The sequence below is a fragment of the Microtus oregoni genome, unplaced genomic scaffold (genome assembly GCF_018167655.1).
Source record: "Microtus oregoni isolate MIOR12 unplaced genomic scaffold, Mior012 000026F_ref0000081, whole genome shotgun sequence".
Taxonomy (NCBI): Eukaryota; Metazoa; Chordata; class Mammalia; order Rodentia; family Cricetidae; genus Microtus; species Microtus oregoni.
The window spans coordinates 9855464-9927552 of NW_024543085.1; the positions used below are offsets into that span (position 1 = coordinate 9855464).

Sequence of the window (72089 nt, forward strand, 5' to 3'; positions counted from 1 at the left end):
TTTTGTAACTATGAGGTCACCTGGGGAAGTGCATGTAGTAGGAGGCCACTTATTTGTTCTCAGCTGCTCAGCCCCCAAATAATCACACAGAAACCATATTATTTGCAATACTGTTTGGCCAATACCTTAAGCATATTTCTGGATAACATATCTTAAATTAACCTATCTCCATTAATCTGTGTATTGCTACAAGGCTGTGCCTTACCAGGTAATGTTCCTGCGTCTGTCTCTGGCAGTGCTACAATGGCTTCTCTCTGGCTCCTTTCTCCCAGCATTCAGTTTAGTTTTCCCCAACTACCTCTGTTTTGCCCTACTACAGGCTCAAGCCAACTTTCTTTATTCATTAATGGTAATTACAGCATACAGAGGGGGAATTCCACATCAAGCGCAGTCTTCAGAATACGTGATCTAGAGCAGCTTTGCTACCTAGACTAGAGAATGCTAATGATTTGGTATCTCAGAATTATAAAGCAATTGACTATGTGAGTTATTCTTTTTATCATGTTAATAAAGTCTTTTGTTATCCCCCTCCATTTACGTTGGATATAAAATCTGTGGAAAAATAAATGCAATTTTAGGATTTCAGTACTCACTGGAATAGCTTTCCAGTATTATTCTATGTTTTCTGTCTTATTATTTTTATGTGTCTTCATATTCTTTACTTATATTTCTTCAATTACTATGCCCTTACCCTGATAAGAGGTGATTTTGCTGAGGCCAGTTCTTGACAGGTAACCAATATTATGAGAAAGAGCCTGTAATATTTGGAACTCTATGGGACCCCACTTGTTGGGATCACAGAGGTCCTTGCCCTTGTAGGTAGAACTATGGAAACCAGGAATATTAGACACACAGTGCTGCCTTTACAAATAAAAGCATGAGACATTTGTGTTTCTAGGTCTGAATTTCCTCACTCAGAATAAAAATTCCATCTCTATACATTTACCTATAAATTTCATCATTTTATTTTTCTTAATAGATGAATAATATTCCATTGTCTAAATATGCTAATTTTACATTATCCACTTGTCAATTGATAGACATCCAGACTATTTCTGTCTTCTGGATATTGTGAAAGAAGCACAATGAACATGGGGAGTAGGTATCTCTGTAGTAGGATACAGAGGACTTTGGGTATATTCCAAAGAGTGATCTAACTTGATCATGGGATTGATTTATTTCTATCTTTTTGATGATCTTTTACCCTGATTTCCACAGTGACTTTTCGAATTTATATTCCCATCAGCAGTGAATAAATGTTTCCTTTTCCCTACATACAGGAATTAGCTTTGTCATTCTGACTGAAATATGATAATGCCTCAAAGAAGTTTTAATTTGCATTTAATTTGCATTGATAATTAAGGATGTTAAACATCAAATATAACACATTGTAAGCATTTTCAATTTTATAATTTTATGCAGTGAAACTGCATAAAATAGTACAATGTATAGATTTGTTATGTATACATAGTGTAACAATTACTGTAATTTATTTAATTAGTACATCTCCCACCTCAGAGTCAGCCATTTGTTTTGGTGGGGATATTTAAAATAGAGTACGACAGTAGCCATTGTGCTGCTCATCTGCTCTCCAGAGCGCTCTCTTCTTACAACTGAAAGTTCATGCTCTTCAACCAATATCTCTTCAATTCCCCTGTCTTCCAACCTCTGGGAACCGACTTCATACGTCTGCTAGGAGCTCTGAGTAAAAAATAACACCAATAAGAGTGTTAAATTGGAGCTTACATTGCATAAAAGGTGAACCAATGGACAATTCAACTTTCTTCCACTTTATTTCTTTCTGTAAAATACGTAGTGCATAAATAAATTACAATGTATAGATGAACTTTTACATAAAACATATTTTTGTGCAATAAAAATTCCTAGCAAGCTGGTGATGTGACCTGAAGCTAATAATTCAATGAAGTCTAAAAAATATGTCTTTAAAGTATGCATTTATATGTCACCACAAGTGCATCTATTCATAAAACACAATTTCCTAACAGCTACATGCTGTCCTATCCCCTTCCAGTTCTGTCTTCCAGAAAACTAAGTGGCCATAGTTTTCTAGACTCCCGTCAGTGCCACTGCACACTGTGTGGGGGTTATAACAGAACTAAGGATGCCTTATCTTGACAAATTATTAATGATTTTTAATAAAAAAATGATTCCTATTCACCAGAAAGAGCTGTCTCTGTCAGAGATTTCTGCCAAAGTCCTTATTAAAGAGTCCACAATGGTTGTTCAATTTCCCTCTCTCCAACATGTACACTCTGTTTTTAAAATCATTTTTGTTAAAGAGTAACTTTGAAGTTCGTCCAGAATCGCTCAGCTGCATCTAACTACACCTCTAGGATCATTCAGCTTCCAGCTCTCCTCACTGCTGCTCTTTCCTTCCTGTGACTGCCCCAGAACAGACACATAAGCTCAGGATCATAGTACACCAGGTATCTCTTGTAATACACCCCTCATTTTCTATGCTTAGAAACATATATGTTGCTAAATACATTCGTTGCTATGTTTTTTTTGTCTGCTTTTACATTATCCTACTAACCCTTAGGTTGCATAGTATAGCATAAAAATTCAAGTTCATAAAGGTTTGTATAAATACAGTGCTTGTCCATTCTGGGATAAAAGATAGCTCCTTCCCCAAAACAATGATAGAATAGGGGCCTGAATCCCTTAATTGACAGAATGGTACAGCAAATGAAAGGACTGCCAAAAATAGTTCAAGCCAGAGCATCAGGAAACTGGAGAAAGGATGCCCCCAGCTGTACATCCTTGACATTACTAATAGAATATTGATTCACTGAGTATTTAGATTTGAAGCACAAATTTAAAAACATGTTAAAAAAGAAAAAAGAAGGAAAAGGTAAGTACTCTGGCAACCACATTTCCAAACCTTGTTTGGCAGAAAGTCTAAGACTAGAAAAGGAAGACTGGGTGAAGAGGAAAATGAAGCACTAATGGCCCATTTCAAAGAAATAGAAGCAGTGAAGAGAAAAGGAATTCAGTTTCGCAAACAACCTAGCTGTCACATATTTATATAGAACATAGCATCGTCTATAAAAGAATATACTAGGGTAGTGTAACACAAACTAAACCATCAGAATTGTTAATACAAAGGAAATAATGAGAGATCAGGAAAAACAAATGGTATTTAGCAAGACAGAAGATTCAATGACATATATATATAGTATATTATATATGTATATATCAGCAATCACAAACTAACAAAATCACAGCAACTCTGTAAGTAAATAATTTAGCAAAATATGTGAAGAATCACATTATGCTGAATTAAAAAAATTTAAATATATAGAAATATGCTCAACTTCACTTATATCAAGAGAACATGATTTAACTGTAACAAAATACTATTCACTCATTTCAGTAGCAAATATATATGTGTGTGTATACATATATAAAATTTTCAAATATTTATTACATATTTTCTCACAATTTGGAGAAAGATAGTTCAACCATTGCTCTCTACACACAGGTGAATCAAAGAAACTAGTACTTGCTCCATCTAAGAAACTGTAAACCTAAATACAGGAGGACCCAACATTATAGGCTCAGACTGGGATCAAAGGATAGGGCCTCTCGGAAGTGTCGCTCGTTGGGTCTGCATTGAAAGATGGCTGGAGGAATGAGTCCGATGTCCACAGGGGAGAGTATCACCACAAATGCCTCATTAGTTAAGTAAGAATGGGGCGTGTTATGTGCTTCTTGCTGCCTCTATGTTTCACTTTTATTCCATACGGGGCCTGGGACTTCTTCATTCTCAACTGCTATATTAAATGCAAAATCCTCTGTGGAAGACCATCACAGACCCAAGATTACAATTTTCTACGTTCCTAGGCATGATTCCATGTATCTAAGTTGACAAAACTCCATCCCAAAGTTGAACATGCTCAAGGAGTCCTTCAGTTGCAGTCATTGGCAGACTGAGTAAGACAGGAGAATCTTGAGTTTCAGGTCAGCCTGGACTCCACATGAAAACCATGTCTCAAAAATAGTTTAATCATTACAAACTTGTAAAAATATGGAGGCTCTCACATATATGTTTTCTAGAAGCATGAATTGTTTATAATCTACCACATATAAAAATTACCCCCAAATATCAAAATTTCCAAGACAAGTTCCACTTGTTTTAGAAATCTGAGAAATATATCGGGTATGACTGTTTAGAACCCAAGGTGCATATTAGGATCCAAAGATACTAATTATAAATACAGCACCATGAAGGCTTTAATATGGCTAAGTAATTACTTTTGAAAATAGTTCATGGCTTAGGGCTGTAGAATTCATGTCTGCCATGTATAAGATCCTGGGTTCAATCACAATAGCTAGATACATAGGTAGCTAGGTATATACAGGGACAAACAGACAGATAACAGACAACAGATTGACTATACAGGTGCATATATAGATAAATGTACCGAGTATGTGGCTTACTGGTGACACAAATATTCAAAAGCCTAACATTAAGCATAGGAAGTGCCAATATTTTTTTTTTGTTCGCTTTACATCAAAAGTTCTCGCTCAGAACAGTACTAACATTATGGCCAAAATACTTTGTCAGAGGTGACTGCGCTGCCCCATGAATGGCTTTCTTCAGCATCAGTCCTAACCTTTGCCCACAAGTTGCCAGCAGCACATGCTAAAGTCACAGGAGTGTGTGTGTGTGTGTGTGTGTGTCTGTGTGTGTTGCCAAATGTCCCCAAGGGGGAGGCTCTGCTCCAAGATGGGAATCATCAGTTAAAAATCAACACATAGAGAAGTAAAAATTTTGTTTTCCAAAGTGGTCTGTACATAAATAAAAGCATTCATTAGGGAATCTTATCAGCAAAGCTAAAGATAAGTACAAACTCGTTATATATTTCCTTTACCTCTGTAGCTATACAGTTAGGAAATGGAAAAAATGATTACATAATCCTAATGAAGAAACATTTTTTTATGCCAGATCCATTCTGTTTTTATTACTGTGGCTCTGTAGCATAGTTTGAAATCACTCTTTTTAATTATGATTGTTTTGCCAAATTTGAATCATTTTTACTTCAATATAAATTTTAGAAGTTTTCAGCACATTTTTATTGAGTTTCTTGGAATTTTGCATCATACACACCAATCATACTCACTTCCCAGTCCTTCCACTTCTGTCCCTTGTAATTTCTGGACACAACACTTTGGAAAACAGTGGTTTTACTTTTTTATTTATCTATCATTATGTTCTGCTTGCTTGTTTGTTTTAGACAGGGCTTCATTATGCAGCCCAGAGAGGTTTCAAATTCACTAGGTAGGGCAAGATGGCCTTGAACTCCTCCTATTTTTGTATTCCACGTGCTGGAGTTTTAGGTGTGTGTGATTACCCTCTGAACTGTCATTACACATTAAAATCCCAGTTAACTATTGCTTTTCTTGAAAACCAGGGTATAGCCAGGCGTGTTAACACATCCCTCTAATGCCAGCACTTGGGGGGCAGAGTCAGAAGAATCTCTGAATTCAAAGACAGCCTGGTCTACATAGGACAACCAGGACTACATAGATACCATCCCAAAAGAAAACAAATAAACAAAAGGCATAAGTAGAAATAATAATAAGGAGTTATACTTGTATTGGTCTTACGTATATCTTACTAAAAATATTACTGGTTCTTCTACTCTTTGTATATAAGCAAAACTTTTACTAAAAAAGGCAATGACATGTCTTTTGCTAAGGAGCAATTACATAATTTTAACGTAAGGTCTTATATGTAATCAATATTAACTTATTTATCATAATAAATTATTATCAACTATTAGTAAAAACTAATACAATTGCAACAAACGCTAATGATATAAACCAAACAAAAAATATTTTCCAACTCCATTAATAATTTTTTATTGTCCCATGTATTCCTGTTATTTTTCACTGAGTTGACCTTGCTTACATAGGAAGGTGAAAATGAGTTTAGTAAAGCTGTTTGATTTGCAATCAAAGCTGAGTGATTGTCAATATATAAGATACATGATTTCCTTTACCTCTATTTTTACATGCCTGTAATGATGGTAAAACTGATTGTCAGAACACCACAGATGATATCTGAAGCCTGTACTCCATCTTTTGATATAGACAACTTCATCAAATAGGGATTAGACTACACAAAGATTAATTACACTAGCCCAAGAGTTAGTTCTAGATGATTTGCTATAATTGATAACCAATGGTAGAAGTTATCATCTGTGAAATTGGATAAAGAGTCTTACAATGAGAGAAACATACAAGAGAAACATCAAAGAGACATCTTTGTCATCTCAAAAACATAATTACTGAGAAGGAGGACATCCATAGCACACAGAAAAAGAATGAACAAACTTTTCCTATCTTAAGATTGTTGTCCTTGTCATTGAAACTCTACAATATTAAAAATATTGCTCATCTCTCTTGCACAACCCATTTTCTCTGTTGTGATAATTATAGTTCCAAAGAAAGGAAATGAAGATAGACAGACAGAGAGAAATATTGAAAAAAGCACAAAATCAAAGGAAGGGGGGCATTTTTCTGTAATAAAAGAAAATAAAACTATCCTATAAGACTAAGGCAGTGGGTTGGCTTCCTTTTGCATTGCTTTTTAATTTTAAACCCCACCAAAATTTAACTTAGCAAGGAAATATGCTGATGCACTTTGAAAAGAATGAGGACACTTAATTAGTAAAATGTCAGTGTTAATTCCATCTTGATTTTGAAATTTAAGTATATGTTATAAAGAACCACTATACGCAGTTTTTCTCACATTATTCAGTCTGACTCAAAAAAAAAACCCACAGTGTTTAGAAATTCTTGTTTCTTTGGGCATTTAAATATTTTTGCATTGTTTACTCCTATCTTTTTTTGTTATATGGAAATCTTTCATAAAATAGCAAGTGGGTCTTATGCTTGCTAGTAGTTCTAATTTTTTTTAAAAAAATGCTAAACGTACTTTTTAATTTTTGAGATAGTTTTTCTTGAAATTTAATGAAAACGATAACATTCACAACAGCATCAAAGATTATAAATCCAGGTTCCCAAGCACCATTGTTAAAGTTATCTTTTTTCCAACAAATGCTTTTATCCCATGTATTCCTCAGGTTTCCCTAGAATCACAAAAGTTAGTGAATGAATCTCTCTGTATGTAGAATTTATTGAAATGATTAGCAGGCTGTAGTACAACTAATCCAACAATGGCTCGCTATGAATGGAAAATTCAGAAATCTAGTAATTGCTCAGTCCCATAAAGGTTGGGTATCTCTACTGGTCTTCTGTATTTGCTGTAATCCCAAAGCAATAGGCTCCAATGCCAGTAAAGGAAAGGATGTACTAGCAAGACAAGAGCAGGCAGGCAAAGATCAAAACCTTCCTTCTTCCCTGTCCTTATAAAGATTTCCAACAAAAGGTGTGACCCAGATTAACAGTGTGTTTTACACCTAAAGATCCTGATCAAAAGCCTTCCTACCTCAAAGATCTGGACAAGAAATGGATTCACCTACTTCAAACCAATCAGAGCATCTATCACCGGTGTGCCTACCATTTCATCCCAGATATAGTCAAGTTGACAACCTAAAATAGCCATCACCTCCCCTTAATCAAAAATTATATAGCCGTAGTTACATGGGCTTGTTTCTGGATCTTCTATTCCTTTAGTATATGTGTTTATATTAGAGGAGTACCATGATATTTTTGTTATTATAACTTTGTAGTATATTTTGGAGTCACTTATTGTGATTACTCCAGCATTGTTTGCCTCCAGTAAGGATTGCTCAATTTTGGTGATGTGGCCTTCTTTGAAATATTATGAAGCAAATCCATGAATTGAGAAAACATTCCATCTTCTATTCTTTAATTTCCTATGTATTTTATAGCATATATATTTAATGTCCATTTCATTTTTTTAAAGATTATTGTGAAAAATATATTTTTTGATTTCTTTATCAGGATGCTTATTACTGCTGTATAGAAAAACTACTGATGGCTCTATGAGTATTTTGCATTCTTTCCTTTTGCTGGAAGTGCTTATTGGACATAAGAGTTTTCTAGTTTAGTCTTCCAGATCTCATAAGTTAGTAGATCTAAAATTAGAAGACTAAACCATGATCTCCACCTGTCCCCCTCAGAAAAGTTCAAATCAAGATGGGTCAAAGACTTCAAAATGACTAAAAACTTTAAAACTAGTACAAAAAAATTAAGAGAAATGTGTCATTATTTAAGAATAACAACTCACATTCCGAATAAGATTCCAATCCCCCTGGAAATGACAATAAAAACTGATGAATAATATTGTGTGAAATCAAAAGCTTCTGTCTAGCAAAGGAAACAGCATCCAGGGTAAATAGAGACTACAGGACAGATGAAAATCATTGCCAGATTCTTTTCCAAAACAGAAAGAATGTGCAAACCATGGTAAAGAACTGAAAAAAAAAAACCAAACATTTAAAAAGACAGTGAGGACCAACAGATGAAGACAACACCTACACAGTTCATTGAACATAGAGAAGTCAGGCTTATGCCCATAGAGTCTTCAACCCTATATTCTAGCATTTTAAGAATGTACTCTTCATTTACCAAAAGAGAAACATAGACACCATTATAGTTTCTCTTATATTAGTTTGCAACAAGTGAAAAAAACTACAGAAAATTGGTTCAGCACAATTTTAGTCAAGATAACTGAGCTGAAATAATAGGAAAAGAGAGAAAAGGGACAGGAAAATGTTGACACAACAACCAAATCAGCTTCTTTCATCTTGCTATATTCAAATTATTTTTAAATAATTTATGAGCCACGCCCAAAAAATCTAATGTCTTTTCACTTTGAAGAGCCTACATAAAGAACCATGATGTTGAAGAAGCAATGCATGTGTGATATGTAAATGTTACACATTTAATCTGATGTCATAATTAGTAATATAATAAATGAGAAATTAAAAATGAAATATGATCTTAGCCATTCTGACAGGAGTAAGATGATATCTGATACTTATTTTAACTTGCATTTCTTTGATGACTAAGCATGTTGAGCAATTCCTTCAATGTCTTTTGGCTATTTGAGTTTCTTCTGTTGAGAATTCTATGTTTAGATCTATGTCCCATTTTTAAATTGGATTATTTGGTATTTTGATGCCTAGTTTTTTGAGTTTTTTATTTATTTTGTCCTCTGTACATTGCTGTTTTGCCTTATTTACCATGTCCTTTGACGTACATAAACTTTTCAGTTTTAGGAGGTCCCATTTATTTATTTATTTTTAATAAAAAAATTGTATTTACTTGGAAGCATTCAGAATGTCAACAAAACAGCTGCAATTATTTTTGCAATTACAGAGTGGTATTCAGTTAACAGAACAACAATTATTTTCATATAAGCTGCGTCAGAGACAACTGAAGATGAAAAAAAACCCCAAAAACAAAACAAAACAAAAAACTACCGTCCCCATATATAACTAATTTGTGCTGTGCATCAACAAGAACCTGCTTTAAATTTCCATGCCAATTTACAACCCCCAGACTGTACCAGGCAAGGTTAGTGGATATTGAAAATACCACTAGGACAGGGCTATCTAAAGACACATTAGATAGTGTGTTAACTATACAAAAAAAAAGACACTGTACAGTTTAAAAACAAATTTTAAACAGCCTTACATTTCATTTTTTTTCTTTAAAAGGAGTGAGGGGTTAAATGCTTTATAGACAAGAAAAAAACTGTGCTAGAACCAACTTATTCATCATCGTCATCTTCTTCCTCATCTTCGTCTTCCTCTTCTACATTGAGCTCCATAGAGACAGCGCTGGGGCAAGCGAGGTCCCATTTATTAATTGTAGATCTCAGCATCTATGATACTGGTGTTATATTCAGGAAGTACGAAGTAGGAAGTCATCTCCTGTGACAATGTATTCAAGGTACTTCCTACTTTCTGTTCTATCGGGTAAAGTGAAATTGGATTTGTGTTGAGGTTTTTTATCCACTTGGATTTAAGTTTTGTGAAGTCTATAGATAAGGATCTATTTGTATTCTTCTACATGTTGACATCCAGTTATACTAGATTTGTTGAATATGCTTTCTTTTTACCATTGTATAATTGTGGCTTCTTGGTCAAAAATCAGATATTGATAGGCATGTGGGTTTATGTCAGCATCTTCAACTAGATTCCATAGATCCTCATGTCTGTTTTTTTTTTCCAATACCAAGCTGTTTTCATTACTGTAGCTCTACATTAGAGCTTGAAGTCAGGCATGTTGATAACTCCTGAAGTTTCTTTATTGTATAGGATTGCTTTAGCTATACTGAGTACGTTTGCTTTTGCATATGAAGTCGAGTATTATTTATTTGAGGTCTGTGAAGACTCTTTTGGGAATTTTATGGGGACTGCATTGAATCTGTAGATTGCTTTTGGTAAGATTGTCATTTTTACTATGTTAATACAACCTTTTCATGAACTTATGACAGTTTCTGCTGATGACCAAAACACTGATGATAGATTATGTTGGAGATAGTATGGATTAAGGGGAACACTCCTATACAACCACTTTATAGATCAATATGATAGTTTCTCAGAAAATTTGGAATCAATCTATCTCAAGACCCAGCTATACTACTCTTGGGCACAAGACAAAGGATGCTCAATCATACCACAAAGGCACTTGCTCAACTATGTTCATAGCAACATTATTTGTAATGCCAGAACCTGGAAACAACCTAGATGTCTGTCAACCAAAGAATGGATAAGAAAAATGTGGTATATTTACACGGTGAACTATTATTCAGCTGTAAATAATCGATGGCATGGAATTTTCAGGCAAGTGGATGAAAGTAGAAAAATTGTTCTGAGTTAAAACCCAGACCCAGAGAGACAAGCATGGTAAGTACTCACTCATAAGCAGATATTAGGAAGAAAGTATAGGATGACCAACTATAATTCATAGCCTCAGAGAGGCTAGATAACAAGAAGAGCCCAAAGAGGCCTGCATATATTTCCCTTGAAAGGGGAAATAGAAGAACTCTCCTGGGTACACTGGGGGTGGTGGAATGGAGCAATGGGAACTTGAGGGAGCGAGTTGACAAGGCTGGATGCAGGAGGCTGGTTGGAGATGGATGAACAGGGAGAGTAAAGAAAGAAAAGTCTTGATAGGGCTGCATTTGGGGGTTAGGTAGAAACCTGGCACCAGGGAAATCCCTGGAAATCCACAATGCTAACCACAGCTATGACTCCTAGAAATAGTGGAAAGGGTGCTTGAACTGGCCATCTACTGTCAACAGATTGGTGACTACCCTGTCATTGGAAATACTGTATCTAGTAACTGACTGAAGCAGATGCAGAGATCCATAGTCAAGCACTGGAATGAGCTCTAGGAGTCTTGCTAAAGAAAGGGAGGAAGGAATGTACAAGTCAAAATACCACAGAAAATCTGGTCTGGGCTCTTGGGAACTCATGCACTCTGGACCAAGAGTTAGGAAGCCTCCATGAGACTGACCTAGGCCCTCTGCATGTGTGTGACAGTTGTGCAGCTTGATCTGTTCTTAAGGCTCCTAGCAGTGAGAACAGGACCTGTCCCTGGCACTTAGCTGGCTTTTGGTAACCTGTTCTCCATGAAGCCTCGAGTCAAGGGCAGGAGCTCATATGCCTCAACTTGATGTACCATGTTTTGTGCAAGTCCAAGGGAGGCATGTCCCTTTCTAAATGGAGATGGTGGAGGTGTGAAAGGGGAGAGGGTATGATGGAAAATTGGCTGGGGAAGACTAGGAAGAGCGGAGGGAGGGGAAACTCTGATTGATATGTAAAATAAATAAAAATGTTATTTAAATAAAAATATATTATATGTTATATATAAAGTAAAAATAAAATATGAGCAGCTGAGAAGAATATGTAAATCTAATCTTTACTAAATTCATATAACATCACAATGCATTTCTCAGGGACCATGTACAATTATTTAAAATGTAACAAAAGCAAGACCTTGTCACCCTTTCATAATTTATATTTAAAAATCATACTGTAGAAAGTAATGAATGGTTTGTGGTACTCTCCACTTAAGTCTACTTTATCAAACACCAGAGGTTATTTAGAAGGTGCGTAAATAAAATGCACCCTAAACTGTGAGAGAACTATATAATTGAAGCACTATATAGACTACAAATGTTGATTTTCTCAGGTTCATAATTTGTACAATTGGTACAATACCAAATCCAAGTGAAATATAATCAGGCAATTTGGAAAATACTTCATAGGATAAAACATGTCCACTAAATGGAACACTGGTACAGTTTCATATTTATTACAAAAACCATTAATCATGTTTTATCTATTTGAAAACCTAATTCTAGTGTTCTAATGCTCAGAATTGCCCAGGAAGTACAACAAAGAAGATGAAGTATTATGTCCTGATTTGTCCTGTGCTATTATATTTTAGTTGCCACTGTTGACTCCTTTTGATTATTAAAAGCAGAATATGGATAAATACTGCACTAAGCTCCATCTTGAAATTCTTCCACTGGCTAGAAACACAAAAATAATTAATCATTAATCCAAGTGGGTATTCCCACACAGTGCTTAGAACATTAAATGTGACATTTCAAGTAGGCTCAATTAGATAATGAGGATGTTGGGACTAGGGCAAAGTCAGTGAAGTACCAGTTGGACATGCATGAGGATCTGAGTTTGAATCTCCAAATCCTATGCAAAATTCAGGCAAGGCAGTGTCCCTGAAATTCAAGTACTGAAGTGACAGAGGCAAGTGGATCCCTAAAGCTCATAGGTCAACCAGCTGTGCAAAGCTGATCTTTGGATTCAACAAGAGACTCTGGCTATATAAATAAAGGTGGAAAAGTAAATGAAGACACTTGAGGCCCACTTCTAACCTTCTCATTAACACAACCTCATGGGCACGCATGCGCCCCCACCCCACCCCCACACACACACCTTTGCACACTCTTACTAACAAGTACACATTACATGTAAACAAGGAAAGAGAATATTAGAAAGAAACAAGCAAAGAAAAAAACAAAAAAAGATGTGAAAGAAGGGAGGGAGACAAGGAAATAAGGCTTCAAAGTTAATGTAACTGAAGCTGTCACCTAAAGTACAATTCTATAATCCTAGAGTCTGTACTTGAAAAATCCCTAAGTGCTCTAATTGTGAAATTACACTCCTAGTTTTTTTTTTATATTACTGTAGTTTTAAATTTTTGACTTTTACAATCCTGGCATGATTGTCATATTGAATTTGTTTTAAAGGCATATTAGAATTTGCTTTAAAAGTGTGAAAGTACAGAAAACAATCAGCATGCCACCTCATATTTTGGAAAATATCCTAGCAGTCTTGAGCTGTATGACATGCTTGCAATTCTGCATCTGATTTTTTTTCTATTTTTGTGTGATTGTTCACCATATTACTGCAGGGTCCTTTAAGTATGGTTTCAATAAGTTGATTTATTTGTAATATTAGATAAAGCCCCATTTTTTTGAAATTTAAGTTTCGTATTGCTTTATATTTAAAAACAATGAGAAAAGTACTTATCAAAGTAGTTTAAAATAAAGCTTATTTTGTATTTCCGATTATAAGACATTTTCATTTCAAATGTTTCATGACATAAGGCAAAAAGAAATGTAGAATTTTAAAGGCACATGTTAACTCATCACCTAAAAACAAAATTGAAACTATTCTCTAGAAGATTGGACATTGAACCTTCAATATGCTAAAAAATGGTTACCACTGAGATAGATCTCTTGTCCTTGGCTTTTGAGACAGGGTCAGCAAAGCCTGGAGATCCTCCTACCTTCACCGTAGGACTTGCTGCAACTATGGGCACACACCATCACATCCCACCCAAAACACAAAACATTTATCTTTATGGTAAAAAGTTTCCAGGGTGTGGGGGAGAAAAACAGTGGTTTGATCATCTAGTCAGGGTCCATGTGCTATCTTCCCAAGGTTCTCAAGCAACCCCCTCTTCACATTCTACCCACTGTTTTGTGTATCACAATCCTGTAGTGTTAGGACACCAAGTCAAAATGGATGTTATCAAATATAGCAAATAAGGGTGCTAAGATAATATAAAAGACAGACTGACTACACACATGAGTCATCCTCTGTAAACTAATTGGCTGAGACTGTGCAGGCACTGCCTGCTTCCTGGAATAATGCACCTTCATGTCCTGTTTCTGTTAGACAATCACATAAAAATGGCTTTTAAATTAATTGATTACAATTTCATTAAAATTTCACTATTCATGAAAATGAATATACTATTCTACTTTGAATAATTTCAGATATATAAATCTTTCTAATCCATTACATACTGTATTTAGTACAGGGGAACCAAGCATTTTCTTGATTGATGAAGCACACTTATTCCATAGAAACAAAAGCAGTGTATCTCTATCTGTACACTTTCAACATGCCCCTTCTTGGTCTGTAGCTCTTTCTTTTCTTGGAGCAACTATATATAGCATCCAGAAAAAAAAATAACTGCAGCCCCAACTCCTCAGCATCCCACATTACACCTGCAGCTAACAGAGGAGAGAACTGAGAAGGTCAATTGCTGCTGCTTCGTCCCAACTTGCAGACACTGGCTAGCGCATGATAAAGCCGGATTAGCTTAACTTTATTCACAAGCATACTACGTTATAGCAACTGTGACTGTACAGCATACAGTACATGGTGTTTCCTGGACTAGGGTAGACTGTTGCCTGACCCTTACTGTACTGTGAATAAAGCAAAATGATTCATAGATGGAGATTTGGCAGAATAATAGTGATGTTATATTACAAAGTTAAATGGAGTGCCCCACTCCTCACAGAGATAGGACCACGAGGTCTGTCAGCTCTCCTGATAAATGAAACATCCCTGCTTTGACTCCCATGGGGATTCAGAGTGTTACTCTGTATATTAACATTTATCACTTTGTGGGGTCATGCATATTATATTAATGAGGCTAGACTGCATTCTTTACAGGTCAAGGGTAAAGAAAACTGTCATTTTCCCATCAGTCTTGTATTATTATCAATATGATTGGGACAAACCAAGAACAAGGCCTGGCTCTTCCTTGATTGATGCACACTCCCTCTCTTGAGTCTTTCTAATATGCTTACTTTAGGTACCTTGAATTCTTTGGGCTACACTTACTTTGTTCATAAGTAGCCATTTTATCTACTCTTGGAAAATAAGATTTTCTTTTCTAAGAAGTTGGATTTAGGCTTTAGAGACAGCAGTTAAGACCTTTTTAAAAAATTGTTAATTAAAAGGAATCTATTCAGAGTTTTATTGACAGTTCTTCAACATTATATTCTAAATGGTTTCTTATCTAGTTCTGTGCACTAAAACTACTTATAGTTTTGATGAAAACTATATCATCTGTCATCTACAATATAAAAGTATTACCACAGCTTAGCAGTTAAGCCACATTCCTGTGTCAAGAACACAAGCATGGCTTATCTGACTCTTTGCTTAGGGCTTTATGATGATTCAGTGAACATGTCAGCAAGGTTATTTCAAACTGATTGTGTTCTTGAGCTGGGAAAATGTTTCTGAAAACTTAATAGTTTGTGAGCAGAATTCATTTTCTTTCATCTCTGTGACTGAGAACTCAGCTCCTTACTGGATACAGACTGAAGACTGCTCTGAGAATAGAGCAGCTCCTACTGTGTACTTACTGGAGGTTGCTCTGAGGATGGAGCAGCTCTCACTGCATGCTCGCTGGAGGCTGGTCTAAGATGGAGCAGCTCCTACAGGGTGCTGACTGGGGATTGCTCTGAGGATGAAGTAGTTACCAGCAATGATCTAACATGTAGCCCTTGTGTGTGTCTACAGCTACTTTACTCAGATGACCTTTTAAAACTGAACATAACAACATACGTAAGAACCATCTCATTATTGTAAGTGTAGATCAGATCATAATATTCCACAGACTAAATCTTCCCATGGTCTCCCACTGCACTGCCCCAGCAGTAATATGGCCTGGTCAACTTGTAATAAGTAGTAACAAGACTCCTTGGCTTCAGCTTTGGTTGTTCTCCTCATCACTCACTCATCAAGCACATTAGGTTCTTTCTAAGTCCCAGGTTGAAGGATGTATTGATTCTCCACCTCAGAGGCATCACCATTCCTGTTTGGTGTTCTTTTCCGAAGAAGTATGTGTCAGGATTCTCCCTTTAATCAGATCCCTACTGAAGTACCAGTGTCTCTCACAAGAGTTCACATAAGATAGTAATCTATTCATAATTCTTTTTAACTTCTTGCCCTGACTTCCAGTATTCTGGAGAGCTTACTGGTGCTTGACATTTTTAGAGCAGTACTCTGTTTTGTTCTGCTTCCATCAGTTTGCCCTCGTTGCTACATGTATAAGCTCAATGGAGAGGAGGCGAACTCCTGCTTCTGCTTGCTTTCCTAGAGGCTAATGTTATCATTCAGAAGATAACATTAGTACATGGATGGAAACATCTGGGATTAAGCCCCACCCACTGATTAGCATGCAAGAATATAAGTTAAACACTCCTAATAGCCAATTTCATTTTAAATTATGCTTAACTACTACACCACAGTATTACTTTAAATTATAATTACATATTGAACAAAATTGAACTCCCTGCCTCCTATTCTGCTTTCTCCGATAAACAAAGGTGATTAAGGGCCAGGATATTAAAATGAGAATTGATCATTATTCTATGAAATTTAGTATGTCATTTTTGCTAGAAATATCTTCTATTGTATATGTTTCTTGATTTTATCTATATTTGACTTTTTTTAGAACGTAAAATATCAAAATAAAAAAAATATTTGTATGTGAACAAAACCTATTTGAAAGATTTCAGAACCTGGAACAGAAGGAATTAAATGGTTCATAATCTATATCGTAAAATATCAAATGGAAATCATTATTAATTTCTGATTTAAATGAGTGAGGACTTGAATTATGTATGTTCACAAAAATGTTCTACAGAGTCCATTTTGTGTTGGGCAAAGGGTCTGGTCTGACCTGGAGTGTGGTTGATATACCTAGTCAAATTCTACTGACAAAAACCTTTTTTCCTTTTTCAGCAAATAGCATCTTAGTTAGGGGTGGGGTTTTGTGCCCACTTATCTGTGGGATTTTGTCTGGTTTGAACTTGTGTATGCTGTGTCATAGTCTCTGTGAGTTCATACGTATATCAACCATGTTTTATCTGAATAATGTCATTTCCCTGGAGTCACACATCACCTATGGCTCTTTGACTCTTCCTGTGATGTAGGATTTCCCTCTGTATGCTATAATTACCATTGGCTAATAAAATAACTGCTTTGGGCATATAGCAGAGCTATAGGGGAACAGAGGTAGGTAGGGAAAACTAAACGGAATGCTGGAGAAAAGGAGGCAGAGTAAAGAAGAAGCCATATAGCCCTGCCAGAGACATACTCCGGACAGAACTTTACCGGGTAAACCACAGCCATGTGGAGATATATAGATTCATAGAGATGGGTTGGTTTAGGGTCTAAGTTAGCCAGGAATACGCTTAAGCTATTGGCCAAACAGTATTGCATAGAATATGGTTTTTGTGTGATTATTTTGGAGCTGAGTGGCCAAGAACTAACTAGCAGCCTCCTCCAGCAAATTGGCATTCCAACGTGGTTGACTAAATCCATGTAAAACCTGAGAAGTCTTGGAAAGGAACTCTAGACACTAAATAACAAAGTTTAACTGCATTTTTTTTTTCTTCCTGAACGGGCTTTGCTTGCTGGCGGCATGCTGCAGCTGCTTTAAGAGAAGTTTTCCTGATTCATTGTTAACAGAAAAAAAGCCTCACTTTCAAAATGGCTGCAACTTCCTGCTTAGTCAGCACTAATGGCTCTGGCTCTTTTGGAAGGTTCAGCTATGGAGCACTTGGGGTTTGTAGGCCCAAGTGCTTGTATGCCCACTTGGGAAAGTAGCTAAGACCATACCTGCAGCTTAGGGCCCCCCCGCTTTGGCAAGTGGCAGGATCAGGACTGCCTAGAGTGCACAGGAAGGAAAGCATGGTGGATTCCTGCCACCATACACCGAGATATTTCCAGGCCATGCAATGCTCTGCATGGCATATCTAGTTATTACTCAGATAAAAGAGGTTTATGTGCTTCATGCTCATTCTCAGAATTAAAGTGTTGAGTGTGGTTCCTACCTGGCAGTCCCAGAGCAGGCAGTAATGGAATCTCCACCATTTTGAAACTGGAGAGAGGTGGAGCTAGCATCCAGAACTACTGCAGCCAAGTTGCTTAGCATTTTAAAAAAGTCTTCAAGACACAAAAGAATTTCAGATACACAATAGGACAGATTCAGACATAAAAGAACTAACTCTAAATGAATCACAGTGTTTAAAAAATATATGTAGACTTGGGAGAGTAAAGAAAAAGAGTATAAGGAGTCATAAAAAGAAGTAAATATTTTATAAAAAATAAAACAAAACTCTTAAAGAGAGAGTAAAGAAAAATAAACCTTGTAAAGATGAAAATTTCACAGAGTCTGGATTATACATATTATTGTGTTTTCTTTGAATTTTTGCCTGTGAAGTAGCTAAGTACAGAGAGACATTTCATTAAATGGACTGGTAAGCTAAACCAGCATGTTTATGCACCAAGACCCCTGGAAGGGTTGCTGTAAATACACCCACAATAATACTTCACCCAATAAGCAGCAGGAAGAAGTTTTGAGGAGAACTATGCTCATATTCCCAAATATTGTCTATAAACATTTGTTTACATATAAAGAGGAATATACTACAGAGATTTGCATTGGTATGGATCTTGGTTTATCGATACAAATTTAAGGTAAATTCTGTTATATGTATATTTCTGCTCTTGATTAAGTATGGTGTTTGTGTACCTGATTTAAAATGTATGTATAATTAAGAAATAAAGATTAATAGATAATCATCTTTAATAGTAAATCTTGTAGTCATGTTTGTTAGATTTTCTAGATGTATAGAGATGTATTTCAGATAGACAGGTATTCTTCAAATCTTTCAAAATGTACAGAATATGGCATTTAAAATGTTTAAGGATTTAGGATTCTTCGTAACAATGAGACACATCTGCTCCTGGCAGCACCAATCTACTTCAAGAGGATGATGGGCATTGAAGAGGCTCCTCATAGAGTTGATTAACCATTTGGGCAAGAAAATGCTCTTGCCTGGACTGTTTGATGAACTGAACATGCAGGACCTGCGGAGAAATGACTGTTGAACTTGACTAAAGGCGAGACAGTCCTTCAGGGTTCCTGCTTCATGAAAGTGACTGCTAGACATTCTGCAGAACAAAGAAGAAAGTGTCTGACAAACTACTGATATAGGTGGAACAGTCTTTGAGATTTCCTGCTTCATGGAAAAGTCTGCTGGATACTATGGGCCAGTAGGCTGAGGATGGATGTGCCAATGGTACAGAAGAACTTTGGGTGACTGTCCAGGCAGTGAGATGTCTGTGTCATTTCTGGAGTTTTGGAAGTTATTTACAAGGCACTTCATGTTTACTTAGGTAATATTATACCCTTCTTGAGTCTTTGATATGGTTGAAAAACAGATATTTATAATTACAGATTCTCTTGCTTATGATAAAAGATAAAATAGATATAAATATTATAGCTGTAATTCTTGATTGATACCTGAGTTGTTATATGCAATTTTACTATGTTAAAGTTAAAATTAAAGTTAAAACCTTTTTTTTTTATTTAAAGAGAAAAGGAGAGGTGATGTGGGATTTCCCTCTGTATGCTGTGATTACCATTGGCTAATAAAAAAAACTGCTTTGGGCATATAGCAGAGCTATAGGGGAGCAGAGGTAGGTGTGGGAAACTAAACGGAATGCTGGGAGAAAGGAGGCAGAGTAAAGAAGAAGCCATATAGCCCTGCCAGAGACATACTCCGGACAGAACTTTACTGGGTAAACCACAGCCATGTGGAGATATATAGATTAATAGAGATGGGTTGGTTTAGGGTCTAAGTTAGCCAGGAATACGCTTAAGCTATTGGCCAAACAGTATTGAATATAATATGGTTTTGGTATGACTATTTTGGGGCTGAGTGGCTGGGAACTAACTAGTGGCCTCATTAGAACAAATAGAACCCTGACACTTGAGGGAAGATGCTAGATAAAACATCCCATTTAGGGCTGTGCAAAGTCTCTCACATCACATTGTCCAGCTGTGGGTCTCTGTGTTAATTATCATCTATTATAAGAAGAAGGTTGCTAATAAAATGGAAACTGGAAACACATTGCTACATATGTTCTAATAGGCTCCTGACCAAAGAAAGAAAAGAAGAAAAAAAGAGAAAACCCTCCAATATAGTTATAAAAATATTCTGTGAGTGGTTATTCCAGACAAATTCTAGTGACAAGAATAGAAATGATAGAATAAGTAGAACCTCCTGACACAATATTGTTTTTCCAAGGCTTGCTTTCTGCCTGAGTGCTCTAGTTATTACATACTTATGCCTGATCTCTTGTGAAACTCTCACCTTGTCAGAATGTCAAAGTGAGAAGTGATCTCTGTAATTTTCCATTAGTCACTGGGTAGTACATTCAAACAGCAGATTACTCCTTCTGACTGACTTGCTTGGCTGGTGCCAAAGTCTGTTTAATATTCTCTATGCATTGTTTACTTTTGCATTTGCGACTCAAAGTCATTCTGCCTAGCAGTCCATGAGTTCTACAAAATATGTCACTGGAAATAGGTCGGATGACATCATAAGAGTAATTATATCAAGTAAATTGTTCAAGAAAATCTACATAAATGTGGAAAATGTACTTCCATGTAGATAATTAATTTTTACAATAATAAAATGAGGAACTGATGATCTGTTGTGTGTGTGACATTAACTAGGAGAGATGATTAATCAGTAAAAAAAAAAAAAAGATGAGGGGAAGCATAGTCAGAAGATGATGAGCATATTCCAAGCAGAAAAGAGAACAGAAATAAAATTGTGCCAAGAAGAACACACAAGGAAGGTCAGAGTATTAGTACAATGCATCTGCCCTGGAGAGGAGCAGCCTGACATCTGAGCTCACTTCCTCTTCCTCCCAGCATTCTGTTCTGTTTACTCCACCCACCTATATTCTAACCTATCAGGCCAAGCAGTTTCTTTATTAATTAACCAATGACCTTCCTCCATCAGTGATGTGTCTTAAAAAAAATATTCTCATTTTTTTTATTTTTATTTTTTTTTGAGACAGGGTTTCTCTGTGTAGCTATGGAGTCTGTCTCGGAACTTGCTCTTGTAGACCAGGCTGGCCTCGAACTCACAGAGATTCACCTGCCTCTTCTCCAGAGTGCTGGGATTAAAGGTGTGTGCCACCATCCCCCACCCCATTTTTTGTTTTTAAATCAGGCTTCTTGTTAGGAAAGTTGAGCCAATCAAACCTTTAGATTTGCTGAATCTTAGATTTGTTGATGCTTTAATTTGATTCAGTTAGCCGTATGTTTCAAAAGCTTGCCTTCTCAGAAGTGGTGCCAGCACGCTGGAGTTCTCTTTGTACCTTGTGTTCTACTGATGACACATTCTTACCTCAAACCTCAGGTTCAAACACGCCCTCCGTGCATCCTAGCCTGCGTCTATTTCTGAGCTTTGCCACCCTGCCCGAGCCTTCAGACAGGAAGCATTGCTGAAGGGCTGGGACCTGCAGATGATGGATGTTCTCCATCATCCTGCCTTAGCCCTGCCTTTGACAAAACACAGCTGATCACTTCCTTTCTGAAAGCCTCCAGGAAAGGTCTGGGAGGTGGCTGCTAGGATTGGTGCTCTGGGGACTTGCAATCCCTCATTCCAGCCCACACATAGCCAGTAAACATTCCATCAGTCTCCCTTGGCCGGTTTATGGAGCGTCCCTCTGCCTCCCACTGCTCTAAAGATTAAAGTAACTACAAATTTCTTAGCTCCCTGGAGTTCTCAATGCTTTCTGGATTTGAGTTTATTTATCTGTGTCCTCATCTCTTGGATCTGATTCTGTTTCTGAAAATCAAGTTTAAAAATCTGAGATTAAAGCAACAGTGTCTTGTTACTTAGAAAGCTGGACTTTGTGTTTTTCTTACTTTATAATAACTTCAAACCACTTTCCTCAGGATTTCTGTACCTACTGTTTCTCTTAATCCGCAGGGCTGATAATCACAGATAAAGAATGGAAATGTTTTCTTTTCTTCCCCGCCTACACTCACTCTGTCATCAGGTGATCTGCTCTTGCTGTACAAATCTACTTGACAGATTTGAGTGTCACATCTGGTAATGCGTCTTCTTCCACAAATGCTTCATTTTCAGCATTTTCTGTTTCATGAATTCTGAACTTCGCTGTACTCAAGCAATGACTCTGATCTTCCATGCATCAAAATTGCAGGCTCTTGGTTAGCTACAGTTCTCGATTCTTGGGTTGGTTCTTACTCCATAACATTGCTCAAACATGTTGCCTTGATCTTAACTGCTTCTTGGATAGATCTTTGTCGAGAGCTGTTAGCTGTCTTCTAGACTGTCTCTTCCTGACATCTTCTGTTACTTAATAATAACAATCTTGCTTAATTCTGGAAACTGAAAGTACTTTTGCTAAACTTGGGAATTTGCTGAATTACCCAGATGAACACATAAAAGAATTCCATTATTCTCTACTTTCTCAGATGGCTCTCAGTACATTCTGAACTGTTATAGTTTGGGAGAATAAACCTTGTCAGTTCCCATTTGTTAATGGTGGTCCACCACAGATGAGCACTCAGACATAGTTTATAGTCAATAGATAGTTTTTGTTTTATCTGCTGGGAACAGACCAGGGTGTGACTCTGAGTGTCCGGAACACAGAACAGGGGTTTTTAAAAGCAGAACCACAAAACCAGTTCTGGTATATTGCTCAGCAGCTTCAGGGGGCAGGGCTTCACAGAAAGAAGGAATTGAACTGAAGCTAAGATGAGAGGATAGCTATAAGGGATTCTATACAAACAGGCTAAGATAAGCTATCTAGTATATCCTGACCTTATATCCCTAGAGTAGAGCTGGTTAATTTTCCATGGGATTCTCCATCGATGAGTTCAAATTCTAGTTAAATCTGAAATGGTTAGATAGTTAAATCTAAGAATACAAGGCCCTGTCTTGCCCTGTCTGTACACATTCCATCAACTATTTGAATTCCGACTTGAATGCAATCAAGCTCACATTTTGGTCAACAACAAATATATGAGCCATCTCATATTATAATATAACTAGAGATTCTAATCGCTTATTATGTTTACTGTGTCTCTTCTATGTTTAGATAGGGATCTATACATAAATACTCCTTATTATGGTTTGACAGCTGCCGGAATTCAGGACAGTAACATATTATACAGGACTATGGCTTAGGAGCAATAGGAAATAGCACGTATCACAGATTGCAGCAGTCTGTCTTGTAGTATTTTCTAAGTGTGTACTATCATGTTCATACAAAATCAAAGCTGCTAATGACACTTTTTCAACTGTACCCCCATCATTAAGCAAATCATTTTTACTTACTAAGTTGGCTATCTCATCTGAGATTGTTCTTATTCTCTGACCAAGCTATGGTTCAAATATAAATTATTCCTCACAAACTCATGTACTACAGATATAGTCTGTGACTGATGACATTATTCTGGAAGATGATAGAAACTTTAGGAAGTGAACTGTAGATGGAGGAAGTAGGTCACTAAAGGTGTGACCTTGAAGATTCCTGTGTTCTTATCTCTTTCCTTTTTTATTCTCCTCCCCTGCTTCCTAGTTATCATGCATACAGCCATAATTGCTCTACTACATCCTTTTCACCATGATGCTTGGTCTCACCTGCACAGTGAACATACCACCATGGACTGAAACATCATAAGCCGAAACAAATCTTTCTTGTTCTGTCTTCTTCAGATATTAGGCTACAGTAATAAAAGACTAGCACAATAAGGAAGATACTATAACATAATAATCAAGATGCCAACCCTGGGATGTAATTGTTGTCCTAACAGAAAATCTTCAAGAAACACTTAAATTTTGAATAATTTTCAATATTTGAAACAAACAGGGTGGTTTTGGTAGTCTGAATGAGGAACATTGGGTATATGTTCATGTACTTAAATACTTGGTTTCTGGTTGGTAGTGCTGTTTTGCGTGATTATGGAATCTTGAAGAGTTGGAACCTTGGTGGAAAGGGAGAGATCTGAGGATTTATAATCCCACCCTATAGCATACTTGCTTCCTCTACTTCTATGTGTAGATAAAAATGGATCAGTGAGCTTCCTGCTCTAGCTGTCTGCCACTACACCTTTCCCCTACCCCACTGGGGACTCTCCCTATAAAAGAGTAAACCAAAATAGTCTTTCTTCTACTGGTTGTTTTTAGTAATTGTTGACAGAGTTTTCTTTACAGCCTGCCAGTTTCCAAATAACCAACACAGAGGCTTATATTAATTATAAATGATCAGCCAATAGCTCAGGCTTTTTACTAACTAGTTCTTACAAATTAACCTAGTTCTATTAATCTATGTGCTGTCCCAAGACTTGTGGCTTTTACCTCTATCCCATTTTATGTGTCTGACTTGTTTTGTGTCTGACTGATGACTCCTTTGATTCCCATGACTCTGCCCTTTATCCGCTAAGCATTCTCTTAATCTGGCTTACATAGTGTACAAAAAGAACATTACACAACAGGTAATGGTATTTTTATCACAACAGAAAAGTAACCAATACAGAATTTGGCAGTAATAGTGGTGTTTTTACTGTGAAGAACCTGACCATGTTTTTTTGTTGTTGTTGCTACTGTTGTGTTTCTAAAAGAAAATGAGTAATGTGGGTTGTTTAGAACTTGACTAGAAAAGCAGTTTGGTACTGTATGCAGAAATTAATAGACCATTCTAAAAGGAGCCTAGAAATCGGTAAGGTTTAAAGTAATTGAACAGTGGAGGTATAGTTCATAAGGTTTCATAAGAGAACAAAGACTCTTTCAGAAGCAACTGGGTAAGAAGCCTTTCATGTGATCTTTTGGCAAAGAATTTGGCTAGTTTCTGCTCAGATCTTAAAAATTTTTCCCAAGGTTAAAATAAAGTCAATCTGCTAATTTCTTTATCGGCAGATATTTCAAGGAAACTTAATGTTGAATCTGTGACATAGTTACTACTATTTTTTATGCAGATTTACAGTGTGAAACAGCAGCAAGTGGGGGCAAAAAGAATTATAAAACATGCAGTTTGGGGAGGAAAAGAGCAGAAAGACTGCAATTGTTAAGAAGATTAGTGTCATTAGATAAAAATCTCCAACTCTAAATTGGGAAAATTGAAAAAGCTAGTTGAGGGAAAGATATCTAAAACTTCATTCAAATCTTGAAAAGAATGAGTCTAAGGAGTCTTTTGTTCATATAAAGCAAAGTCATGAGAAGCTGCTGCTAGTATAGTAAAGTCAGGGTCTCCCAAGTGAGGAGTAGAACCTGGGCTGTCATCCACATGGTACTGATGTCAGAGACATGAAAGATGCAAGATTAATGGGTTTCTGGATTCTTCCTCAGTGACTTCAGTGAGATCTTGAGACCAGGCACTGTATGGCAGGGTTGAAGTTCCTGCTAAGATACCCTAGGAGGCCATTGTGTGGCACTATGAAGGTAAAATATGGGTTGCAGAAGAGACCCTAAGATGCTAGAATCAACAAAGCTGTAGGACATTGCCCAAGAAGAGCTTCATACAGTGAGTAGAAGCAGCCTAAGAAAAAGAGGTATGTTGCGACCAGCAAAGCTGGAGAGGCAAGCCCTTTGAAATTAAAATCTTTGATACAGGACATGGATTTACAGGGCTTGTCACCCCTGGCCACTGGGGAGAAACACACACACTGAGCCGGGACTCTGTTGAAGAAGGATCTCATTTAATTGCATCAGGCAGGAACTTATAAAGGCTGAGATAGGGGGTGGGAAGCCTGGGATGGGTCGAGGCAGAGCAAGGAGCAAGGGCCAATAATATTCTGTCATGTTAGTGGTGGCTGAGAAGAGGCAGGCCTAAGTCAGGTAGCCAAAGATAGGCCTCCAAACTCGAGCTAGGCTCAGAAAGTTACACTAGGCCTCACCAAACTCAAGTTAGCCTTAGGAAGTTACACTGGGCCTCATGTCCAGTCCTCATGAGGCCCAACAATGTCACAATGGGAAATAACTTGTGCTTTTCCTCTTTGCAACCTGGAACCTTCCTATCTTCTTACTTTCCTATTGTTGCTGTGCACATGTATGCACATTTGCACATGTGGAGGCCAGTGGTGGATATAGGAATTCTTCAAACATTCCCCAACTCAGCCTTTGAGATAAGGTGTCTCATTGAATCTGGACCTCATCGTTTTGTCAAGGCCAGCATCTGCTTTCCCAGAGCTGAGATTACAGATGCAAACAACCATGCCCAACCTTGTCGTGTGTTTTGGGGGAATGAAACTAGATTAGTCATTTTTGTGGGGAAAATATTTTACAGACTGAGTGATCTCTCCAGTCTGTATTTTCTCTGTTTAAAATAAATGTGAGATTACAGTTGAACGAATTCCATAGACTTCCCATAGAAATTAAAAGAGGGTGAACTAAAACACTTCATACACACTGCAGAATACAACAACTTCATTTCATTAGTTAAATATTACCTAATTCACAACATTCACACCTAATTCACACTTCCTTATTAGTTGATGATGACAGACTTTTAAAGTTGAAAATCAATTTAAAGTTAGTCATTAGTTTTAAAATTTGAATACATAGAGAGAAATTAGGCAATATAGGCATGAATGAAATATGTATGTACCTGGGGCTAACTAGAATATTCCAATGCAAAATAAGATTGTTCAGAGATATGAATTAAAATTTAAAGAGATGAATTTTTTTGTAAAATTTAACACAGGATATTGGTTTGAAAAGAAAGGGAACAACAAAGTTGTAGCCACGGAACCAAGAATTTGCTATGAGTAAATGTAGGGCGAAAGACCACAGGGAATAATAATTTTGTTATGTCTCTGGGAAACTATCCCAGAAATGCAGCCAGAAATGATCTGCTCCTTCCTTTAAGTCCCACTGTTCTATGAGACACAGTCAAGTAAAACAAGCCTGACTCAGAAGAACAAAATGAGCATGATTTTTATGCACAGAATTAAAGTTTAAAATGATATATGTGTACACATACGAAAGCAAGTGAACTCATCTTAACTGATATTACCCAACCAGCTTGAAACTTAAAGGTGTAGGCTGTGACTAACTTGCATATTAGCAAGAAACCATATACTTCAGAACAATTAGGAGAGTAAAATATTTATGAATTATTTGTATGCTCAAAAGTTTTAGCAACAAATTTCTAATAAAGTGACATTTGCAATTTGGCTGCCAGGTCTTAATATGTGGGTAATTCCCATTTGGGGAACTTATGAAAACCACGAAAGGAAGAAGCCTGCTTTGAGATTGAACTTATGAAGAAATGCCTTAATTTCAACACCCATGAGAATCTAACTTCTGTTCGGCTATCTTACACTATTAAATCATCGCCTGCCCCTGGTACCTAATAGCAAGTGGGCAGATGCACATCTCAGAATTCAGGAAAGCTCTGCCAATCGACCAGAAACTTTTCAAATGCTTTTCCTTTAAAATGTGTTTTAATGATTGAAAAAAAAAAAAAAGAATCAGAGAAAACGGGCCTATCACTCAAGTTATCTTTAAAATACCTCACTGTTTATGAACAAAAGCTTTCTCACAATAATATCTAATAGTTGCTATAGTTACCATTTAAAACAAGCATGATTGCTTTCTGCATCCTAACAATAACAAGCACATGGGTAAAGAATGGTACTTACCCGATGGTTCCTAGGCTGGGAACATACTGTATAGAGTATTTTATGCTCAGGCAAGCTATCTCTGAAGGCTGTACCACTGAATCCACAGGAACTGTCTCCTCAGGATTCACTGCTACTTGAACTCTAGTAACGTGGACAAAGACTGTGCCAAAATGACAATAGCAACAGAAAAAATGTTGCGTAAATGCACACTTAGAAATTCTTTTGAGTAAGGACTTTCTTGTGCTGGAAAATAATACTGGTCAAATTAGAGAAATAGGTGCTAATCCAACATTGTATACAATATATATATTTTTGAAGCCTTTAAGAAGGTGAGTAATGGGCATTTCTGTTTCTCTTTTAAAAAAAATGGATGAAATAAGAGATGGGAAGTTGTTACCATAACCTCCTTCCAGCTTCCTCTTAGCTCTGGGTCTCCATGTAAAGAAATCAGATCCCTCACCCCCCCCCCCCCCCCACACACACATAGAGCATGGTGTAGAAGATGGATACAATTTATTATTGAAGAGTGTGAAGCATTCCAAATAGTAAGCATGGACAAAGGCCAAAAGGTCACTGTAAAGAGTGGCTCTATCAGAGGTTAGGGTGACAACAGCCAGGGAGACCACTGTGCTGACCTACATGTTTAGGAAGGGATTGTTTGCTTCAACTTTCTGAAATAGCTTCTCAAAGGTGTTTTCCTATTTAGGTGACTGACAGGTCCATTTTGATTAACTGTTAAGAATGGTGGTAGCAAAGTTATCGAGGCAATGGATAGAAATAATACAGAAAGGCAGATGAAATTATGAAGACATGGGAAAGAAAATGACAGGCTCCCTGCTGTGGAGTCTGTTTGAAGCTCTCACGAGCTGACAGTTAAGAATTCCAGCACAAGTAACATTCACTGTGTGGCTGCAAACACAGAAAAAATACTCTTAAAACATGAAACAACAACAGCCCACTCCCCAATAGACTGAATTCGTAAGGCCTCATGTATGTCCACACTCCTTGATATTTTGTGGAGGTCTCACTAAAGACTTTTGTTGTAGGTAACAATGAACTGACTTTGTAACAACCCTGTGAGTTGTTTCACATTATCAGCTGAAACTCGAGGAGGAGCTACTCTGTAAACTCATTGAAATTCCTTAGTGAGCATTGAAAGATAATTGAAAACCCAGTGCAACATGTCCATGGGGCCACTGTAAAGACAATGAAGTGTGACTCTCTCCTGAGACGTGTACACTCATGTTCTCAGATGAGATTTACCCTTTCTCTGAGTCCCATTCATTTTTTTTAACTTCTATGCTTAAAATGTATGTTTTAAAAGCCTTTTAATACACTTTGAATGGACTTTATATTGGATCTTATTGACACTTTTCCCTATTATAAAGACAGGTATATCCAATTATACCTGACTGGAGATTTCTGTAAAGAACTCTCCAGGCTCCTAGTGACAGCAGCATGGAGCTATGTTTCCTCCCCTGTACCCCTGACAGTATTTCTTGAGTCTTGATCAACAAGCCTCCAGTGACTTTATGATTTTTTAAGGCAGTCAGTGCAGAATATTAAGTTTTCTACACTGGGTCTAAAAAACACTCTTTGATTAATAATGAAAGTCCTACAGTTTCAGTGCTTCTTGGTTTTACATACTATGAATTATGAAAGAAGGGTTTGTCCTCAGTGATCATCAAGCCTGTTATGCTCTAACTACCTAGTTAAAAGCAGTCATTGTGATATCGGGCAGGTGTGGTGGTGCGCACCTTTAACCCCAGTACTCTGGAAGCATTGATAGGGAAGGAAGACTGATCTTCAAGTTCTAGGCCAGCCTGGGTATACAGGAAGTTTCTGGGTAGGCCTGTGACACAATGAACCCTATCTAAAAAGCAATCAGTACAATGTTTACCAAGTGCACCGCCCCAGTGGTGGTGTGATTTAATCACAGTTCCCATTGTTGGGAATTTAGATTATATGACTGGTCACACATTGTACACAACTTTATTTTAGAATCCTTACTAAATTTTGGGATAAATTCCCCAGAGTGGACTTTCTAGACCTAAGGAAGTGAAGCTTTTAAATAATGTTGAAACATACTGCTTGTGTGGATGGAAAAAAACAAAACAAAACAAACAAACAAAAAACACTGCTCTTACCTCAAAGGGCTAGGAGTTTATTTTGGAGCCAAATATGAGTGACCATTGCCTGAAACTAAAGACTCTGGCTATCCCACATACGATGTTCCAACGCGATAACAATTTCATGACGTTATAATAGTCATAGAAAAAGATGGTCATAAACCAAGCTACTTTCTAAATACAAGTAAAACAGTTTAGGAAAGCAAGCAATTTGAGAGCTCCTCACCCAGTCGTGTGGCTGACTTTTTCCAGCAGAGAAACAAGAATTTCAGCACAATTGGTGGATGCTTAAGGCCCTTCCCCTTTTCTAGCCACAAATCTGTTAATTTTGTGGGCATCTCACCAGGAACTCCATTTACAGAAAAATGCAAAACCCCTGGAGCAACCTATCTGCTCTTGGTTTCAATTTATCAGATTTTAATTCCATCCAGACATCTTTTGTATTTCTCGATTATCAAAAAGAAAAATTTAACAACCTTTGACGATAAGTCTCAAGAGCAACCAAAATGGCAGTATCCACAGAAGCCTCAACTAGCGGTGGTTTAAGGCAGGGCAATGAGTAAGCGAGTAGGGGGTGGGATCCTCAAGACTATTAATTGCTCACCTGACTATGGGCCTTGACGCCCTATTGCAAGCACAGAATAATGTGAACTTAAGTACAAAATAAAAACCGCATTAAACAAAGGCGGCGGGGGTGGGTGGGGGTCGTTCTGCCAGTGACTGGAATTTCTAAAGGAAATACAAGGCGTGCATCTGTCAGAGATGAGCACCAACCAGCCCATCCTAACCCCAGGGAGGAAGGCTTGTGGCTGCCACTGTAGCATTGGCGACTGGGGCTCTAAAAACCGCGACGGTGCCCATTTTTCCCCTTCACAAAAGAAATCAGGCTGGGAGGGGAGAAAAGGAAATCGATTATTCGTAAGCCCTGCGCAAGTAGCACTGTTTCTAAACTTTCCAGTCTGGAGACTCGACAGGTGACAAAGCCAGGGTAGGCTATACCGGCGACAGCTTCCCTGAGTGCCAGGCCTGAGGAACAGCGCATGCGTAATGCCCTTTCCCGGGCGGTACCCCGCCTTCAGGGGGGCGAACCGCGCAGGCGCACGCGCAGGCTTCCGCGGCTCCGGGCTCAGCTGATGCGGTTGTTGTCCTGCCCCTCCCCCGCCCCGCTTGGCCACTCGCAGCCCGGCGCTCCGCCCCGCACCGGGACCGGGGACGCCGTGACCCCGTCCTGCGCCTGAGCATCCCGGGACCGCGCTGCGCTCCGCGTGCGGGTGAGCGACCGGGACCCTGGGGCCCCTCGTCCCCTGCCCGAGCGGTGGGGAGGCCGGGTGCGGGGCTGTCCCCGAGGACCTTGGCTTCCTGCCGGCTGCGGCTGGGGCGGCGCCAGGGCCCTTGATCTGGGCGGCCCAGTGGCTCTGGGGTTGTCCCTTGCTAGTTGCAAGGTGGCTCGGTTGTTGATATCATCCGGGGATTTTCTTGGGTCGCCTTTTGAAAGGCTCTAGTTTCCCTTCAGAACTGACCCCGCTTCTGGTGACACATCTCAGTTGGATGCTGTGCTGTATTTATCCCCCCCCCCCTCCGTTTCCAGACCATCTGAGAACCGTGTTGAGTTCACAAGACCGCGACATAAACATTGAGGCCAGGGAGGAGGCGAAGGGGATCTTGCACTCCTTTTAAAACCTCAAGTAAGTCTCCAAAATAACAGTACTTACACTTGGCAGTACCTTAAAGAAAAACTAGACATGAACCGTAGGATTCAAGTTACTGCTTAATCTGGTGCGTGCCTAAACCTGCCTTCAGCAGAATATGTCAGGGTTGCTGTGGATCTCAAAAGCCACTTAGCTGTCTTCAGTGGACATAGTTTTTCGCCCCTGTTGTCTAAGAGAGCTAAAAGGGTGTACCCCATGGCTTCCGCCGAGGCCAGCCAGTCCCAAAGCACCCAGTGTTCTGCATAGCTTCCAAGGTCACAGTGTTTGGGAACAGTAATGATTAAAATTCATCCCTGAGCACCTGTGGCTGGCAAGTGTGTTGGTTTGGTTCTAATTTGCTTTCATTGAGCCAAGTTTAGGATACTGTTTGTTTGGAAGTCACAGTCATCAACCTATTTGAGATTAGGTAGGCAATGTGCGCATAAAACTTTTGGAAATACTTCTAAACATTATTTTATCCTTTTTACTCTTGTTTACTATTCAAGTGTTTTGTTTAATGTTACTATCTATACTGTGAGTATTCAGCAAACACTGTACAAATTTTGAAAAGCTAAATTTCCTTCATATGGGGTGAATTGCATTATTTAGTTTTATTTATTAAATAATTTAAAAGTAACATTTACTGATTGCTTAATGGTATTTAGAAACTGATAAATGATATATGGTTAACCCTAGGAGGAATAGAATTGCACCATTAAAAATTGTTTTCAATTTCTATTAATTTTTTTCAGAATGCCAGCATGTTGTTTTATATGACTTTTCATATTCCTTTCCATCATGAAATTGTAGGACTTTAATGTATTGCATGACCTATCTGGAGGACTTATTTCTGTATGACTTGTAGGAGTAATTAATTATTCTTCATTGGATTGTAAGCTTCTGTTATCTAAACTGTTACCCTAAAAATTTGACCTTAATATACTAAATTATGCTACTTTGTATTGTAAATTATGTTTAATATTTTTGAATATTTGCTTAACTGCCAGACTGTTAGAGGAAAATATTCATGACTTAAACTTCTGACTCAGAGATTTTCTTCTTTTTGTAAATATTTGCATTTGTTTGAAGCAAGAATTCCAAAGTTGGAACTCAGAGGAATATGAATTTTAAATGAGTCAAATGTTACTGTAAAATTAGCTGGCGATTGGTTGTAATAAGCCAGCAATTAATTTCACCTTTAGTAAAGCCAACTGCTTTCTAGTTACAACATGTTTGTTTGTTTCTGTAAAAACTAAGAATAAGAACGCATACCTCTTATAACACTAAGAGAGCCTCAAGTCCGTCTGTGCTGTAAACTTTTACCAAATGTTTCTCACCATTTTGACCCTTATTCTCATCACCAAGATTTTATTTCACATGGTTTCGTTAGAAGAGCACTTCTGGCTCCAAGGAAATGGCTCCCTCATGTCAGACATAATTTTGATTGAGTATAATTTTAATCCTACAAGTAATTTGCACTTACCTAACCCTGTAACTATCCCATGAGATTACTTTGAGCCTGGAATTTACTGTCAGATTTTTCTCTTTTCATTAGACATGGGAAAGTCTCTTTCTCATTTGCCTTTGCATTCAAACAAAGAAGATGGTTATGATGGGGTCACATCGACAGACAATATGAGGAATGGATTGGTTAGCAATGAAGTGCATAATGAAGACGGAAGAAACGGAGATGTCTCTCAGTTTCCGTATGTGGAGTTTACCGGAAGAGATAGTGTCACTTGTCCCACGTGCCAAGGAACAGGAAGAATTCCTAGGGGTACGTGTTACTGTATGGATAGTGCTCTTAAAGAAGGATTCCAGACATTTGCTCAAGTAATGTAGAGCCTGTTGCTTACACCATCCTGTTTTCAGGGATTCGAAGTTAAAACTTACCAGATTTGTTGAGTCAAAAAGACACAAAAGCAGACAGTTCCTAGTGCTCTTAAATCATCGCTATCCGTGACTTCACCACACCCGGGGTATTTTTCTTGCTTGCCTGCTGTAATAGCCAGTGTGCGCTGTCATTGCCACTGAGGATTTTAGTCCTTTTTGACATCTTTAGAAGCCACATCACAGTCGTTTTGCCACACTGGATGTTGGTAGTTACATGATTCAGTAACTCATTATCTAAACAATAAGTTGTTCATGTCCCACTTAGACATTTCCAAAAGGAAATCTACGGTGTATGAAGACGAGCCAAGTAAGGAAAAAAAATAAAAAGAGGTGGTGATTTGTCATGGGGAAGACAAAAGGAAATAGTTCTCTCCCTTGGGTACTTGAGTTGCACCGATAGGAAAATAATGAAGTGTGTTGTGGTACACTTCTCTGTGTGCTGACCGTCAGTGGGTGACCCTGGGAAGACCCTAAGGACAAAGTGACTGCATGAGACATTCCAGAGTCTCTGAAAAGTGCCTTGCATTACGTGGAGTGTATTGCATAGACTGCTGAATGGTGGTTTTATCTTTCTGGAGGCAGTAGCTTCTTAAGAATAAAAGACGTATTGTAGTTGAAGAAGTTAATACACCAGTGTGGTAGGATAGGAATACTATTTTTATCTTTCTAGCCATGTTTTTGAGCTATGGTCAGTAGGCTTTTTGGTAGCCTGAGTTTGGATTATGGAAAGTAGCTAATCAAGAAATACCCCAAAGATTTTTTTTTTTATTCTGTCCAACAGTTTAAAGAATGCAGTAGCTATTTATTAAAATAGGCATAAAAACAATTTAAGTATGCATGTCAGAAGTGAGGTAAGGAGCTCAGACATGTTTGGGGACGTGGGTTTGGCATCAAAGTGAGTTTTTAATGGGTAGTTCTAAGGGTCTGGAGCTGCAGAGTGCATCTTAGCTGGTGCCATTGAGGTATGATGACACTTCAACTGGACCTTGATGGGACACTGTTCTTAGGAGTCTGGCTAGAAGAAGAAGGAAGAACTCCAGGGCCAGTGCAGGATTTGAGAACAGTTGCAAGAGAAAGAGGAAATCTGTCTTTGGCGTCCTAGAGGATAGGTAGAAAAATGCTCTGATGCTCTGAAAAGGAAGGAGAGCCACTGCTAGTGTGATGGCTGATGCAGTTGTGTGGGGCCTGGGGGCTGCCCGTTGGTTTCGTGATGTGGGGGCTACTGAGGATTTCTTAAGAGAGTAGTTTGGGAGTAGTTGCAGGAGGATGTGTAGACAGTGTTATAGTGAAACCATTTTTTTTCTTGAATTAATGCACACTAAAAGGTGTGGGGGCAGTCATGTAGCATCTTAAAGAAATAGGTTTTGTGAGTTTTGCTTTAGAATCGGAGAGAGGAGCGGTGGTAGCTGGGAGGTTCTAAAGTCAGAAGAGTGCGTGCTAGATGTGTGCATGCTGGTAAAAGTGTTTCATAGAGGACACACTGTTAACAGATAGTGATTGGAGCAGTGTCCTTGAGTAGAAGCAGGAAGATGATACCTCATGCAGAAGGGTGACCCTGTAGAGGATACAGAGAGCTTCTCAAGAAGGGACATAGGAACAGGTAGATAGGTGGATAGATGGGTAGATATTGTTAAATTTCTGAGGCAGAGGGGTCTGTGAAACAAAGGGCCTATTTAGCTGTTACAGATATTAGCCCAAGGTAAAAGCTGGTCTTATTAAAAATTCTCTAAGTCATCAGCAGCATGGCCAAATAGCACTTGGAAAAGTGTCCCCTGGACCTATGTGACCAAGATAATCCATAGTGAAATACTGGGAGAAAAACTATAAATTATTTACGTTCTGGGTCTAGAAAAGATGCTAGGAAAACAGAGAAGCCCATGGAAAGTAGGAGAGGCTAGAAAGAGAAGGATTTGCTATCTGGTTGTTTGGTTCCAAAAGCAGAAAGCAGTGTGGTCTGGTTGCTTCCTCTTTAACATACAGGCAAGGAATAGGGAGCACTTGCTCCTTTTCTTTGTTTGATGCCATGGGCTGAGTGAACTCATCTCTTTTCTTTTTCTGTTTTCTGTCCTGTAGGTTAATTTAGGAAATGTAAAAATGTACCTTTGCAAGGTACATTGTTAGGGACATTCTCTCCCTGTATCACTTTAAGGACCAAGAATGAAGATGAAGGAGGTGATGCTGAGATGAGAGTTGGAAGAGAGTTGAGTTTTGATTGTGGTTTTTAGAGCGAGTGAACTAAGGAAATATTCTCTTTAGGGAATCTCTTCAAATTAGTGATTACAGGTGAGAACAGTGAGCTTTTGAGAGCGTGAGACTTAAATAGCAGTTTGGGTTCAGCACTAGAGTAACTGGGGATCCAGGAAAAGGCAGCGGCGGTGTTTATTCTACCCTCTGTCAGACTGGACTGAGCGGAAAACAGTGGAGCTGAAGGCGCGGGCCTAAGTTCAGATCTCCTGAAGTCAGGACTTTTCGGTTTTGCTTTATTTTGAAATTTGGTTTTTGAACCCGTGGATCAAAGGATAGCAGAACCCTCATTATTTATACTACTTTTGGTTAATTAGACATTATGAAAAACCATAGTATCTTCTCTGTTACTCAACTTTTGGATTAATTTTTGAAGGTATAAATCACAGCTTCCTAAAGAAATAAGGAGAGCAGTATTCTGGTCTTTTGAAGGCAGATTTTACAGAACACCATGGTATTTTAGTTATTGGTGTTATTGAATTTTTAATGTACATCTATCACTTTAGGGCAAGAAAACCAATTGGTGGCATTGATCCCATATAGTGATCAGCGATTACGGCCAAGAAGAACGTAAGTGATTATAAGATTTCTGCTTTTTTGTTATTTGTATATTTTTACTTTCAAACTGTGTATAAGTAATTACACTAGTTAAGACATTTAAGAAGAAAACTGTATCTAGTTTTTAGATTATATCATAGTATGTCTTGTGTCTTTAACAAAAATTACTGATTGAGATGAGGATTTGAAAACTTCATGCCACCTATATCTTCAGAAATGCGTTGATTAAGAGCCCTAAAATAGTGGCAGTAACACACATGTACACAGGCCATTTTCATCAGGCATAGGACATTCTGTGTTCTCACTGGCTACAGAATGATAATGACTGCCCAGAGCATAATGGCCACAGAGAATACAGCATGTTTAGCCGATACGTGCACATTTGAAGAGAAGCCAAGGGAGTCTCTAACGATCCCAAGAGTCCTGGTGTCGAAATCAAATGCTCCACCCCTAAAGAAGATGCCTACACCCAGCACTCCTGGCAAGTATTTTTGAGAATAACTTGTTACAATGAGAAGAACAGAGACTGCAGAAAACCCACAGTGGCCTTGAGAAGGTCAGAAAGGGCTGAATACATCCCATTACTCAATATGGAACATGAGAAACATAAATCAAAAACATGCAGAAAATCGAAACACAGAAAGATGGGAACCTTTAAATATATGTAAAATTTAAACTACACAAGATATGACAATAACTTAGACATTGACAAGTTCAGAAATGAGATAAATTGATGGGAGGACATGAAAAGATAACCAACAAACCCATTAAAATGTCTAGAAGAATAGATTTTCTATAAAATTGGACTATACAGAGCAAATATGATGCGCTGGGAAATGTGAAAGAAATGGAGTAGACACAAGGCATGTAAACATAGAGACCTAGTGTGTTGTAGGAGCTGCGGGTTGCATTCCGCCACCCAGCTCCCGCCACCGGCTAGCTTTACCCGAAATAACAACACACAAATTGTATTCATTTAAACACTGCTTGGCCCATTATATCTAGCCTCTTCTCGGCTAATTCTTACATATTAATTTAGCCCATTTCTAATAATCTGTATAGCACCGCTAGGTGCGCTTACCGGGAAAGATTCAGCATGTCTAACCTGGTGGCTTGCTTCATCGCTTGTGGCTCTGAGAGGAGCTGCATGATTTCTGAGCTCACTTCCTCTTCCTCCCAGCATTCTGTTCTGTTTACTCTGCCTATCTAAATTCTGCCCTATGAGGCCAAGCAGTTTCTTTATTATTTAACCAATGAAATCAGCAGATTGATATATGACACTCCTACATCTCTAGTGTTCTGCTGTTGTGGAGAGACACTATGGCAGTATTAACTCTTAAGAAAGAAAACATTTAATTGGGGTTTTTTAAAGGTTCAGAGGTTTAGTCCCTTAACATAGCAGGGAGCATGACAGCAAGCCTTCAGACATGGTGCCGGAGAAGTGGGTGAGAGTTCTACTTCCAGATCCACAGACTGCAGGAAGAGAGAGACCCTGGGCCTGGTTTGAGCTTTTGAAACCTCAAAGCCCAACCCTAGAGATCCACTTCCTCCAAGAAGGCCACACCTACTGCAAGGCCACACCTCCTAATCCTTAGTAGGCCTCTCACTGATGATTAAACATTCAAACATTCTCATTCAAACTACCATGCATACTATCTTAGGGTTTCAGTTGCTATGAAGAGACATCATGACCACAGTAACTCTTATAAAGAAAATATTTAATTGGGGTGGCTTATATTTTCAAAGGTTTAGTCCTCATGGTGCGACGTGTTAAAGTGCAGGCAGATACGGTGCTGGAGAAAGAGATCAGATTTCTACATCTTGACCTGAGGCAACAAAAAGTAGTCTGAGACACTGGTTGTGTCTTAAGCATCCAGAGTTCTCAAAACCCACCTCCACAGTGACAGGCTTCCTCCAACAAGGCCACACTTGTTCCAACAAAGCCATACCTCATAAGAACGCCACTCCTAGTAACCTTATGGGGGCCAATTACATGCAAACTACCACATGTACGTAATAAAAAGCTTTGAGAAAAATGACAGAAATTAAGGAAAACAGTGTATGTAATTGCAACCCCACAGATGCAAATTAGACACAAATACTAATTGTTTACTTGAGGGGCACATGACTAGAAAGAAGGAGGTCTTATTCAATTCTATGTAGCAGAAAGAGACACCCTTACCTTACCCTGAGAGACATTCTAGTGAACACCATGGACTTTGGAGGTTTAAAGAAGAAAAACCCTTTGAACATCCAGACAAGAGGTTTCAGTTAATCAGTAACGGACAGAAGATCAGATTGGCTCACCACTTCTTGGCTATGATGCTTCAAATAAGCTGTTGAATAAAATATTTAGCAATCATGGAATTAAAATCAATCAAGCCTTGTATAAACCTAATGTGGCCTTTTATTTTAAAATTCAGAGAAGTAAAATGGTGAAAACAGTTTGGCCAAACTTAAAATCTCAAAGTGGGAAACTTTTCAACACCTATGATTTAGAATCTACTGGTAATGAAAAAAACACATTTGACTTAGTATAGATAAATTTCCACACAAAACGAATGATAAACCAAGAAGTAATATCTACAAATCATATGTAGAGGACTGACCTCCTTTTGTACAGAATGACAAATTTTGAAACGAAAAAAAATGCTAACTACACAAAGGTGGCTTAAAATAGAAGCTGTGGAAAATATCTCACAAAAAGAAATATAAATTACCTTTAAATAAAGGAAAATAAACTCTGTAGCACGAATAGTAAGAACCCAGAGATAGATATTGGGTTTCAAGCTGAAGATCAGAAAAGCAAAACAGCCAACCCTTAAAGAAGTCTTACCTCTACCAAGGCTGGGTGACTACAGACTGAACCCTGAGGCTTTGTCTCCTCCCTTTTTATATTCCCCTTTAGTGCTGGGATTAAAGGGGTGTGACTTCCTAGTACTGGGATTAAAAGTGTGAGCTGCCTCCACCAGGATGTGTTTCTACATTGGTCTTGTGTAGCCCAGGGTGACCTTGTCCTCACAGAGATCCACCCGTCTCTATCTCATCTCCCAAATCCTGGAATTAAAAGTGTGTGACCACTGCCTGGCCTCTAGTGACTTAGTTTTACCCTCTGAGCTTCAGGCAAGCTTTATTATTATTACTTATTATTTATTAAAATATAAATAAAATATCAGTATAGACTCCAGCTTGTTCCTTAAAGAAATGCAAATTCAGTCTACACAGAGATATCATTTCTCTCAGATTGGCAAAAACCCTGAATTCTGTCAACATGTTTTGTTGACACTGCTGACTGAAAACAAACATTCTCATGTCTTGCTAGTTGAATAAGCATTTTGTATTTTCTAAGCAAAACTACATAAGGTTTCAGAATTTGGTGCAGAAATTTCACTTTTGCAAACTTTATACTGAGGATAGTTTTCAAATATAGTAAGAGCAGCCAGGCATGATAGCACACACCTGTAACCCAGTAAACAGGAAGGTCAGAAGTTCGAGGCTATATAGAAGTTCAAGGTCTCTCTGGCCTATGTCTCTCTGAGACCCTGTCTCAAATAACACAAAGCAAATAAATGTGTGTGCATGTGTATGTGTGTGTGTACAAGTAATTAAAAATAAAACAACCTAGTGAAATATTGGAAATACAACAAAGTTAGGATGTGTGATCACAATGATTTTTATATTTTTTTTGTGCCTATGAGTATATGTAGGCATGACAAATATGAGTTTGTTTATTGGTTACTTGGGGATCATTATTACTAAGATGGAAAAAATTCCCCAGCAAATGAGTGGGAATTGGCTGGTTTGCTCCACACAGCAGCATAAACTCTGTGGTAGCAGATTAGTGAAATTTTGTTCATTTACTTTATTTCTTCTTAATAAGCCAGTTTTCTTCTTCTTAGGAAGCCAGAGTACCTAGAAAAATCATTAGGGGGTTTTTAACAGCTGTTCTTAGGTGTCTGCAGTTAACTTGATTGAGACATAGGAAGTTTGGGGGCAGGAGAGAGTACACAAAAGGATAGGTCATAGGAAGGTGAAGGGAGGGCGGGACTCAGAATGAACTTGCCTCTTAGAGCACTGCACTTGAAGTGCTCAAGAAATATGAAACCACAGTCTAAGTGTAACCTTGAAAGAAAATACATATTTCAGAGGAGTTATATGGATAGAAAAGACATGTAGGTAATTTATCTTTTTTTCTCTTATACATGCTTAATACTAAGCAAAACAGAATAAATAACATCTTCGCTTCTCAGTAGATTAAACAATGTTTTAGAACTGAGTACCTGAGTACTTAGGGAGGGAGTCTAAAAGGACTGGAGTTAATGAGGGTAGGGAGCCATGTGTTTATGCCACGCAATGAGCTTTGCAGGTTTTGTCATGGCAGGAAGTGAGAGTCTCCGGTTCAAACCCTGCTGCCATGAATTCAGATGGGCACCTGGATTCTATGTTTGTGAAGGGCCCTACACTTCATTCAAACGTAAAGTCTGGATTGAAAATCAGTTCTAAATAATTCATTATAAGTCTGAAATCTCATTTTCCAAAAATGATAGTTTATCTATCTTCTAAGGAGACTATTTTAACTCTTAGTAGTACCAACCTTAGCTAATAATTCTAGAGTGAAAACTTGGTCAAATCAAATGTTTCTTTTTGCTGCTATAATGTGTAGCAGAAAAATTCAAATGAAAACTTGTTACATGTTGCTCTATGTAATTTTGGATGGTACATATGTAAGCCCTCTTTTTTCTTTTCAGAAAACTGTATGTGATGGCATCTGTGTCTGTCTGCCTGCTGCTGTCTGGATTGGCTGTGTTTTTCCTTTTCCCTCGATCTATTGATGTGAAGTATATTGGCGTAAAATCAGCCTATGTCAGTTACGATTTTCAAAAGCGAACCATATATTTAAATATCACGGTAAGTGCACACTTTTACTGAAGGCCTTGACTCCATCCTTTGTGTTGAACAGGGACGCATTTGCTCTGCTCAGAGAATGCTTGCTGCTGACCCATTGCTGCTGTGTTTTCCATGAATTTGCATTGCTTTTTTAATTAATTTATTTACTTTACACACCAACAGCAGCCTTCTCTTCCTCCTCCAGTTAATATTCACTTATGAGTGAGTACATAATGATGTTTGGTTTTCTGGGTCTGGGTTATCTCATTCAGGACAATTTTTTTCTAGTCCCATCCATTTATCTTCAAAGTTCCTGATTTTGTTTTCCAACTTAGTAATAATCAATTATGAAAATGTACCACATTTTACTTCATCCATTCTTTGGCTAATGAGCATCTAAGTTGTTTCTAGGTTCTGGCTATTACAAATAAAACCACTGTGAACATAGCTGAGCAAATGTCTTTGTGGTATGATTGAGCATTCTTTGGGTATATTCCCAAGAGTTGTATCATTGGGTCTTTAGGTAAACTGATTCCCAAATTTTTGAGAAACCTCCATATTGATGTCCAAAGTGGCTTTCCAAATTTGTACTCACACCAGGAATGGAGGAGTGTTCCCCTTGCTCCAAATCCTCTCCAGTATAAGCTGTCATTTGTGGTTTTGAGCTTAGCCATTCTCAGGTTTAAGATGGTATTTCAGAGTCATTTTGATTTTCATTTCCCTGATGGCTAAGGATGATGAACATTTCCTTAAGTGTTTCTCTGCCATTTGAAATTTGTCTATTGAGAATTTTATGCTTAGATCTGTACCCTATTTTTTAATTGGATTATTTGGTTTTTGATGTCTAGTTTCTTGAGTTCTTTGTTGGATGTGGTGTTGATAAAGATCTTTCCCATTCTGTAGGCTGCATTTTGTTCTTTTGGCAGTGTTTTTTGCCTTACAGAAGCTTTTCATTTTCTTGAGGTCTTCTTTATTAATTGTCGTTCTTAGTGCTTATGCTACTGGTGTTCTATTCAGGAAATTGTCTCCTGCGCCAAGGTGTTCAAAGCTGTTCCTCACTTTTTCTTCTGTGAAGTTCAGTGTAACTGGATTTATGTTGACATCATTGTTCCTCTTGGACTTCAGTTTTGTGCAGGACATATTTACATTCTTCTTCATGCCAACAGCATTTGTTAAAGGTGCTTTTTTTCTTCATACAATTTTGACTTTTTTGCCAAAAATCAAGATGTATGAATATCTGTCTGGGTCTTTCATCAGAGTCCATTGATCTACCTGTTTATTTTTATTGCAATACCATGCTGTTTTTATTACTATAACTCTATAGTAGAGTTTGATATCAGGGATTGTAATACCTCTGACAGTTCTTTTATTGTACAGGATAATAATTTTAGCTATCCTGGATTTTTACTTTTCAGTATGAAGTTGAGTATTGTTCTTTCAAGGTCTGGACAGAATTGTGTTGGGATTTTAATGGGGATTTCAATAAAGTTGTAGATTACTTTTGATAAGATGACCATTGTTACTATGTTAAAATATGATCCATGGGAATGGGCTATCTTTCCATCGTCTAATAACTTTCCAGTTTCTTTCTTCAAAGACTTGAAGCTCTTGTCGTATAGGTGTTTCACTTGCCTAGTTAGTTACCTCAAGATATTTTATATTGTTTGTGGCTACTGTGAAGGGTGTTGTTTCTCTGATTTTTTTCTCAGCTCTTTTATCATTTGTAAGTAAGAGGGCTACTAAGTTTTTGTTTGTTTAGTTAATTTGTATCCAGCCACATCACTGAAGATGCTTATCAGCTGTAGGAGTTCCCTGGCAGAATTTTGGGGATTACTTATGTATATACTACCATGTCATCTGCAAAACAGTAGCAACACTTGGACTTCTTCTTTTCCAATTTTTATCCCCCTTGATCTTCTTTCATTGTTTATTGTTCTAGCTAGAACTTCAAGTACTATATTGAATAGATAAGGCGAGAGTGGACAGCCTTGTTTTATTCTAGATTTTAGTGGAATTGCTTTGAGTTTCTCCATTTAATTTGATGTTGGCTGTCGACTTTCTTTAATTATATTTTAGGTGTGTTCCTTGTTTCTCTGATCCCTCCAAGACTTATCATGAAGCGGTGTTGGATTTTATCAAAGCCTTTTTCAGCATCTAATGAAATGATCACATCATGTGTGTGTGTTTTTTTTTCCTTTTAGTTTGTTTGTTTGGTGGATTGGCAGATTTTTGAACCATCCCTGCATCTTTGGGATGAAGCCCATTTGGGCATGGTGGATGATCTGTTTGGTTTGTCAGTATTTTCTTCTTATTATTATTGTATCAATGTTCATGAGGGAAATCAGTGTGTAATTCTCTTTCTTTTTTGAGTATTTGTGTGGTTTGGCATTAGGGTAACTGAAGCATCATAAAAAGAATCTGACAGTGTTCCTTCTACTTCTGTTTTCTGGAATAATTTAAGGAATACTCTTATAAACTCTTATTTGTAACTCTGGTAGAATTCTGTAGTTAAACCTGGTCTTTTCTTTGGGAGAATTTTAATGACTGCTGCTATTTCCTTAGGGGTTATAGGTCTGTTAAAATTGCTTATCTGGTTTTGGTTTAATATTGATATGTGGTATCTGTCAAGAAATTTGTCGATTTCTTTTAGATTTTTCAATTTTGTGGAGTACAGGTTTTTGAAGTATGACCTATTGAGTGTCTGAATTTCCTCAATGTCTATTATTATATTCCCCTTTTAGCTTTTAATTTTGTTAGTTTGGATATTTTCTCTCTGCCTTTTGGCTAGTTTGGATAAGGGTTTGTCTATCTTGTTCATTTTCTCAAAGAACCATCTCTTTAATTTATTCTTTGTATTGTTTTCTGTTTCTATTCTATTGATTTCGGCCTTCAGTTTCATTATTTCTTGCTGTCTACTCCTTTTGGGTATGTTTTCTTCTTGTTCTACAGCTTTGAAGTGTTCCTGTTAAGTTGCTAGCATAAAATTTCTCTAATTTTTTTATGAAGATCCTTAGTGCTAGGAACTTTATTTTTAGCATTGCTTTCATTATGTCCCATTAATTTGGGTATTTGCAATGAATTCTAGAAAGTCTTTAATTTCTTTATTCTTCCTTGACGCAGTGGTAATTCAATATGAGAGTTGTTTAATTTCCACGAGTTTGTAGTGCTTTCTGCAGTTTGTTGGTCTCCAACTTTAATCCATGGTGATCTGATAAAATAAAAGCTGTTAGTCCAAATTTTTTGTATCTGTTAAAACTTACTTTGTGACCAAATATGTGGTCAATTTTGGATAAAGTTCTTTGAGGTGCTGAGAAGGTATATCCTTTGGTGTTTGGGTGAAACATTCTATAGCTATCTGTTAGGTCCATTTGAATTAAGATCCGTTAGTTCTGATACTTCTGTGTTTAATTTCTGTCTGCATAACCCATTCATTGGTGAGATTGGGCTGTTGAAATCTCCCACAATTAATGTATGGGTTTCATTATGTGATTTTAGCTTTAGTAATATTTCTTTTATAAATGTGGGTGCCCTGGCATGTGAGGCATAGATGTTAAGAATTGAAAAGTCATTTTGGTGGGTTTTTCGTGAACTGTCCTATTCTTTTTATTTGTCTTAGTTGGAAAGATGTTAGCTTTGCTGTTCCAGCTTGTTCCTTGGGTCCATTTGATTGGGAAATCTTTTCCTACCCTTTCCTCTGAGCTAATGACTGTCTTTGATGTTGAGTGTGTTTCTTGTATGCCGCAGAAAGATGAATCCTGTTTTCATGTTCATTCTCTTAGCCTGTGTCTTTTTATTGGTGAATTGAGTTCATTGATACTGAGAGATACTAATGACCAAGGGTTCTAGTGATTGATGAATCCCTTGATCTGGTAGTTATTTGGGGTTTCTAGATCGGACCTGGCCTCCAGGAAAATCTGAGTCTTCTTTTGGGGTATCTAGGACCACCAGCCTGACCTCCTGAGGCTGTTCTTTCAGATGGTGTGGACTGTATGTGGGCCTATGGCATCTGTCTCCCAACTAGTGTGGACTGTGTTTGAACCTGTGAGTCTCTTGGAATTCCGTTCTGGCTTATTTGGCCTGGGCCTGTTCTGGCTGGTATGGTTTGTCCCTTAGTGGTGGAAGCCAGCTGGAATTGGGGGTGGGCGCCCAGCAGTTGCAGGGCCAGGGACTGGCTTTGGCCTGGGGAAGGTCACAGTGGACAGAATGAGGGGGGAGGGTCCGTTGGTTCAGATTTGCTGTGAGATGGTTCACTCATCCTTTCTGGCTAGCGTTGAATTTTCTGTTTTGTTCCTACTACCATTTTTGGTTCTGACTGTAATGTTAGGTAATAATCTTATGGCATTTGAGTATGTGGAGAATCATTTAACATTTGAAGTTGTCTTTTGTAGGAAGATCAAATAAACAATTTCTGGGAAAGAAAAAAATATAGTCAGTTTACATTTCAACATTTGACTCCAGGTAATTCTTAACAAGGTTAACAGTTGAAACATTAGATGTCATGAATACAGTATTTTTGCTTTCCATTTTATGAAATAAAATAAATAAACCTTTATTTAGTTCTGCTTAAAGATAAAGTTGAAGCTGGGCAGTGATGGTGCACACCTTTAATCCCAGCACTTGGGAGGCAGAGACAGGCAGATCTCTGTGAGTTCAAGGCCAGCCTGGTCAACAAGAGTTCCAGGACAGGCTCCAAAGCTACAGAGAAACCCTGTCTCATAATACCAAAAAAAAAAGGGGGGGGGTGATTTGATTGTTTCAAGTTAGAATATGTGAAAATGGCCTGTGGGTTTATTATAAATGTGATTTTGAAAAGGATTATACATCCACCAAACTTAGAAAAACCTTACAGATCTTATATCTACATTTACAGATTAGCGTTTTGTTAAGAAGAGCATGGTTTGCTATATAATCACTTGTGCCATCATAGTTGTTTATGACTTCAAGCCCAGTGTATGCTGTGGTCTGTTTGGCAGAGTTCTCATGAGTATGTTATTTGCTTTTAAATACCAGTATATTTAAATGATAGTGTCTTACTGTGCTTTAAATAATTATTCAAGGATTCTCACAGTATTAGATATTTCCTCATAATCAAATTAAGGAATTTGACCTTTAGGTCAGAAATAGAATTTCTGTTAAGTTGAACATTAGTCTTCACTTGAGGACATTGAAGTAAAAGGCTGTCAGACTATAGGTCATAAACTGGAGGTCCTTTCACAGTACCAGAGTTGTATTATTCCTGCCCCTTCAAATGAGGAGTGTGAGTATTAGTGTTGACTGACAACTTGACAGAATCTAGAAACATCTATCTACTAAACAAGCTTCTGGGTAGTGCTGGGAGAGATTGTCTATAATTGATTAAGATGGGAAATACCCTTCTCAGGTGTAGGCAGTTCCATCTTAACGGCTGAATCAGTAGGAGAAGCAAGTTAAGCAGCAATAGTCATTACTCTATGCATATTAACTAAGAATATGAGATGTTATCAGCTCTCAAGCATCTGCCATCATCCCCTCATATGAAGGCGTAAGTCACAAACAATGCCACATCAGTTTGGAATTTTGATTAATAGGGTGGTATTTATTTAAAGGGGAAAAAACTTACAGATCACTGTCCCAGGCAACAGCCCTCTACGCAACCAGGAAGGGAGTCTAGTCGCCGGCAGAGCAGGAAGTGAAGAGAGAGAGGAGAGGGACGTGGCCGCTTTTTTAAAGGGAGAGAGACCACGCCCCAATGGGCTGGTATCTCAGCAGCTATAGGCTGGAGGAGTGGGAGGACCTCCCGCAACACGCATATAGAAGCTGAAACAAGGCCTTCCTTTCTCAAGCTGCTTTCTGTTGGATATTTGGTCATAGCAATTTATAAAATAATGAATACTTCCATTTATAGTAGCTAAGAATGTATGGGGATGCCCTGGACAAAAACAAAACTGTATTCTCTCTTCCATGACTTCTGTGATCCCAACGTAGAGGATTTATCCTCAGCATCAGGCAGGTAGTTCTGCAGAAGAAACCAGCCAAGTAACCTCTAAATTCATACACTCTGACAGTGGCCAACAGCAGGTAACCTTCAGACCCAGGGTTACACATTCAGTCCCAGCTGTCCTACTTTTACTTCACAAGCCAGTTTCAGGCTCAGACACTCAAAATTCTGATAGACTATCAGTTGGTAGTCTCATAACCTATGTTTTAGTTTGGTTACTTTGTCTGAACAATGCATAGAACTTAGGGCAGCAATATACTTGTATTTATTGGTTCATTACAAAAGGATATTTTAAGGGCTACAGGTCCATAGACATATGAAAAGACAGAGTAAACAGCAGAGGTGTGGCTTCTGTCTCTATAGAATTGGGGTGTGTCATGCTCCCAGCACATGTTTTATCTGTCAAGAGATGACCTGAGCCCTTCTTGAGCTTTTATGAAGCATTAGCTGCATCAGCATGATTGGAAGATAGCCAGCTGCAGTTGGACAAAACCATAATCTAATGTAAATGTCATTAGAAATTGTCAGCCAGGAGCAAGGACTGAACACAGTATGTATCATAGTGCCAAAGTACTAGTCACTAGCACTGCACTAATGAAACATTTCAATCTTTATTACTAAACACTGGAAAACTTCTGTAATTCATCATGATCTTGACTCTACTGTGAAGATTTAACTCTCAACAATATATACATTCAATTGCTAACAAAATACACAAGTCAGTCTCCATATTCACCTTTAAATGTATAGTCAAGCAGTCTCAGATATTTTTACATGACAGATACACATGAACTCTGGGAACCTACGTTGGCAAGAGGGTTCAGGTCCCAGTGAGGATGTGTGCAGTTGGTGTGAGGGAGGAGGGGATGGACACTGATCTGAGGGTGACTCAGGATGCCTACCCAACAGCATCTAACTGAAAAAAGACTGCACAGTTTATTGTGCATAGTATTAAATGGGAGAAAAAGGTCAGGTTAAACTGGGGTGTGACCTGAAATCAGAGAATCAGGAAGCTAATCTTGACCTTGATGGTAAGAACCTGTGTGCACTAAACTAGGGCCTTAAGTTCCTCTTGCCAGAGATAAGGAAAATGACTTCTTTAGCAAGCCAGACTTTCCTCTTCCTGAAGCCCTCAGGGAATGGAGACTCTCACCCAAAAGCCTTACCCTGAGAAAAGAACTTCTGGAGAAAAGACACTATACTACAATTTTTTAGTCTTGCTCTTCCCCTCTTATGCTCCCAAAAGGGAAGGTCCTGGTGTCTTACTCCTTCCCCTTTATACTGGACCATTCTGATTTCTCTTTATTTGTTAACTGAATTGTTGCCCTTAGTGGCCTCGGCTCTGGATCTGAATTGTAGGCATTTCATCCTTGGGATCAAGACTAACTTTCCTGTTCTTGGCACAGTTAGATGGGCACAATGGAATTCCTTGTTCCATGGTGGCAGGTTTTTTTTTTTAATTTCTAAAGAATTATTATGCTTAAGGCTACTGTAATGGTTTAAGTAAAGTGCCACAGGTCTCTGAGTGGTGGCAGTGGGGCCATGAGACCACAGCAGGCCATGAAGGCAGCCAGGTCCCAGGCAGGAAGCCACACAGTGGGTGAGAGACTGAGATGGATAGGCACACCATGCAGAGTGAAGTTGGATATTTATTTAGTGGGTTTTGGAAGGGAAGAGGAGAAGGGGTAAGAGCAGAGAGAAAGGCAGAGAGAGAGAGAATGAGAGAGAGAGAAACAGAGGGGGGGAGGGGAGAAGTGGGGAGAGGGGAGCAAGGCAGAAACTGCCTCTTTGAGAGATGGGGGCAGAAAGGGAGGGACTCAGGCTGGAAGCTGAAGATCAGCTTGCCTCAGCAGAAAGGGGAGGGAGTAGGTGTGGCTTGTCTCTTAAAGGGACAGGGCAGACCATTACATTCCCATCTCTTATAATAAAATGGCAGGAAGTTAGGCACAACAAGTTAAAGGAATTGGGGTGCCAGATTCTCAAGACTACTTCGTGATTATTTGTAGGCGTCATCTTGCGGGGGGGGGGGGGGATCCTGAGAAATCTGGGTGCTGATCACATCCTGGGGTAGCTGGTCACTTTGTTCCTGTCTGGTGTTTGTGGTGTGGAAATGTCTGGTGTCTCTTATACCTGCTTAAGGTATTGCAAGAACAGAGGACAAAACTAGGTTTAGGAAAAAAAATTTAGGGCCAGGGAATTGAGAGGGATGTATCTGACCTGTTTAAGGTGAATCCATCAATTCAGCTCCCTGGAGCTCACAAGAATTTTTGGGGTTGTGAAAACAGAAGTTTTAGACAGCAGCCGAATGCCTGTGACAGATGTTTTTATACAATGAAAAGTATTTTTAAGATTATGGAAGGCAGCGTGAGAGAGAAATTTCATAGTGTGTATTTGTCCACACTCCTTTATAACTTGTACGTACACACCTTAATAACTTGTATTTGTATTTTGTTGAAATTTGTTTGGTGAGGTTGTCCTTTTTTTATTTTATTTTTTATTTTTTTTTAATTTATTTATTTATTAAGGATTTCTGCCTCCTCCCCGCCACCGCCTCCCATTTCCCTCCCCCTCCCCGGATCAAGTGCCCCTCCCTCATCAGCTCGAAGAGCAATCAGGGTTCCCTGACCTATGGGAAGTCCAAGGACCACCCACCTCCATCCAGGTCTAGTAAGGTGAGCATCCAAACTGCCTAGACTCCCCCAAAGCCAGTACGTGCAGTAGGATCAAAAACCCATTGCCATTGTTCTTGAGTTCTCAGTAATCCTCATTGTCCGCTATGTTCAGCAAGTCCAGTTTTATCCCATGCTTTTTTCCGACCCAGGCCAGCTGGCCTTGGTGAGTTCCCGATAGAACATCCCCATTGTCTCAGTGTGTGGGTGCACCCCTCGTGGTCCTGAGTTCCTTGCTCATGCTCCCTCTCCTTCTGCTCCTGATTTGGACCTTGAGATTTCTGTCCAGTGCTCCAATGTGGATCTCTGTCTCTGTCTCCTTTCATCGCCTGATGAAGGTTAATATTCAGGAGGATGCCTATATGTTTGTCTTTGGATTCACCTTCTTATTTACTTCTCTAGGATCGCGAATTATAAGCTCAATGTCCTTTATTTATGGCTAGAAACCAAATATAAGTGAGTACATCCCATGTTCCTCTTTTTGGGTTTGGCTTACCTCACTCAGAATAGTGTTTTCTATTTCCATCCATTTGCATGCAAAATTCAAGAAGCCCTTGTTTTTTACTGCTGAGTAGTACTCTAATATGTATATATTCCATACTTTCTTCATCCATTCTTCCATTGAAGGGCATCTAGGTTGTTTTCAGGTTCTGGCTATTACAAACAATGCTACTATGAACATAGTTGAGCATATACTTTTGTTGTATTATAGGGTCTCTCTTGGGTATATTCCCAAGAGTGGTATTGCTGGGTCCAGGGGCATGTTGATCCTGAATTTCCTGAGAAACCGCCACACTGCTTTTCAGAGTGGTTGCACAAGTTTGCATTCCCACCAGCAATGGATGAGTGTGCCCCTTTCTCCACAACCTCTCCAGCAAAGGCTATCATTGGTGTTTTTTATTTTAGCCATTCTGACAGGTGTAAGATGGTATCTTAAAGTTCTCTTGATTTGCATTTCCCTGATCACTAAGGAGGTTGAGCATGACCTTAAGTGTCTTTTGACCATTTGAACTTTTTCTGTTGAGAATTCTCTGTTCAGCTCAGTGTCCCGTTTTATAATTGGGTTGATTAGCCTTTTACGGTCTAGTTTCTTGAGTTCTTTATATATTTTGGAGATCAGACCTTTGTCTGTTGTGGGGTTGGTGAAGATCTTCTCCCAGTCAGTAGGTTGCCTTTTTGTCTTAGTGACAGTGTCCTTTGCTTTACAGAAGCTTCTCAGTCTCAGGAGGTTCCATTTATTCAATGAGGCCCTTAATGTCTGTGCTACTGGGGTTATACGTAGGAAGTGGTCTCCTGTGCCCATGTGTTGTAGAGTACTTCCCACTTACTCTTCTATCAGGTTCAGTGTGTTCGGACTGATATTGAGGTGTTTAATCCACTTGGACTTGAGTTTTGTGTATGGTGATAGATATGGATCTATTTTCATTCTTCTACAGATTGACATCCAGTTTTGCCAGCACAATTTGTTGAAGATGCTCTCTTTTTTCCATTGTATACTTTTAGCTCCTTTATCGAAAATCAGGTGTTCATAGGTTTGTGGGTTAAAGTCAGGGTCTTCTATTCGATTCCATTGGTCGACTTCTCTGTTTTTATGCCAATACCAAGCTGTTTTCAATACTGTAGCTCTGTAATAGAGTTTGAAGTTAGGGATGGTAATGCCTCCAGACAATCCTTTATTGTATAAGATTGTTTTGGCTATCCTGAGTTTTTTGTTTTTCCATATAAAGTTGATTATTGTCTTCTCCAGATCTGTGAAGAATTTTGATGGGATTTTGATGGGGATTGCATTGAATCTATAGATTGCTTTTGGTAGAACTGCCATTTTTACTATGTTGATCCTCCCAATCCAAGAGCAAGGGAGGTCCTTCCATTTTCTGGTGTCCTCTTCAATTTCTTTCTTCAAAGACTTATAGTTCTTGTCAAATAGATCTTTCACTTCCTTGGTCAGAGTTACCCCAAGATATTTTATGCTATTTGTGGCTATCGTGAGAGGTTGTCCTTTTAAATGACAAAACCTCTCAGCTGTCAGACTGTATCAGAGATCTTTGAGAAGAATAAAATTTTATGTGAGTTATTGATTAATAAACAACAGAGAACTTACTTGGTTGGCACCTAGAGCTACTCCTCAGGGTCCTCCATCTTTGCTGAGAGTCATATTTTTCTTTTCCTGTTTAGCATAGTGCCTGCCAGGTTACAGAAGAATCTGTGGACTAGAAATCTTTAGGAAGACAAGCCTATCTTGACATGTGCAGCTAGGCTGTCGATTCCAGTGATTCTGTCCACTGTCTGGTGAACTTCAGTTTAGATGAAAGACAGTTTTTTCCTCTAGTCAGTGCTTGGTAATTGAAATGAATTGCCAATGGACATTGTTTTGTGCCCATTTGTTTTTTCTCTTCCTTGGAGGAAATAGAGTGCTGCTGCTAGGAGCCAACCTGTCTCTTTTTGTTATGAATTTTTTTTTTAATAATTAAATAGTTCAATGCCATCTTCCCCAGATCTCTGAGCAGTTGAGGGATGTTTATCAGGTACAGTTACAGTATAGAATCTGCCTGGAGAGCTGGGTCCAAGCTTGGCATGGTTGGATTAAATATAAAGTATTTTTTTAAGAGACTTAAAAGTCTGTGCAAAACACACATGCTACAGAGTCTGCAAGAGGAATTTAGAGATAAAAACATAAGTAAACCGGGACCAGGAAGGGAATATCTCAGTAAAGATGGCAGAACTTGGTTACCTGACCTGGCTCTCAGTTAAGATGGCGGTGAAGTTCCCTGACAGCCAGAATAGCAGTGGCCACATGTTATATGGAAGAGAGACTTAGAGGCATGATCCTCCCTGTTGCTGAGTCACCATGCCACAAGCTGTGGCGGGGAGCAAAAGGCTGGAATTGAAAACAGCTGCCTCATGGATCCCACCAATCTTCTTGGCAGCAGTAGCTGTGACAGGGACAGTTTGAGGAAAAGCGGAGCCAGTAGAGCTGGCAGGACACCAGCAGAGTAAGGGTTTATTCCATAGCTGAAAACGTAAAAACCCGCAAAAATGTCGATACCGCAAGGCTTATAGGGGGGACGCCTACTCTATAGATGGGGTTTGAAATGGTGCAAACACCACAAGGCTCATAGAAAAGTGTCCTCAATCTACAAGTGGGGTGTTAAAGCCTGACTGGCTCTAGTCCGGCAACTTGGAAGCCAGAGAGGCTAGAGGCCTCTCCCAGTAGTCTTTCACAATGGGGACCACTGATAAGTGGTTGAAAAGAAAAAAAAAAAAAGAAAAAAAGAGAAAGAAAAATCCGAGGGACCCTGGGCCCCCAGTCTAATGCACTGCACAGCATGTGCAATGCTAGGGCGGGAGGACTGACCCCAGGTCGTCTGGTCATGTTTTTAACTATCGCAACGAAGGGCTCAGGCGGATGGAGCATGTGGTTGTGGAAAAACTACCTGGTTCTGGATCCCGATCCTGGGAGAGGAGCAGGAGGGTCTACCGAGTCAGATGGCACCAATGTAATGGTTTAAGTAAAATGCCGCAGGTCCCCGAGTGGCGGAGGCAATGGGCAGCAGGTCCCAAGACCACAGCAGGTCACAAAGGCAGTTGGGTCCCAGGTAGGAAGCCACATGGCAGGTGAAAGACTGTGACAGATAGGCACGCCATGCACAGAAAGTGGGTATTCATTGACTTGGTTATGGAAGAGAAGGGAAAAGCGGGAAAAGGGAAGAAGGGATGGGGGAAGGGGAGAGGGAGGAGAAAGGAGCAAGGCAGAAGCTGCCTCTTTGAGAGAGAGGTGGAAAGGGAGGAACTCAGGCTGGAAGTTGAAGATCAGCTTGCCTAGGTGGACTGGGAGGGAATTGGCATGGCTTATCTCTTAAAGGGACAGGACAGACCATTATAGCTACCATTGTACACATTTTTAAACTTGCAAGAAATTTCTTAAAGAGAAAGGTGTTAATAGTGAGAATCATTAAAAATGAAAGTAGAAAGGTGCTGGAGAAATGTGGTGTGCAGTGTCAAAATGCAGGAACTGCGTCAAGCATCAGTGATTGCTGTAGAATGCTCATGCAGATTTCAGCTGAGAGCACACTGCATTTTTATGCATGAAAGACTTTTTCATTGACTATTTTTCAAAGTAATTTGATACAGTAGTTGTGAATTTAAAACATGCAAACTAAAACTGGCCATGGTAGCATATGTCCGTGGTGCTGCCACTGGAGGTTAGGGCAAAAGAATGAAAGTAGAAGCCAGTTTGCGTGACAAACTTTAATCTAACCTTTTTTCTCTGCATGCTGATTTGGTATAAATCTCTATAAGCATGAGAGTGGAAAATGCCATTTTCATGTAAACAGGCTATAATGCCACTCATTTGGTAGTGTCTTTTGCCTATTATGCACAAAGATCTGACTTAGTTCCTATTGCCACACAAAACAAGACTTGGTGGTTCATGCCTGTAATAGGAGGACTATAGAGCTAGGAGGAGAAATTCAAGGTCATTCTTAGCTGCTACCTAGTGATTTCAAACTCTGCAGGACTTCTTGAAAATTAGTATCCTATTTGAAAACAATTATTTTCATTTCAAGACTGTGGTTTTTGTTTGTTTATTTTTTTAAAGTACTAAGTATGTAGTTGGTAGAGACACACACACACACATATATATATATAATGCATACTTATATATAATGCATAAGCATTTAAATGAAATTTTAAAATTACATATGGTCTAACTTTTGCTAAAACTAAAAAAATATGTTTTAAAATTTACTTTTCCATACTTTTATGTAATAAATATATTTTCTGTGTCTGATTTTCAAAATTTATATTTTGTGTTTCATATACACATGATCTCTGTAAATGTTCTTTGACATTTTTGTTAATTTGACATGTTAATATTTTGTTAATATTATAATATACCTAATAAGTGAGGCATAGTCATAACTAAAATCATTTGATCTATAGTTTTGAATTCACATTTGTGTGCCTATTTAAAGATAATGTATGTTTTCTCTGCCTCCTTTCTTTTTACAGAACACACTAAATATAACAAACAATAACTATTATTCCGTTGAAGTTGAAAACATCACTGCTCAAGTTCAGTTTTCAAAAACAGTTATTGGAAAGGCACGCTTAAACAACATAACTAATATTGGCCCACTTGATATGAAGCAGGTAAGCCTCAGTCACGGACAGTCTGAGAGACTTAAATGGTTCTGCACCCTGTGTGTTGTAAAAGGGAATGAGGGGGGATGCCTTCAAAGACTTGGACATATGTCCCATATAAGTATAAACCAAGTTCATTGAAGAAAAGATTTCTAACTCTTGGAAAGTTTTGATTATGTTTAGTGTTTGAATCCTATCTTCTGTTGACGTTTTCCTTGCTGTTCTGTTGTTTTTGCTTTCAGATTGATTATACGGTACCCACAGTTATTGCTGAGGAAATGAGTTACATGTAGTAAGTGTTGATTTTTAGTTGCTTTACCTTTTGTTTTCTGAATTTTTATAACATTATCAGTTCAAATGACCACCTTTTCAGTGTTTGTTCTCTAAGCGTGCTTTGCTGCTTTGTAGTCCACAGTGTACATAATGTGTCCATATGTACCTGTACCCATGAAAGTCATCTTTACTTCCAAAATTTTGCATATATATTACAAAATATATATTATATGTATATTACTTATTTTTAGTTACAATATATTCATGGTATATTAATATAGGAGTACTGAGATTTTTTATGGACTCGTAGTTCTGATGACTTTTTAATTGTGTGTGTGTGTGTGTGTGTGTGTGTGTGTGTGTGTGTGCTGCATGTGTGAGGATAAACACACCCATGCATGCATTTGTGGAGGCCAGGGTTGAAGTTGAGTCTTTTCCATTATTAGTTTCTACTTTTATCTTAAGTTAGGGTCCGTTACTGAAAACCTAGAGTTCATTTATTTGGTGACGCTGCCTGGCCAGCAAGCACCTAATATTCTGTCCCCAGCCTCTAGTACTGAATTTACAAGTGCATCCTGCCATTCCTGGCTTTCAGCCTGAGTGCTTGGTATCCAAACTCTAGTTCTCATGCTTACCCAGCAAGTGTTTTACCGAAAAGCCATCTCTTCAGCACTTCTTATGTCTTCTTAATAATGAACACATGGGCCCATATTCCCAGCTATTAAGGAGGATGAGAGAGAGAGGGAAGATTATTGAGGCGAACCTACATAACATATGGAGAGTCCATCTCCAAGGGAAAAAATAAAACAAAAATCGATATGCATTGTTTATTAGGTATACCAGAAATTTGGTAAATAATATAATAACATTTCTCTTCCCATTTTTATTTCTTTAACAGTGATTTCTGTACACTGGTCTCCATCAAAGTACACAACATAGTACTCATGATGCAGTAAGTATGGTCATGTTTGCAAAAATAGCTCTTGCTAAGACTTTCAGTTTATTAAGTTTTTTTAGAAGATGCATCCCCATGAAAGCCATCTCAGATGGGCCTTCAGTCTTACAAGAATGCTTTGTAAAATGTAAATGTTTTCTCACTTAGCTAGCTCTAGTTGTTCAGAGACACAGTCAAAAACCTGCAGGCCTTATGAAAAGAAGGCAGGGTTAGAGAGTGTGGGCTAACAGCTGTACCTTTCTGCTTGGTAAGTACACTTACAGCACCAGGGAAGAATAATGTGTTGGTGGGTATTGTTGGAGCCCAGAGGACTCTGCAGTAAATGTACAGCTGACATTCAGAAAGGCAAACCCATGAGTGTACTCAACTTATAGGACGCCCATCTTGCAGAGCTGCAGGAACACTTGTCTGTTGTAAAAGTTGCTGTCATATCTGTGGAAACCATGTGAAGCTATGATTCTTCCCTTCAAAATGGGATTCATTTCCAGAACAACTCAGCAGTGTAACCTCTGCCTAGGCAACAGAATGACCGTACCTCATTCCCCCACACCATGAGGCCTTAGAGCAATAACGGTCACTCTTTAGTCAAATTTACATAGAGCCAATCCCACAAAACTACCTGCTAATAGACCACATAGAAATTTCTATAAAAGACAGGTGCTGAGCATGCCCCACCTTTGCTAACAACCAAATCTGGGCGTCCCCAAAGCTGGTTATCACCAAAGAGTTTGGATGAGGAGAATGGGTAAATCCAGGAATCAGGGATGTTTAGTAACTTTATCTAATGGTTTGGAAAGTCAGGTACTTCCCCTTGGATGCTGGCTCTTTCCTGGGTCATGTCACCTGTTCCAGAGTACTGCTTTGTCAGGTTCTACCTGCCCTTTTTTGTGATTTTGATATGCATCTTATCATTGTCCTTGCCTGTGGAATTTTCCAACTATGTCTTGTAAAAATTAGAAACCTTGTGGAGATCATCCCTTCTTTATCTCGCTACTTCTACTTCTTCCCCTTATTCTCCTTTATTTTCCTTTTTCTTATGCTTCTTCTTTTCCGCACCCTTTCTCTTCACTTTTGCCCCTCACATGAAAAGTAAAGAAGATGCAGAGGTAATGTGCTTGAGTAAATTTTTTTACCCTCAGATCCTTACTTGCCATAGACATCCAATTCTGAGCCCTGCGGGGGTACCGAGGCTGGTACTCAAGTTCTCCCATAAAGGGTTACTTAGGTACATAAAATATTATTGGTTGTATTTGATATTTTGGTCATTAGTTAACATTTAATTTTCATTTTTCCTATCATGAGGGAACCATGTGATTCTTTTTAAACATATAATAAACTACTTTTAGTCAAAATAACTACTTATATTTTTAAATATATATTTTACAAATATGTTTAACATATTTATAAAGAAATACATATTATTATCTATTTTTATATATTATCTATGCAGATAATTGGACAGGGTTGCTCAGTTACCATTTTTGGATATGGCGAAGAACTGTTTCCTAAGAATCCCATGTCTATAATATTGTCATCATTAATACCAAATCCAAATTATCAGTAACTGATCATTATAATTCATGATAAGTAGTTTTAGGATTTTAACTTATGAGATATAAATTGATATTAGCTTGATTTTTAACCTCAAATGATCTTCTTGGAATATTTTTACATACAACTTGAGTATTCTTTCCATTCTTTTCCTTTTTAGAGTAACTGTAACTACGACGTACTTTGGACACTCTGAGCAAATATCTCAGGAGAGGTACCAGTATGTGGACTGTGGAAGGAACACAACTTACCAGTTGGCCCAGTCTGAGTATCTAAATGTCCTTCAGCCACAACAGTAAAGCCTGAAGAGCAAGGACACACCCGAGGTTTGCTCAGAACTGTCTGTGAGGACGCACTGCCTAGAAGGAACTCTCGAAATGAGCACGTCTAAAGTGTACCCTAGGACACTGAGGGCTCAGATGACAGAATCTGCTCCTTACGCGGTAACTGGACTCTTGTTCTGTGTTGATGATTTGTTCATACCAGGAGCCCTTATTCGATTGTAAGTTAACTGATTGGCTTTCTTCTTATATTCGTTCCCAAGGTGAAAAATGAGACTTCCTCTAAATACAATAAATAATTATATAAAAATCATAGACTTAATCTATAGCTCTATTGATAATATAGCTCACTCATGAACATAATTTGAAAAATAACTTCTGAAGATTTTTATATGAAATTACTGAAAGTCATGGAGGACTTTTAAAAACTAACCTGTTTTATAAATTCCCATTCTTACATGATGGTAGTCTTTTGACTATATGATAACTTAACTATTAGCTAAATGTTTTTAGCCTTCAATTTGTTGAAATTCTACTCATTTGCATGCTTTTGTCTTATTTTTAGCTAATGGTTGCATAATATTTACCAACCATAACAGTATGCAAAATTCTGTTCTACACTTTGTAAGAACCTCTTAGTATGTGCTTCGTGAATTTTGTGTGATCATCAAACATATTCCTTTTGTGTACAATATTGTAAATAAACTGCATGGCTTTTATACAGTTTTGATAAATGTCAAATGAAGTGGTACTGATTGAGAAGTAAAGCAAGTTGTTCATAAAAAATAAAACAGGGCAATGAAATTCAGAAATCTATAAAGTAGCAGTAGATTCTGACTACTTGTTAGATCTGGCATAAAATAGATATATAACAAAACAGTTTGATGCTTTACTTTTATGTTGCTTTTCATATTAAAAATTACATAAATATTTTTCACAATGATTAGGTATCATCAATTTTATGAATGCTTTATGGAGGGAAATTATTTTTTACTAAAAACTTTTCAAGAAATCCTTTCATTGAACATTGATGGCGGTATCAAAATAAAACCTGTAGTTTGCTTTTAAATTTTTAGTCTTTGTAATCATACTGATTTGATGCTTTTAGCAGTTAATGTAGTCTTTCTTTTTTAAATTTCATCTAGCACTGTTTTCAAATATGATGAATGTGTTCACCTTGTGACATATTTTGAGTATCATTTTCCACAAGGTTCTTTATCTTATTCACTCAGAAAACTCTAAGACCCTAACACTAATCATAGGAGCTAAGTATTATACCAGATTGTTGGAGGAGGGCCGCTTGGTCATTTCAGCCACTTGGCTGAATATTCACACAGAAACCATATTATTTAAATCACTACTTGGCCCATTAGCTCTAGCCTCTTATTGGCTATCTTTACATCTTAATTTAACCCATTTTTATTAATCTGTGTATCACCACGAGACTGTAGCTTACTGGGAAAAGTTTCAGCATCTGTGTCCAGTGGGGCTCCATGGCTTCTCTCTGACTCCACCTCCTTTCTCCCAGCATTTAGTTTACTTTTCCCTGCCTAGCTCTGTTCTGTCCTGCTATAGGTCCAAAGCAGTCCTTTATTAACCAGTGGCATTCACAACACACAGAGGAAAATACCACATCACCAGATTAATTTCTCTTTGTTTTCTCATTGAAGAAATTGGGTTTTCCTTTTCACATCCCCAAGAGCCTACCTTAGTTGTGGTGTGTTTTCTGTTTACCAGTCTGGTTCTCAAGTATCAAACATAAATTCTAATGGCTTAATCCTGTCCCTTAAGCACATTTATGTCTTTCCCATACCATATTCCTCACTGTGAGTGAACATTTCCAGCGTCCATTTTGTGTGTGTGTGTGTGTCTTACATTCCCAGGGGTTACAAGGCTGGCCTTCCTGTCACACCCAGACCATTCTTTGCAGCCATTCATTCTCTAGTCAAACCAGTCTTTGATGGATGCTTTCCTTTCCTGTGCTTGCTGGTCATCCTCTTCCCCCACCACCTTCCACATTTATTCTCCTCCAGTCTGCACAAATTGCACAAATGTCCTGTTGGGCTTATTCTTTCTGAATTAAACTCACTTCATTATCTGTATTCTCCCATTTTAGCGTTAGTGGCTGGTTAGTGGCTGTGACTCATCTCATTTTCCTTTTGTCCAGAAACATTTAATCCTATTTCTTGAAAATCACTGTTATCAGTAGTTAGAGCTCCAAGCCTGTGTCTCTTCTTGACCCATAAACTATGTAGTTTAATGTTCGGTCAGTTAACTTTGATGCTTCTGTGACTTTCTATGTGTAAAAACAAAATGCAAAGAAATCTTTCTATGCTTTCTGTTGTGCTTTTCCCTACCCTTTATGCCTCATTACATGGTGTACAAAATCACCATCCATTCATTTCTTCATATGCCTCATGTAGAAGTAGTCGCCTTCTGTGTTCCTTCTGTGTGTGTTTTAGTCTGGGATTGCACTGTGTAAGTGAGCAAGTCTGCCTCACCTTCTTCTAGAGTGCCTGTGGGAGGCCTGATGGGCAGGGCAGCGCAGCAAGTGGAAGCAACTTTGCTCCCAGTGATTCAATTGCAATTTTTTCTTAACTTTTAAAATTTCAGTCACGTATACACATCTAGGTTTAATGTCAAATTTTGATGATGCTTGAGTCATTAAAAAAAAAATAAAGCTGGAATTTAAACCCAAGTGAAAGATAAAAGGAAGAGAGATGCAGATTGCCTATGACTATTCAAGGGATATCAGGTAACTCCTGGGTAAGCCAGGGTGATAAAAAGCTGTACGTTAATGAAACTGAAACAAACAACAACAGAACCATGTATTGCAGAAACTAAACAATAGCTGCCGAAGCATTGGGAAGTATGAATGAGACTTTGGCTTTTCTTGGGTCTGACTTCTGGCATGGAGAAAGGGTAGGTATGAGTATATTTTTATGGGTACCTTCATAACCTAGCCAGACAGTTGATGAAGACATTATAGCATTGCTCCATGTTCTCGGAAGTAAATTCTGTTCTGTTCTAATCCGGTACTCTCCCAGACTGTGTGGATATTGTGTTTACAATACACTGCTGTTGACCTCCTCTCTGCTTTTCTTACATGATTTCTCAGCAGGATGCTGAGAGGAGTTGCTTTAAAATTATATTTCAGTAAATACTTTCCCTGTGGCCAGAAATAGGTTCTTTCTCTCTCTCATATTTGTGCCCTATTATTTAAAATAGCTATCAGAAAGCCATGACTTAATGCTATTAAAAATTAGAAGTGTCCAGTTAACTGTTTCCGTGGATAAAGATGTTGCCATGGCAGATGACCTGCGTTCAGTTTCTACATCTCATAGCAGAAGGGGAGATCTTAACTTCTGCAAGTTGTTCTCTGTTGTCCACACACACACAGTACAAATGTATATTCACACATAAATAACACACACAAATGCATGTAAAAATAGAGTAAAATTTCTTGAAGTTAATAGTGAGGGGCTAAGATTTTGGTAACTTCAAATTGCTATTTAAAATATTTCTAAAACTAAATTGAAAAATGTATATAGGATACTTTAAAGCCTACCCTGGAACTTAATTTTTGTTTCAATGTTTAATACTCCTCAATAATTCCAGTAAAAATAAAACATTTTCAGTGTGAATTATTTATAAGTAAGATTATTCTGTTTGAGATTTGTAATCCAGTGTGAAAATATTACACATGAGATAATTCCTTGAAATTGCTTGAAAGCCCATATTGAGGTAACATTTAATAGACCATAACTTTATTCTGTGCTCAGTTTTCTTTTGATTCCTGTTTACTTGGGCTTAATGAAGTAGTTATTTTATTTAAAAAAAGAAAGTTACAAGAGTAAAATATAACTCACTTCAGATCTTGAAATTTGCACTTAGGAAATGGCAGTGCAGTGTACAAAAGGGTAGGAGAGGACATCAAAACACAGGATAAGTAACGTCTTAGAAGACTTGAAACTTGGCCCTAATGAGTCCTTTATGGTTCTTAACCTTATTGGGAAATAATGTTGAATATTTTATTGGCAAGTGTGTTTCTGAGTCTTTGCCATTCTCTTTGGTTTTTAAAGTGCTTAAGTTAATAGACATTTAGACAATGCTTCGTATTTTAACAGATTGTTCCAGTCATATAGTTTAAAAGTATACAAGCTTTAGGTTTTCAAATACATTATTTGTCTTTTTTGGCAAGTAATAAGAGTTGATCTTAAAGTTGTTGATATGTAATCACAAGGTAAACTGGGTGCCCTTCGGTAAGAGTTTGAGAACACTGAAATACAACAGTTGCATGGCCCAGAGAACATCTTAGAGGGGCCAGCTCTATGCATCTCACTTTTTTTTGTTTGTGTGAAACTAGGTTTTAAATGAGATATTTAACTTTTTAAGAAAAATTATTACATATCTGAGATAGATGGGTAAGAACCATTATTCAAGTATTATTTTTGATTAAAATGAATGTATTTGTGATATACTTGGATCAAAAATTTAAATTCTATATCCAAGATTTACTTACATAGCAATATTCGTTCGCAGTTTGTAATTGGAACTACATTGTGTGTCTTTGGTTTGCTTAGTTACAGGTTTCGTGGAGGAATTTTGAAACTTACCTTTCAAAATTGGGTAAAACCAATAGTGATATGGTTCCTAAATGGAATTCCCATGTTTTCAAATGTTAATGCAATCCCTTTTCTAGTTTGTTTGCACGTTTAACGCAACTTCCAAGTTGAAGAACATAGAGTGGTTGGTGTTCAACCCTCAAAGCACCGCAGAGATAGCTTAGCAAGATTATGAGAAGCTTTTCATAGTTGAGTCTAACTGTCCTAGACGGAAGTGATTGCCTTCTGTTTAATTACATTAATTGACATGTGTTTAGGAAAAATGTTTTCAGGATATTTTGTATTCTGCAAAACACAAAAGAATAGTATTGTGCCAATGGCCAAAGGTAATATTACTACCATGTAGAAGTCCAAATTGACCCACTTCACTCAGAATTTTAGAAACTAGAAGTCTGGGGGATGCTGCATCAGCTGTCTTGGGTGATACTTAGTGCTGGCCAGGATGAGGAGAAACAAAGCCAGGCTGTGCTAGATGCAGAGTATCGTTACACAGAGGCTGGCTAGACTCTAACTGTCAATTCAAATCGTGGAATAGAAAATGTAAAATATGTTCTGTATACTTGCTCTTTAGTGGTCTCCATCATGGTACATCTATTAAATTTATTATTTGTACAGTTCAGTTCTGAATTATAGTTATGATTGCCATTTGTGTAGGAAAATTTGGTTGTAATAGGAACAAAAGAATAGACATGCCCCTCAATGCTGTTTTTTAAATTCACTTGTAACTGTTACTCTTATACTTGTGTATGACAAAATAAAATTTGTAAAAAACATTTTAGCATGAAAAATAAAATTTATATCAATGAATTATTTGGCTTATGCTCTTGAAGTGTTGTAAATACAGATATTTTAGTCCCCTCAGCTTTGTAGAATCTGAGCATGAGCCTCACTCATCTTTGACATCTCTTTCTTTGATCCACTCTAGCTTCCGTTTTTGTCCTCACGTGTAGATGGATGCCGCTTATTTGTTCCCAAATAAGCCCCCGAAATCACCCCACAGAAACTGTATTAATTAAATCACTCCTTGGCTTCTTAGCTCTAGCTTCTTATTGACTAACTCTTACATCTTAATTTAACCCATTTCTATTAATCTGTGTATCGTCACGTGACTGTGGCTTACTGGCAAAGTTCCGCCTGTCATCTGTCTCTGGCGGGGCTACATGGCTTCTTCTGACTCCACCTCCCCTTCTTTTCTCCCAGCATTTAGTTTAGTTTTCTCTGCCTAGCTGTGTTCTGCCCTGCTATAGGCCCAAGGCAGTTTCTTTATTAATCAATGGTAATCACAGCACACAGAGGGGAATCCCACATCACTCAAGTTCTACCCAAAATATCTCTGGATTCTTAGGTATGGAATCTCTATTGCTCCTCTTCCCTTGTTCTTTATAAGAAAAAAAAAGGCCTAGGTCCTTTCTCTGATGTTGAAACCATTAATTATCTGTTCACCATAGGCTAACTTTACACCTGTGTCCACCTTTGAGTCTCCACTGGGAACTTGCGTCAGCCTTTTGCTCATCCCGTACATTTATACACAATTCTGTATTCATTTATTCTCGCCTCCATTATATCTTCCCTAATGCTCAGCTCGTATCCCACTTCCTGCTCTCTTTCTTTCCAATGGATTCACAGTTGATAATATTTTCCCCGTTGCCTACTTTTAAATCAGTTGCCTAATCACAAAGGAAAAAGTTGTATTTGAACCTAATATGTCTTCTCTTAAACTGAATTTAATAGTGTTTCAAATATTTACATAGGTCTGTGTGTATTCAAATATCTTTCTCAGCATAGAGTTTTTATTATAAGCACAGTTTTTAAAGTGTTGTAAAAAATAGATGAGCTGAGATTAGATGAGATGTGCCCTAAAGTATGTTGGTAGGATAATGAAGATAAAGTGTTTGTTTTGTTTTTTTTTAAGTCTGATATTTAAAAATAAAAAGTGAAGTGAGAAAGAAGCAACGAGTTGATGAAGATTTTACTCTGGTAAATTCCTTTGATCAAAGTTTTTATATTTTTTAAGATGTAAATTTTAGTTTCCAAGACAGCATATTTTCTAGGACCCCAATACATGATATCATGTCTGCCTTGATTTAGTGAGGAGCAAAAGGCCAACGTCTGCAGACAGCTTTAAGGATCAAGAAAGGTGTTTTCATACACCGTAATTGAGCACATTTAAGTTTAAATGTATGCTTCACAAGTAGCTTTTCAAATGACAATGAAAAGTGTGATTTTTACTTTCTAAGAAATGGTTTTCTGTTTTAATGTTTAGTCTTGGAGAGAAAAATTTCAGAAATTTGTACAGTGCATTATATTTTATGTTGATATCGTAAGTCAAAATTTGCTCTTTGAATCCAGTGCTGTAAGAAGTTAGCCATCACAATCTTGGCAAAATTTATCTTTACTTCGTAAGTCCAATACTAGGAATGGGACACACTATTTACAGAATTTTTAAAAGCCTCCCTGAACAGATCAAGTGCAAAATGAATCCTGACCTTAAATGTAAAAAAAAAAATGTTTCTTCCAATGAAACAAAAGCAATTTTGTCTTATAATTATTTTTGCTCTTTAGAATAAATGTAAATGAGCTATCAGTGAGACATTGACGATCTAAAAGTGATTTTAAAAATGGTCACGTATGGTCTCTTTCACTAAGGATGTTTACAGAATACACACTTTCAAATATCTGAAATTGGGGCTTGAGAGATTCAGTGATAAACAGTGCTTACTCTGCTGCCCGAAGGACTGGAATCTGATCCCAGCAGGAGGGGTCGTGGTTGATCACTGCAGCTTGCTAGATTTCAGCCAAACCAAGAAAATAAACTGCAAGTTCAGGAAGACCTACCCTCCAGAGGAAGAGGTGGGGAGTGGTAGGGTGGGACCCAGTGCCCTTGCATGATCTCCACGTGTGCGTGCAGTCTGCTTACCTAACACGTGTGCACATGCTCAGGTGCACACACACACACACACACACACACACACACATCTTTAAAAATCCGAAATTGCTTCCTTGTTTTCTGCCTGGATAGTTTTGTGGGTTTTGTTTTGTTTTTCAGATACAGAATTTTCTAAAATGAAATTATTTGAATATTACTTGTCAAATTAACTTAAAAACATAACCTCCAAACAATAGCTTTCAAAATATTAAAATAGTGACTCTTGAATAAGTTCATATCTAGATAAAAATAAATCTGATCATAGAAGTGTACACCCATTCCAGTACTCAGGGGACCAAGTCCAAAGGATCACTCAATCTTGGGTGTTTGAGATCTACCTGGGCAACCTAGTGAGATGTCCCACTTACAGAATTCCAGAAATGTAGTAATAAGGGTGGCGGGGCTGCGTCCCCTGCACCCCGGCTGCCTGGCTAGCTTATGCCCGAAATAACAACACACAAACTGTATTCATTTAATCACTGCTTGGCCCATTTCTATCTAGCCTCTTCTAGGCTAATTCTCACCTATTAATTTAGCCCATTTCTAATCATCTGTGTAGCGCCCCTAGGTGCGCTTACCAGGAAGATTCTAGCCTATGTCCATCCTGGGTCGGAGCTTCATCGCGTGTGTCTGTCTGGGAGCTGGGAGCATGGTGTCTCTCTGAGGCATCTGCTCCCTAGAGGAGAGCTGTGGAGTCTGAGCTCACTTCCTCTTCCTCCCAGTGTTCTGTTCAGTTTATTCCTCCCACCTATCTTCTAACCAATGAGGGCCAAACAGTTTCTTTTTATTTAACCAATGACCTTCTTCCATCACAGAAAATATGTGCTTTTAGGTCCCTGGGACTATGGAATACCTGTAATTTTTGTGTGCTTTACATTTTTGTAAGACTTAGCTCTACATAAAATGTGGTTGACTTATTTGTCTTTTGCTGGCGTAGTTATACTACTACACAGTAATTGTCTTTGGTTACTATGCTAGGATGAAACCTGACCAAGCAAGTTTTATAAAAGAAGCATTGAATTGGTGTTTGCTTCTAATTTCAGAGGGTTAGTCCATGATCACCGTGCCAGGGAACACGGGGGCATATAGGCAGGCATGGTGCTGGAGAAGTAGGTGAGAACTACATCCTGATCTTCCGGCAGTAGGAAGAGATAAACACCAGACCTGGTGTAGGCATTTAAACCCTCAGAGCTCCCACCCCCAATTTTAAAAAGTTTCAAATGTGGCATCTGTAATGTGATCCAAAGTCAGAAGGCCCTAACATTACAAACATGTCACCTAGATGACAGTGATAGAGTCCTATCAGTCACACTCATTCCAATGGATGAAATAATATATTTGTGTTTGTATCCTGCTTATTGAGACTATTTGAGTTTGGAAGAAAAAATTGATGGTTATTTGTTGCGGGAGGTCCTCCCTCCTCCAGCTTATAGCCGCTGAGATACCAGCCCATTGGGGCGTGGTCTCTCAGCGGCTATAGGCTGGAGGAGGGAGAACCTCCCGCAACAGTTATTCTAAAAGGAAAACTGGGGAAATTATCTTGTACTACGTGTATCAGGAGGTTCAGCTTACCTGTAAAGCCACACTTATACATTCCTTTCTTAAATAGTAGCACTGTGACTTCATAACCTTTGGATTTGAGGTTTCAATTTTAACTTACTAATAATGAAAATAACGCATTGCTTTGGTAAATGGATTTTGATTTAAGTCAAAATCTCACCACTGTGAGAGCTATTAAAAGCGGAGGTATTTCGTGATACCAGAATCTCCCTTTTTATGACACTCTGATATTACCTAACTATAATACTGAGAATTTTGAGAATTTAATTAACATGGTGAGATATTGATACCAGATTTTGATTGACCCAATGACCTTTGAGCAGCAACTAACTACAAGGCAAAGTGGCATGTTACAGTAATACACAAATAAAAAATGCACATTTTCTATTCCAAAATTTAAATGAAGACAGCTAAAAACTAATGTCTTTAAAAAACCAATTAATGTTTTAAAAACCAGATATGGGGGTGGGAATGGAGCCAAGCCCAAGCCTCACACAGGGTGTTGGGAACTCTAACTGAGATTGAAAATAGAAGCAAGATCTCCCCTGGTCACAACTGTAAATATAAACAAAAGTTAGCTCATTTCTGATAAAGGCTTATTTTAGATAAATATAACAACCTCAGCCAATAAGTAGCCAACTAGGATGGTTATGTAACTGGGGATTTCCAAATAGATAAATTTTTGGCACGTTTACTGTTTTTGCAGAGTGGAAAATTAAACTTGTGGCTTCATGCATGCTGGACAAGCATTCCACTGAGCTCCATCCTCAGCTCTAAATAATTTATTTTCCTTTCTCATGTTCCTACTAGATAACTCTGACCCTTTGTCATTGGCCCTCTAGTCTGTCACGTATTTCCCAATTCATGCATTTCTTCTTATTCAAACTCCAATGTTACTAGAATTTTATCTCAAAAAAAAAAATCTTGAAAAAATGAGGCTGGAGCAATCTAGTATACAAAAATAAAGTGACCCACGTTCTTTCCATCTGGGAAGTAGTTCACGCTCCTCCGTTCACCCCATTCACATTCGTCTTGTGATGAACAAGCCTGAGCTCAAGCAATGTTTTAAAGGGATACGAGGTAAAGAAGATGCTAAGGCGTCAAACAGCTCTCCAAGCAGCTGGTGCTTTATGGGTAGCGAGTAGTGTGCCAGCCTTCCGATGGCCATCTACATTGGCGCATCCTCACTGGTCTATCTTCGTAAGTTGAACAAGTATTTTCTGAGCAGGGCTGTACATTACGGAATGGTGGAGAAAATAACTTTTCTTACTAATCCTACTAAAGTTGACATAAGCTGTGTAGTGTATTTTCCATCTTTTGTTAGAAATAGATTATATGATTTTTTTTTCTCTTCAGTTCTCTCTGGGTGTTAAATCTGCCTTTATCATTTCATGATATTAAAAAGGCAAATATCTTAAAACATATATTCCTCCATAAATAGTAGTAAGATAACATTTCCCTGACTCCACATTTTATGTCGGTGGCACTCGGCCGCCAGGAGCTCCGAGAAGGAGCCCAGAAAGAGGGACTTTCTGCAGGTGAGCCACAGAAAACTGTCCTATGCATTACCAAGATTTTTAAGTACTAGAAAGACTCAACTTGTTTTTTAACTTTCAAATTGAAGAAGTGCTCAATGGCATTTTCTCTCCACATTAAGCATTTTTTTTTTTTTTTTAGTTTATCTAGAACTACAGACAGAAATACTGGCAGCAGGCAGCCTCTCCGAATTGCTTTATAAGCTTCCTATTTAAAGTTTTAGACCATTCACTCTAATAGGATTCCAGCTGAGCTGCAGAGGCATTTAACCAGGTCAGCTGGCTGTAGCCAGAATTAATTGGAACTTAGATTCCTGCAAATAACAGATGTATTCAACTGTAATTATTTTGCAAGGCTAAGTTACTTTGTAGCTTAGAGGTTGGAACATGAAGGCAGCATAGGACCCTATGTGTTTGCTATTACTATGCTCAATTCTTTTTATTTCAGGAAATAGGTAATGTAATCATGTGCTTACTTGCTTATTACAGTTTTAGCCAAACTAAAGACCAAATTTACAAAATGACACGTAGATTCAAATCCATTTCTTTCAAGAGTTATGCAGTGGTGGGACGTTAGGGGTGGAAATGGGGACTCCCATTGTCCTTCAAGCCTACTACAACTGAACTGTACTTCCATTCTTATTCTGAGACAAGGACTGGCCCAGTGGCCCAGACTGGCTCCCGAGTCACTATGCAGGCTGGCTCCTCATTAATTGCTCAAACACCTTTCTTATACAACTCAGGTTCACCTGCCTAAGAATGGTGTGGCCCAGTTAGGCTGGGCCCTCCCCCATCATTCAACAATGAAGAACAGGCCAATTTGATGGAGTCGATTGCTCAGTTGATGTTCCTTCCACCCAAGAGACTGACTGCAGTCTAGTTGATGTAGATGGATGAGCACACCATTGGAAAAAAACAAAACAAAATCAAACAGTTCAGAGAGTGTTTCCATAAATGTTTGCTTGAGAATAGAAGACCTAACCCGACTGTGGGTGGCCCCATTCCACAGCCTGGAATCCCAGACTGGAAACAAAAACAAAAACAAACAAAACGACAAGCTGCACACCAGCATTCATTTCTTTGTGTCCTGACTGTGGACAAAATGTGACCCCAAATCCCTGCTACCATGAATTCCCTATCGGAATGTTCTCACAGCATCTGTTGCCGAAAGTAAGGCTCTCCTTCCTTAAGCTGCTTTTGCCAGATATTTCGTCACAGCAACAAGAAAAATAACTAATAGAGAAGCCCAAGAGAAACTCGGTGTAGTCATCTCTGGATAAACAGTAAGTTTTGCCAAACCCACTCCTAAAATACAGAAAGCAACATGATGTCACACATAGAGAAACTGACCAATAAGCAGTGTTAATGAACACTCATATAGTTGTGGTTACCTGTAACCTGTTACTCGGGAAGTTGTACCTAAACCCAAAAGTGTACATTGTCAGAACTTTACACTTTACGTTACTATAACATCTATTACTAATGCAAACCTGCATAGCTTATATGACTATGTACTATTGCAGGTAACTTCTGTTTACTTCTATGCAGCACAACTCGAAATCAGCAAGATTATAAGCCAGGAAATTTGAACAATAGGTAACTCAATAATGAAATTATTTTGGAGATAATTTACTCTATAATACCTCTGAAACCATTACATTTTAAATACCCAGGTATAGCTGGTATAGTCACAATCTGAAATGTTCCCAAGATCCATGTGTCCTCGGTTGATAGTATTTTGGAAGGTTCTAGAAGTTTAGTAAACAGTGCCTAACTGGAGGAAGTTGGTTCTAGGTCTTGGAGTTTTGTGTCCTTGGCCTCTTTTCTGCTTGCCATGAAGTTGGCAGCTCTCCTTCAGTACTGTGATATTCTGTCCAAGCTTAAGGGACTAAGCAATCATGGATTAAAACCCTGGAAGCCGTGGCCCAGTCAAGTAATTCATTCCTCCTTTGATTTTCTTTTCTTGGGTATCTGGTCATAGAGACATAAACATAACTACATCTTTTAACACTCCAAAAAGTCACTAGGAGAAATAAAAGCAATTCCAATAAATAAATAAATAAATATTTTCATTATAAAAATCTCTTAACATTTAATGGAAACTTCAGTCTCATCCTGACTTCAAAGCTGCTTCTGATTAATCCCAGTGCAGGCCTCATTTATTCAATCAGAAATGATATGATCTGGATGGGAGGCAGAACATCCACTCACATTCTTGATCTACTTCACTCTTCATTGTTTTGGACTTGAAGATGTGAGGATTCAAAACAGAGAAATCAGAGGAAGAGAAAAAAATTCTTTTATTATTTTGTTTTGTTTTACTTCTTGTGTAGGATGTAGTAATTTAATTTCCTTTGAGTTGGTAGAGATTGGCCATTCATTCCATTTTGGCAGAAATGATTCCACCAGCTCCTCTGGGGAATTAGTTAGGGTCTTTGGGAACACCTATGGAGACCCATGAACTGTTCCCTGTAATTCCATTCCAGAGCCTGTATCTTAGAGTTCCTTTACCTCAGGAGGAATCTCACCTAGGGAATAATACAGCAGTAGCCATAACCATGTGGCATAAGGGGAAGTTGTAAATACCAAAATTCATGAGCATATATACCCATTTATAACAGTGGCTATCTTCAGTAAGGTGATTATGTATAATTCTAATTTTGCTTTATCATTCTTCATAGTTTATTGTTTTATATGGCTATATATAATTTTCAAAGTAATAGGTTCAAATAATACAAATCGGAAATGTTCCAGAGAAAGATATTTGTGTTGGACCCTGAAGTCCAATCACCGAGGAGGAGTCACCCCATGAAACTACTCTCACACCATAGTTAATGAAAAAGCAAGAGGATTTAGTTAATTCTGTTGTGACAGGGTCTTTCAGCATTCGAGAAACCAAAAGACCCTGAATGCCTGTCACAAGCCATTTTTAAAGCAAAAATTCATAAAAACAAGGGGGGGGGGGTTACTCAGGGGTTGTTCTTCAACTAGTAGTATTGGCTTATTCAAAGGGCTATTAACAATGATTGGTCTGAGCCAGGGCTGGAGGGTGGTTGCCAGATCAATTGAGTAACATTTGAAGGTTACTTTGACCCCTTCCCAGGGACTAAGTCAAAACATCAGGAACTGAGTCATCATCTAAGGGTTATCTTGCCCCTATTCCAATAACTGAGTTCTATTTGGAGAACATTCACAAGGACTCAGGGAGATGGAAAGTTCCCAACATTTCAGTACATGCATGTATAGTTGTTAGGTCCTTGGTTCCCAGGGGAGGGGGGAGCACTACTGCTGTGAGGCCTCAGAAATGGCCTCAGAGTTGTCTTAAAGTTTTACATTTGAATATGTTTAGAAAAAGTGTTGAGATAAGTGTATAGCTTAGTCTGACATATAAGGGACTCTGGATTTTATCTTTAACACTGTAACACACACATAGA

General features: G+C 38.2%; 1 protein-coding gene across 1 annotated transcript; it reads left to right on the forward strand.

Moving 5' to 3' along the window:
• Positions 1-31005: 31005 nt before the first annotated feature.
• Tmem106b (transmembrane protein 106B) lies at positions 31006-59078 on the forward strand. The gene is made up of 9 exons (XM_041675790.1): positions 31006-31162; positions 31480-31576; positions 33135-33356; positions 36223-36286; positions 41023-41182; positions 54818-54958; positions 55192-55241; positions 56121-56174; positions 57889-59078. Exons 3-9 carry the CDS (start codon positions 33137-33139, stop codon positions 58025-58027), a joined length of 828 nt encoding a protein of 275 aa, XP_041531724.1. The 5' UTR covers positions 31006-31162; positions 31480-31576; positions 33135-33136; the 3' UTR covers positions 58028-59078.
• Positions 59079-72089: the final 13011 nt, after the last annotated feature.

What these genes read in the sequence shown, in the direction of transcription:
- Tmem106b (XM_041675790.1), top strand. Translation starts at nt 33,137, where the DNA reads ATGGGAAAGTCTCTTTCTCATTTGCCTTTGCATTCAAACAAAGAAGAT. An exon ending in CCATATATTTAAATATCACG is followed by an intron (nt 41,183 to 54,817) that starts GTAAGTGCACAC and finishes TTCTTTTTACAG; the next exon opens with AACACACTAAATATAACAAA. An exon ending in GAGGAAATGAGTTACATGTA is followed by an intron (nt 55,242 to 56,120) that starts GTAAGTGTTGAT and finishes TTTCTTTAACAG; the next exon opens with TGATTTCTGTACACTGGTCT.